The sequence below is a fragment of the Suncus etruscus genome, chromosome 11, assembly GCF_024139225.1.
Source record: "Suncus etruscus isolate mSunEtr1 chromosome 11, mSunEtr1.pri.cur, whole genome shotgun sequence".
Taxonomy (NCBI): Eukaryota; Metazoa; Chordata; class Mammalia; order Eulipotyphla; family Soricidae; genus Suncus; species Suncus etruscus.
Window position 1 is genome coordinate 75,162,338 of NC_064858.1, and position 70,839 is coordinate 75,233,176.

The window sequence follows — 70,839 nt, forward strand, 5'->3', positions numbered from 1 at the left end:
GATTCAAAACACTGCTCCACCACCATTCCAGAAAAAAAAACAAACCCTGTCATATTAGAAAAATCAAAACAGTTGACCCCAGCATTTTAAAGAGTTCAGGACTCTGTATACAAATTGCGTTCTCTAAATCGTTCCTGGAGGTTATTTTACTGGCCCTAGGGCAAGAAGTGCTGGCAGTGGGTGCAAAAGGCCTCAATCCGGGTTCCCTAACTAGAACAAAAGGCAAGCTGGCGCCCCGCCCTCGGAGGAGGCCGGAGCCTTTCAGGGGGAACTCCCAAGTCGCGTATGCGCACTGCAGAGCCGCTGCAGAATCCGCAGAGCGCTGGGCCGGGGCGTGGAATGGGGCGTCTCTGCTCGGAATTGAGAATGTCAGCTCCGGTAACTCTTAGGGTTACTTCTCCCCACCTCCTCTCTGGATTCTTCGGGCAAACGATCAAACTGGCAGGATCTTTGATCCTACCCCGCCTTCACTTTTACTATATAGCCAGTCCCTGCTTTTCTTCGTCCTCCCAACTTGGCTCACCCTGTTGGCTACAGATCAGGGCGCCTACAGCACTGAAGGCCACAGACGGAATGTGGGACCCCCATCTTCTTCCTCTGGGACCCTCAAGGAGATCCCATTCCCTTTGGACTCCCGATTATGGTGTTGTTTTTGTTTGTTTTGGTGTGTGTGTGTGTCACTGGACTCAGGAGAGGCCAAGGAGTGTGTGTGTGTGTGTGTGTGTGTGTGTGTGTGTGTGACTGGACTCAGGAGAGGCCAAGTGTGTGTGTGTGTGTGTGTGTGTGTGTGTGTGTGTGTCACTGGACTCAGTTTGTTTTGGGGTGTGTGTGTGTGTGTCACTGGACTCAGGAGAGGCCAAGGAGTGTGTGTGTGTGTGTGTGTCACTGGACTCAGGAGAGGCCAAGTGTGTGTGTGTGTGTGTGTGTGTGTGTGTGTGTGTGTGTGTGTCACTGGATTCAGGAGAGGCCAAGGAGTTGGAAGTCTGCATGACTGAGAACAGGGACCTAAAAAACTGCTTGGCGTAGAGCACAGGGAAGTAGACACCATTGCATCCTCCCTCTTTAGAAGGAAAACGGGGATGTACAATTTAAACTATGAATTTAAATTTATTTTAAATTTAAACTATGAGATGAGCTCATCATCATGCAGAGCAGGGCTCTGCAGATGCCAGGCATGGAAGGCTCTAGGCTTCGTGAATAATGGCCTTACAGGTCACAGGAACAGGCAGCAGTCCAGGCTCAACAGCAGAAGTTATTTTCTTCTGTAGGCTTTCTGTAGGCTTCAGCCATAGGGGTAGAGGAGTGGTGCCACCCACTCCAAGTGGATGAGGGTGACATGTTTTAAGCACATGATTGCAGGAGCTCCGGTCAAATGAGTGCAGAGAAAGGGAAAATGGGGAGAGGAGGAGGAGGACTCCGCAACAATTACAGAATAAAAAGAAGCCATAGTGAGAAAAGGGAAGCACAGTACCTTGAGTCATCACTACCTGCTAATTTATTTTGGTTGTTTTTCCTTCCAATTTACTTTGGATAGCCAGTCAATATTTCATAAAGAATCAAAATACAGAACATTCCTGTCATTTTTTAAAATTATCCTCATAATCTAGAGTTTAAATCCTTTATTCGCGTTATCCACTCCAATCATAGCAGAGTGTGATGCTGAAGATTGGTAAAGCCTGGTATTTTTTTGGATACATTTAGAGCTGGAATACTCAATTTTTTCTTTTTTTTAAATACAAATCTTTATTTAAGCACCATGATAACAAGCACGTTTGTAGTTGGGTTTCAGTTACAAACAGAACATACCTTTCATCACCAGTATAACATTCCCACCACCAATGCCCTCCCACTTCCCCCACCCCTGCCCGTATTCTTGACAGGCATTCTACTTCTCTCTTTCTTTAACATTGTCATGTTAATTGTTAGTGTAGTTATTTCCCTAACACTTTTTTTTTTTTTTTTGGGTCACACCTGGCAGTGCTCAGGGGTTACTCCTGGCTGCCTGCTCAGAAATAGCTCCTGGCAGGCACTGGGACCATATGGGACACCAGGATTCGAACCAACCACTTTTGGTCCTGGATCGGCTGCTTGCATGGCAAACGCTGCTGTGCTATCTCTTTGGGCCCTCCCTAACACTCTTTGTGGTGAGCTTCAAATTGTGAGCTGGTCCTTCCAGCCCTTCTATTCCTTAACTCTATTGTTTCTGGGCCTTATTACAGTAGTTTTTAATTTTTCATCTATCGGTTTTAAGAAAAAATAAAGGGGCGGGAGAGATAGCACGGAGGGAAGGCGTTTGCCTTTCATGCAGGAGGTCATCGGTTTGAATCCCGGCGCCCACATGGTCCCCCGTGCCTGCCAGGAGCAATGTCTGAGCCTGGAGCCAGGAATAACCCCTGAGCACTGCCGGGTGTGACCCAAAAACCAAAAAAGAAAAAAAGAAAAAAATAAATAAAGACTTTTTTATTTGTTTGCTTTATACTCTCCTTAGGATTGTCTTCATTTTTTTTGTTTTTGTTTTTTTTTGTTTTTGTTTTTGTTTTTGCCACACCCAGTGGCACTCAGGGTTACTCCTGATTATTGTGCTCAGAAATCGCTCTTGGCAGGCTCTGGGGACCACATGGGATGTCCAGAATTGAACCAGGTATGCCCTGCCTGCTGTGCTATTGCATACCTGGGTTTACTTCTGACTCTACGCTCAGGAATTATTTCTGGCAGGCTCAGAGGACCATATAGAATGTTGAAGATTGAACCTGGGTTGTTCTGGTACTCAGGCTTTCCTTTTCAGTTTTAAGAATTGGAAAAATGGTGCCGGTGAGGTGGCGCTATAAGTAAGGTGTCTGCCTTGCAAGCGCCAGCCAAGGAAGGACCGCGGTTCGATCCCCCCATACGGTTCCCCCAAGTCAGGGGCAATTTCTGAGCGCTTAGCCAGGAGTAACCCCTGAGCATCAAACGGGTGTGGCCGAAAAAAGCAAAAAAAAAAAAAAAGCATTGGAAAGGTAATAAAAGTATAAGGTGCTTGGTGCTTGCCTTGGGTCCGGAGAGATAGCATGGAAGTAGGGCGTTTGCCTTGCATGCAGAAGGACGGTGGTTCGAATCCTGGCATCCTATATGGTACCCTGTGCCTGTCAGGGGCGATTTCTGAGCATAGAGCTAGGAGTAACCCCTGAGCACTGCCGGGTGTGACCCAAAAATCAAAAAGAGAGAAAAAAAAAAGGTGCTTGCCTTGCATGCTGCCCACTCAGTCTGATCTCCAGAGCTGCCTATGATGGTCCCTGAGTACCTCCAGGAGTGACCACTGAGCACAGAATTTGAGCACTGCTCAGTGTGTCCCACAAAAGGGGCAAGGGGAACAAAAAGAAAAGGTAAGAGAGCTAATACAGGGTTACAGCACTTGCTTGCATGCAGCAGACCCTTCCAAGGATCTCTAGGAGTGACCCTTCTAAAGAAAAGGACTAGGGGCCGGAGCGATATAGCACAGCAGTAGGCATTTGCTTTGCCCACCCACGACGGACCTGGGTTCGATTCCTGACATCCCATATAGTCCCCCTAGCCCGCCTGGAACTATTTCTGAGCACAGAGCCAGGAGTAACACTTGAGTGCCACCAGGTGTGGCCCAAAAACAAAAACAAAAAACAAAAAAAATAAAAAAGGAAAAATAAAAAGGACTAAAGAGACTCTTTAAAAAGACATAACTGGGGGTGATAGTATAACAGCTAGGGCATTTGCCTTATTCGCCATCAATTGGGGGGTTCTGATCCCCAGCATCCCAGATGGTCCCCCGAGCCTGCCAGGAATAACTTCTGAGAGCAGAACCAGGAGTAACCCCTGAGCACCGCCATTTGTGAGCCCTCCCTCCATCAAAAAAAGAAGGGGGGGGGAGGCCTCGATGTTCTTCTGACCTGTTCTATGTGTGTCCACTGCTTTAGTTTTCTAGGCATAGCATCCAGCACAGCGACTACACCAGTGCTTTTGGGTGGGACCAAAAGGCCCTGGGACATGCCTGAGCGCTTCCCTCGTTCGCCAGCAGGCGGAGCTGTTCCCCGCGCAGCCCATCCGCTGCCCCGCCCGGCCGAAAGCCACTTCCGCTTCCTCTTGCGCGCGGGGCTCGCGCTGGGCTCTGTCGGGAGTGGCCTTGTTTGTGCCTCTGTGCTCTGCAACGGTTATACTGTTTAAAAACTTACAAAGTCTCAGCGATTTTTTTCGGGGGGGGGGCACACCCGTCTGCACTCGGGGGTTCCTCCTGGCTCTGCGCTCAGAAATGGCTCCTGGCAGGCTCGGGGGACCATATGGGAGGCCGGGATTCGAACCACCGACCTTCTGCAGGCAAGGCAAACGCCCTACCGCTGTGCTCTCTCTCCGGCCTGAAAATCCAAATTCTTACAGAAAAGAGTGATAGCACAGCGGTAGGGCGCTTGCTTTGCAAACGGTGGTTCGAATCCCGGCCTCCCCTTATGGTCCCCCGAACCTGCCAGGAGCGCCCCCCCCTTCCCCAAAGAAAACCCCAAACTTCCTGTTTATTCCGATTTGACGACTGGGGCGAGGGTAGCGCCCGAAAACCTGACTGCGGCGCCATCTGCCGGGCACGCCTTGCTGGGAAAGCTGCGAAGTCTGTCGCGTTTCACATTCATTGACTGGCTTAGTTTAACAGCTGTCAACTTGTCTGGAAAGACACTAGGGTGGGGGCCACGGTACAGCAAGTAGGATGCTCGCCTTGTGTGGAGCAGACTTGTGTTCGAGCCTTAGCATATGATCCCAGAGCCCCACCAGTGTGATCCCTGAGCACAGAGCCAGGAGTGAGCCCTGAGCATAATCGGGTGTGGCCCGGAAACCAAAAAAGAAAAACAAAACAAACAAAAACCACTAGAACTCGTGTCCGTTTTGAGTACCTGGTTTTGAGTAGCGAGGTTGAAAGCTGGCAACTATGACACAGTGGTACCCAAAGGAAGAAGAGACAACATAACTCAATTACACCTACATATCTCTAGGGTGCAGGGTTGAAATTTTAAAAGGTGTTTTCCATCATTGCATATGGAGAAGTTTCATCAGCAAAAGTCACGATGTATTTCGTCTACTGAAAGGAAATGATTTTGCTAGTGGAAGAAATTTCAAAGGCGGAGAAGGTGACAGAAATAAAATTAATCTGGTAGTGAGGGGGTGTTAAAATGTGGCCCTGGCTGTTTTTTAATCACTGAGACTGTTACCAGCTTCCGAACTCTAAAGTCAGTTCTGATTTGCTTGAAGTTTTTTCTATTTGGGAGACTTCAGGCCTTTCCCACCGGATGGTCTAAATCCATTTGCAAATACATTTATATACATAGCATAAGAAGAGCTTTCCTTTGCCACTGTTGCAAATTTCACTAAAACCCATAACCAGAAAATGCTTGGGGAATTGGTAGAAAACAATTTTCAAGAAGAAATACAGTTGCTCCACCCAACTAGAACAAGAAATGGTATCACTAGAATAATATCATCTGTAATAGAAAAATGTTATCAGACATAGCTCTCATCCTAGAGCTTGATAATTACTTTAATGAAAATGAGTTTTGTATCTTCATGAAAGAGTTGAAATACCTTTGCCAACAAAAGTCCCGTTGAGGGGCCAGATAGATGGCATGGAGGTAGAGCGTTTGTCTTGCATGCATAAGGATGGTGGTTCAAATTCTGGCATCCCAAATGGTCCACCAAGCCTGCCAGGAGCGATTTCTGATCATAGAGCCAAGAGTAACCCCTGAGCACTGCCGGATGTGACCCCCCCAAAAAAAAATTCCTGTTGAGACTCACTGGGTTATATGCTTGTGTCATGCAACTTCCAAAAATAGTGTTTTAGAAACATGTTCTTATGTACTTCCTTTTTTTGTTTTGTTTTTTTGTTTTTTGTTTTTGGGTCACACCCGGCAGCACTCAGGAGTTACTCCTGGCTCTATACTCAGAAATCGCTCCTGGCAGGCTGGGGGACCATAGGGGATGCTGGAATTCGAACCACCGTCCTTCTGTATGAAAGGCAAACACCCCACCTCCATGCTATCTCTCTGGCCCCCGTACTTCTCTAACCTCTTCTTGATGAGGCCTATCTGGGTCTACTGCCAGCATGAGTGAATTCATAGAGAAAACATTAACCTCCTTGTAGGTGCTTGAAGCAGATACATTATGGCTTTCTTGTTACATTTTATTTTATGCAAAATAAAAGCCCATTGATGATGTTAGGTGACCCAAGAATTAAAAGACAGAATATTTTTTACTTAGAATGATCAACATTTGGGCATAAAACAACTAAGAACATTTTTTTCTTTAAAATATTTTTTAGCCATACCAGAGATGCTTAGGGGTTCCTTTGAGTATTCTGCATTCAAAGATTATTCCTAGAAATACTTGTGGGACCTTATGGAAAGTGGGGGATAGAACCCAGGTCAATTACATGCAAAGCAAGTGCCCTACCTGCTGTACTATTGCTCCAGCCCCATAAGGAAGATATATGACAGTCAATGTCACACCTATCATATACATTCTTCAAGGTAAGCATTTGTTGAGGAGAGGGTTTCGTTGCAGGAAGGGGTGCTCTCAGCAGTTCTCAGGAGGACTGCTTCCAGTGATGCTTGGCCAGCTGGTGCAGGTCTGACAGTTTGGTGCTCAGAGTGGCAACAAGTGCTACTCAGGTGCAGTTGTGTTGGAGACTACCATGCCACAATCAGTGGTACTTGAAGCGGGTCCCATATAGAACCAGAGATTGAGCTTGGTACCTCTGTATACAAAGATGCCTTCCATCCCTTTGAGCTATCTCCCAAGCCCCAAAATCAGTGTTGAGTGAAGACCTGCTATGCCTTTCAGGGCCCTTTAACTTCAGGACAGAGCCTGATGAGAGAGAGAGCCAGACACTCAGCTCTGGAACACCCATCTGCCTCACATTGGGCACAAGCTGTTCCTGGAAGCAGCATTTTCTCTCTTCTGTGGTCTTTTCATTGTTTTGAGTAAGGGTTCTCAAATGTATTTGACCACTACCCCTTGCTTTGTATTTTATTTTTGTTTTGGTAGCACTAGCCCTGAAACTAGTCTTCAGCCCCTAACCAGTGTTTTGTTCTCTCTCTTCTTTTTTTAACCACCATGAATGACAAAGTTATTATTGAGTTTCAGGCATACAATGTTCAAACATTAGTGTCCACTTTCCTTCACCAATGTCCCCAGTTACCTTCCTGTCCCTCAACCTCTGTGGCAAGCACTATATACCACTTTATAGGCCTGGGATCTCTTTCAGAGTGACAATGTCCTATTGCACGATTGTCCTATTGCACCCTTCCTCTCTATCCCCTAAATGGTAAGTTTCTAGTGGAAACCAGTTCTTGTGCTCTTCTTCTTTTTCGGTTTTTGATTTTTGGGCCACACCTGGTGATGCTCAGGGGTTACTCCTGAGCTCAGAAATCTCTCCTGGCTTGGGGGACCATATGGGACACCAGGGAATTAAACTAAGATCTGTCCTGGGTCAGCCACTTGCAAGGCAAATGTCCTATTGCTGTGCTATTGCTCTGGTCCCATATGCTCTTCATTTTTATTGCCTTTGGGCATTCATTATTTCCCTCCTATGTTTCCCACATATGAGATCATTTCATGTCTGTCTCTCTCCCACTGACTAGCTTCATGCAACATGAATATTCCAGATCCATTCACTTAAAAGCAAATTATAATTTTTCTTTTCTTGTGGCCTAGTAGTAGTCTGTTGTATATATGTACCATAATTTTTTTTAATCCAGTCTTCTGCTCTTGGGCATTTGAGTTGTTTCCTCATTTCCCTATTTTAGAAAAAAAATTGCTTAACAGCCCCCTATAAATCTTCTTTCTTGTTGTTGTTTTTGGATTTTAGGCTACATTTTGTGAGCTTAGGGGTTACTCCTGGCAGTGCTTGGGAGACCATATGGGATGCCAGGTATCAAACACGGGTCAGCTGTACAAGGAGAACACCCTACCAATTGTACTATTTCTCTAGTCCCAATCTTCTTTTTATAAGCAAATGAACAGAAAACACCTCCCAATTGTACTTGGGGACTACTACAGTCTCCTCTAGCTTTCATCTATCCGGTGCCTGTCAGAGGCCTGTATTGACCACTCTAGGAAACAGTAGGATGTTTCCACCCATAGAGCCACATACTGAAACTCTGTCATTTCCTCACAGATTTCCCAAGCATGTTTGCAGAGAGGTGTTTCTGGCATAATCAAATGTTCTCTAATACTTGGCCTTGCACTTCAAACACTTGTTTTTGACAAAAACAGAGAATTTTTTTTAGACAAACTGTCTTCCTTGATTTTCTGCCTATTCCAAATAGGGCCCACTCAGGAGAGGTTCAGGACACGAGACAGTAGAGAAACACGCACAGGCAACACACAGTCTCTCCCAATTGGTAATCACACAGCAGGGGCAGATTCCTCCGGCCTGACATCACAGACAGAGGACCTGCTTTTCTGCAATTTACCGATGATAGCCGGTTTTCACTCTAGGACACAGTCTTCCTTGGCTTTCCGGCCTGGGCAACTTTAGGAGAGTGATTTTGCTGGGCCCTTCTTGGCCCACTCAGGAGAGGTTCAGGACACAGGACAGTAGAGAAACATGCACAGGCAACACTAGGCTTCTTCTTAAGTTCTTTTTTTTTTTTAATTTATTTATTAATTTTTTTGTTTTGTTTTTTGGGCCACACCCGGCGTTGCTCAGGGGTTACTCCTGGCTGTCTGCTCAGAAATAGCTCCTGGCAGGCACGGGGGACCATATGGGACACCGGGATTCAAACCAACTACCTTTGGTCCTGGATCGGCTGCTTGCCAGGCAAATGCCGCTGTGCTATCTCTCTGGGCCCAAGTTCTTTAGAACTTAAGCGAACAATGATACACAGCGACAAGCAAGCAAGATATATATGACCAAAAACTATCAACTTTCAACAGCTTTTCAACTCTATATTTAATGGTGATTTCATTAAAAAAAGGGGGGGGCAGCAAGATTTTCTCAAGGGAGAATATGGGCTTAAAGAACATTATACATTTAAAAGTAAATGAATGAAAGAATGGCAAATATTAATTGGTTAGCATATGCATTAAAAAGTCAGGGGTTGGGCCCGGAGAGATAGCACAGCGGCGTTTGCCTTGCAAGCAGCTGATCCAGTACCAAAGGTGGTTGGTTCAAATCCCGGTGTCCCATATGGTCCCCCGTGCCTGCCAGGAGCTATTTCTGAGCAGACAGCCAGGAGTAACCCCTGAGCACCGCTGGGTGTGGCCCAAAAAACAAAAAAAAAAAAAAAAAAAAAAAAAAGTCAGGGGTTATTTCAGGGACAGTGGAATGTCACCAAAGGTTTTTTTGGGTAAGGGAGTGACAAGGAGCATAATTGTTGACTACAGGTGACAACAAATAATAATGTCAGAACTTGAGGAGACACAATGTCACACCTGCTTCAAAAATCTGGCTGACTGGCACACACTTGAAAAACAAGTCGCAACAGTGAAGGATAGGAATTGAGAGAGTATAGTGGGGTAAGGTGCTTGTCAGGCACATGTACAATCTGGTCTCTATCCCCAGCACCACATATGGTGTCTCGATATTGGAGTAACCCTTGAGATCAGAGCTAGGAATTAGCCCTGGGCATTGCCATGTGTGGCCAAAAACAAACAAAAAGGATTTATCTGGCTCTTAAAAAAATGTAGACACACCCCACAGTCACCATGTCAGTTCATTGGCCAACTCCATAGACTCATTTTATTCTCAAAAAAAGAGGTAAACCTGGGGCCGGAGAGATAGCATGGAGGTAAGGCATTTGCCTTTCATGCAGAAGGACGGTGGTTCGAATCCCGGCATCCCACATGGTCCCCCGAGCCTGCCAGGGGCAGTTTCTGAGCATAGAGCCAGGAGTAACTCCTGAGTGCTGCTGGGTGTGACCCAAAAACCAAAAAAAAAAAAAAAAAGTAAACATAACTTTAAAAAAAATCATGAATACGGAGCTGGAGAGATAGCATGGAGGTAAGGCATTTGCCTTGCATGTGGAAGGATGGCGGTTCGAATCCTGGCATCCCATATGATCCCCTGAGCCTGCCAGGTGCGATTTCTGAGCATAGAGCCAGGAGTAACTCCTGAGTGCTGCCGGGTGTGACCCAAAAACCAAAAAAAAAAAAAGTAAACATAACTTTAAAAAAAATCATGAATACGGAGCTGGAGAGATAGCATGGAGGTAAGGCATTTGCCTTGCATGTGGAAGGATGGCGGTTCGAATCCTGGCATCCCATATGATCCCCTGAGCCTGCCAGGTGTGATTTCTGAGCATAGAGCCAGGAGTAACCCGGGTGTGACCCAAAAACCATTAGAAAACAAAACAAAAGAAAACAAAAAATATAATCATGAATACACCTGCCTCAAAGCTGAAAACTAGGACACTCTTGGGACGGGGGCAGGCTAAGTTCCCACCCTGCTGAGACCTTGGTAGCTGCACACATGAACCCCATAATTGCATCCATGCCATGGTCCAATATCACTGCTTTACCATTGATCTCTGCAGAGGCACCTAACAGACCAAAACTCTGGGTATTTGGGCTTAGAACTCTAAGGTCTTCTCAGAGTAATGGGAGAAGCCAGAAGTCTTGGCAGCCACAGCCATGCCCCATAGTTGCCCCCCATATCAGCCACAGAATTTGGAATTCCAAGATTGCAAGGCGCCTTACACAGCCCCCTGACTCCTCTGAATTTTTCAATACTGACACCACAGTAAGAACGCACCAAATTAGATGTCAAAGTAGCATAAAAAGCCACCTAAGGTTAACAAACAAAACCAATGACAAAATGACCAGTTAGCAACAAACACTTAGTAACAGCTTTAGACAATGACTAAATGACCCTGATTATGGGATATAATAATTTTCACAAATTTTCTTTGCTAAAGTTTTTTTTTTTTGATAATTTCATTACCACTTACTTGTAAGCAAGCAATATAAGTAAAATTATTTTATGCCTGGCTGTGAATCCGGAGTCAGTGATGGAAGGAATGTTATACTGGTGGGATTGATATTAGAACATGGAATGGCAGAAACAAATGTATTATGGGCAACTATGTAAACTACAGTGTTTGAATAAAATAATAAAATTGTAAAAAAAATTGATGGTTAAGGAAAGTAATTAAAGGAAGGACAATTATGAAGAAAATAAAGAGAGGAGCCAGAAAAATAATACAGAAAGTACTTAACTTGTTTGTGGCTGTAGTAACCCTGGCTTGCAAAAAAAAAAAAAAATTGAAGAGAATGTGGAAAGAGCAAATATTTTTTGTTTTTTGGGTCACACCTGGTGGTGCTTAGGGGTTACTCCTGGCTCAGAAATCACTCCTGGCAGGCTCAGGAGATCATATGGGATGCCAGGATTCGAACCATCATTTATCATGGTGGGCAACATGTAATGCAAACACCCTACCATTGTGCTATTGCTCCAGCCCCAAGAGCAAATTTTTAAAGATCAATTCTTTTTTTTTTTTTTTTGGTTTTTGGGTCACACCCAGCAGTGCTCAGGGTTACTCTTGGCTCTGTGTTCAGAAATCGCTTCTGGCAGGCTTCTGGGGACTATATGGGATGCCGGGATTTGAACCACTGTCCTTCTGCATGGAAGGCAAATGCACTACCTCCATGCTATCTCTCTGGCCCTAAAGATCAATTTTTTTAAAATATGGAACACTTCATAAATTTGCGTGTCATCCTTGCGCAGGGACCATGCTAATCTTCTCTATATCATTCCAGTTTTAGTATATGTGCTGCCTAAGCGAGCACTAAAGATCAATTTTTTTAAATGAATTTTTTTTTTTTTTGGTTTTTGGGCCACACCCGGTAACGCTCAGGGGTTACTCCTGGCTATGCGCTCAGAAGTTGCTCCTGGCTTGGGGGACCATATGGGATGCCGGGGGATCGAACCGCGGTCCGTCCAAGGTTAGCGCAGGCAAGGCAGGCACCTTACCTGTAGCGCCACCGCCCGGCCCCATAAATGAATTTTAAACATGCATTTCCAGTGGAAAGAGCTGACATTTCAGCAAGACCCAAAAGGATAAGAGGTTTCCCTCACTATTTTCACTTCAAATTCTCAACATTTGTTTGGTCATATTTCTTTTCCATTTTTAACCTCCTTGCTGATTTTTTTTTCTTTCTGATTTTGAGGACCATCTCCTTTGGTTCATAGAAGATACTTCTAAAAATGTAAGTTTGTGATTATGAAAAATTTATATATGTAATCTTGGTCTTTTTTTTTTTGGGGGGGGGTCACACCCGGCGGTGCTCAGGGGTTACTCCTGGCTGTCTGCTCAGAAATAGCTCCTGGCAGGCACGGGGGACCATATGGGACACCGGGATTCGAACCAACCACCTTTGGTCCTGGATCGGCTGCTTGCAAGGCAAACGCCGCTGTGCTATCTCTCCGGGCCCTAATCTTGGTCTTTTTAAGGATATTAATGGTTTAATTGTTTAGATGTTAAGGGCAAGGAGAAAAATTCATTAGCTTTCCTATTTTTAGAAATTCTATAATCAAAATTTTCCAGCAAAAGTGATTCTAAAGATTTTGAAAGAACATTATAGTAAGGCATAATAATACCTTACAGTCATATATAATTTCAAAGGATTTTCACAGTTGTATCCTTGATTACTATTAGCTTTGTCACTGTTGGGTGTCAGAGAGAGGAGTTTAGGAGTTTTGGGACTTCCAGTTTGGACAGGAGCTCAGGCCACCTGTCAGGCCCTATGATGGGAAAGAACTCTGAACTGCTACCCTTTGTTTGGAGCTTATTCCTGGCTCTATACTCAGGGGTCACTCCTGTTGGGCTCAGAGGACCATATTGGATGCTGGGGATTGAATGCATGCAAGGCAAGCACCCTACCCACTGATCTATGTCTCTGGCTCTCAAAATACCAGTCTAGGAATTATTTTGGTCCATTATTTTTTTGGTTGTACCCTGGCCATGCTAGGGATTGAACTCAGGTCATATGAAGCATGTGTATTAAGCCCCTTAAACTATCTCCCTGGCCCTATAATGAGAATTATTGATAGCAGGGTTTTAGTAGAGTGGGCTGAGGACAGACTGCATGGAGGATAGTGTGGCAGAGTGAGGAGATGGGCAATTACCCTATTTCAGAAGCAATTACAAAGAAACTGGATGAAGACTCATTAAGTCTAAAAACTGAGAAAATTAAAAGCCAGAATGTGGGCTGAAAGGAGGTATATTTATTTTGCATGTAAGGTCTTCAAATTTCTGTCCTTTGCTGTCTACAGACCTGGGCATAATCCCTAGCACTATTGGGTCTCACTTTCCAAACAAAAATGCAGAATTGTTAACTTAAAATTTATTGTTTGCTTGTTTGTTTTTGGGATACACTTGGTGGTGCTCAGGGGTGCTCTGGCTCTGTGCTTAGAAATCACACCTGGGAGAAAATAAAAGGTTAGGGGCCAGAGAGATAGCATAGCGGTGGGGCATTTGCCTTGCATGTGGCTGACCTGGGAGGGACCCAGTTCGATACCTGGCACCCATATGGTCCCTCAGCCTGGAAAGGGCAATTTCTGAGTACAGAGCCAGGAGTGACCCCTGAGCACTACTGGGTGTGGCCCAACAACTGACCAATCAATCAATTAATAAATAAAGTTAAAAAAAAGATTAAAGTGGCTGGAGAGATAACATGGAGGTAAGGCATTTGCCTGGCATGCAGAAGGACGGTGGTTCCCCCAAAGCTGCCAGAAGTGATTTCTGAGCGTAGAGCCAGGAGTAACTCCTGAGTGCCGATGGGTGTGACCCAAAAGCAAAAACAAAAACAAAAAAGTGCTTTGAGAGAGACATCTTTATCAGAAAAGAATGAACATTTTTTTCTCTTTTTTTTGGTTCTTAGGCCACACCCGGAGGTGCTCAGGGGTGACTCCTGGCTGTCTGCTCAGAAATAGCTCTTTGGTCCTGGATTGGCTGCTTGCAAGGCAAACACCGCTGTGCTATCTCTCCGGGCCCAAGAATAAACATTTTAAGTAAAATCCTAAACATCTTCACAAGGAAAACAAACAAACAAACAAACAAAAACCCTAAACCAAAGCCAAGTAGAAAGAAAGTAGTATGGGATTAGAATAAGGGACTAGAGAGATACTAGAACACCTGCCTTGCATGAAACAGACCTGTGTTTCATCCCGAGCATCCATGTGGTCCCCTGAGTACAACCAGGAATGATTCCTGAGTGCAGAACCAGGTGTAACCTCCTAAAAATAATAAAAAGATTAGAATATAATATAATAAAATAAAATAGGAAAATATGCAAAAAATAATTTTAAAATTTTGGTTCTTTGACAAAAAAACCAAAACACCACAAACAAAATGAGTTGGATCTATAGTACTTCCCTTGTACAGTGTAGACCCAGATTTGATCCCCGTCACCCCTTAGAGTCTCCAGCCTTGCTAAGAGTGATCCCTAAGTGCAGAGCCAGGGATAAATCCCAAACACTGGGCCCGGAGAGATAGCACAGCGGCGTTTGCCTTGCAAGCAGCCGATCCAGGACCAAAGATGGTTGGTTCGAATCCCGGTGTCCTGTGTGGTCCCCCATGCCTGCCAGGAGCTATTTCTGAGCACACAGCCAGGAGTCACCCCTGAGCAATGCCGGGTGTGGCCCAAAAACAAAAAAAAACCCAAAAAACCAAAAACAAAACAAAACAAAAAAAAAGCCCAAACACTGCTAGATATGGCCCTAAAGCCAAAAAAAAAAAAAAAAGTTGGGTTCTTTAAATGGATCAACAAAATTTTTTGTTTGGTTTGAACTATTCCTGACAGTGCTAGAAGCCATATAAATTCCTGGAGATCCAAATCAGTTGAACTGAGTATAAGGCAAACACCCTATCTCCAATCTCTAGAGTTAAGAAATTTTGACAAAATAATAGATATTCAAAAAAAAATAATAGATATTCAATAATAATCAATAACCAAGAGTAGGGGGAAGAGTGCGGGATAAAGGGGAGGTAGGGAGTGAGGAAATGACACAAATCATCCTTATATGAAGTGAAAATTAGGATATAAATAACTATGAAAAATAAGAATATTATGAGTATATATTAAGAATAAATCATATACAAATTAATTATAAAGAAGAACATTCCTAAAGAGGCAAATTGTAAGATTAATTCAAGAGAAACAGAAACTAAAAAGACCTGTAAAGTGAAAAAGTAAGTGAATTAGTATGCAGGCTGGAGCCATACACAGTGAGTTTGGTGATTGCCTTGCACACTGCTGACCTGGTCCATCCACTAGTTTTGGAGGCTAACTACTCAATAATAGGGTGCCAGTATGCCACATGAGGTCCCTTATTATGTGTTGTATTCTCTCTGTCGATGAATCTTTGTTCTTTGCTTTTTTTTTTTTTTTTTTTTTTTCAGTTTTTAGGCTACCTGGTCATGTTCAGGGGTTACACCTGGCTCTGCATTCAGGAATCACTGGTGGTGTTCAGGGGGCTATATGGAAATCTGGGGACAGAATTTGGGTCAACTGTATGCAAGGCAAGTGCCCTCTTCGATGTACTTTGGCTCTTGCTGTGTTCTCTTTGTGAATAGAAGGGCACTAATTCCAGTTCCAACAGCTCCAAAGCCATATCTAAAAATGCCAAAAGTGTTGTCTTCTAAAGCATAACAGAATGTGAGGAACTCAGTACCGGGGGCTACAACATTCAAAAATTATAGAGATTGCGAAACCCCCAATAATCAAGCAACCAGCACCAAGGAAGTACGGTTCCTAACTTGTCAGGTGACCACATCCCAGGTCATTTTACCTCTCTCTCAGGAACAACTTTGATTTTGGACCTATCACTTCAGGCACAGGCTACTTTTGACATTTCTTTGCTTTGAACACAAAGAATTTTCTCCAATTTTTCTTTTCTCATACTTTGTGAGCCTGAGTCAGTCCCTTGGGTTAAGTACAAACAAATGAATCTGTTGAGTGAACAGGGCAAGCAGTTGATTTTGTAGTTACAGGCTGTTCCACATAACCTATTTGCAATGTCATTGGGGACCATATGACTTACCAAAACAAGAAATATATGATTTAAAATGAGGAAATCTTGATTTAACAGAAATGAGGGCCCAGAGAGATAGCACAGTGGTGTTTGCCTTGCAAGCAGCCATTCCAGGACCAAAGGTGGTTTGTTCGAATTCCAGTGTCCCATATGGTCCCCCATGCCTACCAGGTGCTATTTCTGAGCAGACAGCCAGGAGTAGCCCCTGAGCACCGCTGGGTGTGGCCCAAAAAAGAAAAAAAAAGAAATGAGCAAAGACTTTTCAGCATTTCTAAATAGCTTATATTCCTGACTATGGAACTAATATGTAAGGGAAAAACACACTGACTAGAAGATCAAACTATAAAAAAGCTACAAAAATAGAGTTCTGTGGATCTTGGCTCCATCTGTTAGGACTCTATACCAGACTCCTTCATCACTGTGTCTTATATGTGATTATTTCAGATTTGGGAAACTTAGGGAAATTCATACAAATTAAAATGAGACTGACACACTGCCTACTGCGCTAAGAGGGCCACAACACACAAATTAAAATGATAAGAATCAGCTTTCTCTTCAAGTTCATGCTCTCCCTTGAACATTTGTCTCTGTCTTTTTGCTTTCTTCATTCTGGAGAAGCCCATGTTTTCTCCTGAACTCATATTCCTCTCACATCTAAGTAAGTGTCAATAAAAACCATCTTGCTTTAGTCAAGCTGATGGAATTCCTGAGTACACTGGTCTTTGGGCTGAAAACTACTGGGTATACCTGGGATGGGGGAAGACCAAGTCCCCAGTTTTCTGAAGTCCCAGCAGTTGCTGCCATGAAAATGACACATATTTACTACTTCACAACTAATCTCTGTAAAGAGGCTTTATAGATTAAAGGATGAAAATTTTTTAATACTTCTGAGAGAAAACTATCAATACACATAAAACTATACACATAAAATATAGGTGTATATATGTATGTACATATCATCCATGAGAAAAATAACTCCCTGATACACTGATTTTTTTGTTTTTGTTTTTGGCATTACTCAGGGGCTACTCCTGGCTCAACGCTCAGAAATCACACCTGGCAGGCTCGGGGGACCATATGGAATGCCGGAATTCAAACTACCGACCTTCTGCATGCTATCTCCATGCTATCTCTCTGGCCCCCGATACACTGATTTTTGAGCTGACAACTCTAGGATCTTCATGGATAAGCCTCTCCTTACCCATCCACTACTGCTAGAAGCCACAGTAGCCACGTACACACACACACACTCACTCACTCACACACACACACACATACACACACACACACACACACATACACACACACACACACACATATCTAACTGCCACCGCCATGTAAACAATGGACCAGCCTCACAGCTTCTTGACTAATCTCAGAAGAGATGCTAAGCAAAATCCATGCAACACATGGGTACAACAATCTTTGGGCTGAAAACTCCAGGGCCCCCTTAGCAGGAAGAGAGGGCTGAGAATTATCTTAGTTTTTTATTTTTATTTTTATTTATTTTTTTTTGGTTTTTTGGCCACACCCATTTGACGCTCAGGGGTTACTCCTGGCTATGCACTCAGAAGTCACTCCTGGCTTGGGGGACCATATGGGACGCCGGGGGATCGAACCGCGGTCCGTCCTTGGCTAGCGCAGGCAAGGCAGGCACCTTACCTCCAGCGCCACCGCCCGGCCCTTTATTTTTATTTTTTATTTTTTGAGTCAAAACTGGCAGCACTCAAGGGTTACTCCTGGCTCTGAGCTCAGAAATTGCTCCTGGCAGGCTTGGGGGATCATATGGGATGCTGGGATTCGAACCACCGTCCTTCTGCATGCAAGGCAAACACTTTACCTCCATGCTATCTCTCCGGTGAAGCGTTGTCTTCGTTTTATGATCATGGAGCTCCTAGACCTCACAGTTGCATTTGCAGTCGTGTGACACCTTTGTATTTCACAATTTTGACAGCCAGTAGGAGCATAGCAAATTAGATGGGAAAGTAGCATAGAAATCAATTAAGCTCAATAAACAAAAACAACACAGAAGACTCAGCTAACAAAGCAATGAACAGCTCAGTAAACCCTCAGACAATGATTTTAATAATGCTATTGTGATATATTGTTATAACAGGTGTTCGCTTAATAAATCCATGGCAGGAGAACAAGGTTTATTCACTAGAGGGTTGAGTTCAGACAGCAAAGGTTTCTGGGAACATCAGCAGACAGTAGTGGTTTCACAAGGCATTTTATAGGGCATTTCCGCAATTAATTCATGCTCAGTGTTATGTGTTAGCATTATAGGGGCGCACGTCCATGATGGCATGTACAGAAGGACATTGGCTATAGTACTGCAAAGATATCTTAGATAAGGAGTATATTATGGCTTTGTCAAGGGAAGTTGAGTGTTGCAAGGACATTACGGGGTAAATGCACATCATGATATCTTATCAGTGTGACTGGTGGGAGTTCCCTAAAATCAATCATTTCTTTTTTTTTTTTTTTGTGGCTTTTGGGTCACACCCAGCAGTGCTCAGGGGTTACTCCTGGCTCCAGGCTCAGAAATTGCTCCTGGCAGGCACAGGGGACCATATGGGACGCCGGGATTCGAACCGATGACCTTCTGCATGAAAGGCAAACGCCTTACCTCCATGCTATCTCTCCGGCCCCAAATCAATCATTTCTTACTTGGGATGGAACAGGAAACTCATCCTATGTGCAGTCAGTGTGGGTATTTTTGGGGGGCTCTGCATTCAGGAATCACTCCTGGTGGGCTTGGGGGACCTTGTGGGATGCTGGGATGCTGCATCAGCTGTGTGCAAGACACGTGGGAATCACTTCTTTACAGCACATGTTGTAAATCATTATAAAATCAAGATACATATAATATATTTCCATCATAACAATACAACAATTTTTAGGATTGTTTTTACCCAATTTTTTTGTATAGTCCCATTAACTATTTTGTTGTAATGAGCAAAGTAGGAACCTCAGAGTAAGGTGGAACTGAAGCATCAGGGCCATGTGTAGTTTTAGATAAGTTACAGACTTCCTCCCCCCCCCCCCCATGCCCTCCCACCCCTGTCTGCTCTTAGAATCCTAGGAAGTAAAAGACTGGAAAACAGTGATTGGGATTGAAATAGCTAAAGGTTTCCCTTCTGTAACTCAGAAAGGGCGAATTAGAAGGCGAAGCCAGAGCTGGAATGGTGGCGCAAACAGTAAGACATCTCTGCCTTGCCTGTGCTAGCCTAGGACGGACCGTGGTTGGATCCCCTGGCATTCCATATGGTTCCCCAAGCCAGGAGCAATTTTTGAGCATATAGCCAGGAGTAACCCCTGAGAGTCATTGGGTGTGGCCCAAAAATGGGGAAAAAAAAAAAGAAAGAAAGGAAAAAAGGAGAAGCCAAGCAGGATTTTGAAGCTTTGGTGGTGGTCTGCCAGTTTTGTAACAAAACCCACTTGATCTGCATAACATGGAAACTAGTGCCTGTTACCAGACTTTTGTCCTCAAGATAAGGTGAAGTAAATCTCTTCACTGGAAAGAAAAAGTCAGCACAAACACCACCAAGTTCTTTTTCAGTTGAATTATAGTTTAGGTGACCTGGCTACAATCGTGTTGATATTTATGTACAAAGTTACTGTGCCTTAACCACAACTAAAATGCTCAAGATCCTCTACCATTGCCCTTATCTTATGTCATTTCTATATATTTTTTGTTTGTTTTGGGGTCACACCCAATGACACTCAGGGGTTACTCCTGGCTCTGTGCTTAGAAGTCACTCTGGCAAGCTCTGGGGACCATATGGGATGCTGGGAATCAAACCAGGGTCTATCCTGTGTTGGCCATGTGCAAGGCAAATGCCCTACTGCTGTGCTGTTGCTCCACATTTCTAGTCCTCCTCTTCCTTCCCCGCATTCTCTCCCTTTCTCAGTTCATAGCCTTTTATTCTTTTTCTTTTAGTCCCCCTCCTCCACGCTTAATAATCTTTTTAGTTTTTGTTTTTCAGCCACACTCAGTGATGCTCAGGGGTTACTCCTGGCTGTGCTCTCAGAAATCACTCCTGGCTTGGGGGATCATATGGGATGCCAAGGGATCAAACCATGGTACATCCTAGGCGAGTGCTTGCAAGGCAGACAGACACCTTACAGCCTGTGACACTGCTCCAGCCCCAACCCCTCAGTAATCATTTTTTTTTGGGGGGGGGTCACACTCAGTGGTGTTCAGGAGTTAATCCTGGCTCTGCACTCAGAAATCACTCCTGTCAGGCTTAGGGGACCATATGGGATGCGGGATTCGAACCACCATTCGGCTGCATGCAAGTCAAATGCCGCTGTGCTATCTCTCCGGCCCCTCGCTTAGTAATCTTAAAGTTAGGGTTTATCCTCTTTCCACACTATGCTTTTGTTTTGTTGCTCTATAAGCCACAGATGAGTGAGAGCATCTGGCAGTTTCCCTTTGACTTACTTCACCTAATACAATGCCCTTCAGTTCCCTCTAAATTGCACCTAAATGCAAGATTTCATCTTCTCTTATAACTAGATAATACATTATATATACATATAATACATTGTATATACATGCTACAACTTCATTTGTCCTTGGACATTTCGATTGTTTCCATTCCCAGCTACAGTACTTAGTACATTGTGCCATTGCATAAGGTGTATTATTTTGAGTTATTATTTTTGTGTTCTTGGTTTAGATACCAAGAGGTAGAATTGTTGAATGATTTGGAAGCTTCATGCTTAGGTTTTTTTTGTTTGTTTGTTTTGTACTGATACTTTTATTACTTTGAGTCATAACAATGATGGTCTAGATTCATATATTTCTCTTTCTCATTGTTGTTGAGGGCGACAATCGCAAGTTTTCATGGTTTGCTCCTTACTCTGTGCTCTGGTATCACTTCAGGTGGGGCGGGAGATTGGGGAACCATAGAAAAGTATGGGATTAAATCCATATTGGCTGTTTGAAAGGCAAACACTCTACCCACTGTACTATCTCTCCAGTTCCGTTTCTTTCATTTATCTGTTAAAAACTAAAACTCAGAGGCTAATTAGTGGGTTCTTTTTGTTTTGTTGGGACAATATAGAAAAACTCAGGGGTTACTTCTGACTCTGCACTCAGATGGCACTTCTGGCAGGCTTGGGGGACTATCTGAGATGCTGAGGATTAAACCCGGGTCAGCTGTGTGCAAGGCAAATACCCTACTCACTGTGCTATCACTCAAACCTAAGACTTAGTGTTTTTTTCTCCTTCAAAAGTTACATAAAGGGGGCCAGAGAGATAGCACAGTGGTAGGGTGTTTGCTTTGCGAGCAAGCTGATCCAGGATGGACGATTGTTCGAATCCTGGCATCTCATATGGTCCCCCATGCCTGCCAGGAGCACTTTCTGAGTGTGGAGTCAGGAATAACCCCTGAGCATGGCTGGGTGTGACCCAAAAACCAAAAAGAAAAAAGAAAAAATTTACATAAATGGCCGGAGCAAAAACACAGTGGTCAGGTGTTTGCCTTGCACACAGACGTTCCAGGACTGATGAGGTGGCTCAAATCCGGCATCTCATATGATCCCCCATGCCTGCCAGAAGCGATTTCTGAGCACATAGCCGGGAGTAACCCCTGAGCATCACCAAGTGTGCCCCCCCAAAAAAGTAGAAAGAGCAGGATTTGTATTTGAATTATTTTATTTTCCATGCTCGAAGTCATTGAATGTATCTATAATATATTGAGGAAAACCAGGTCTTCTTTGAATCTAAATTGAAAGATTAATTATTCCTCAAAGGAAAGTGATGCACCATTATTTATTTTGCCAATAATAAAATATTAGTGTATGTTCCATTAGTATGTTCCAGGTTCTTTCTCAAACCTAGGTCAACCTCATAATGCTCTACCCACTGTACTCCAGCCTCAGTGTGCTTCTTCTTAGCTTAGTTTTGTTGTTGTTGTTGTTGTTGTTGTTTTGGTTTTTGGGCCACACCCAGCAGTGCTCAGGGGTTACTCCTGGCTGTCTGCTCAGAAATAGCTCCTGGCAGGCACGGGGGACCATATGGGACACCGGGATTCGAACCAACCACCTTTGGTCCTGGATCGGCTGCTTGCAAGGCAAACACTGCTGTGCTATATCTCTGGGCCCTTAGCTTAGTTTTTTGAGAAATCTCTACATGGCTTTATATAGAGGCAAAACTAGATGAAATCACCAACGACAATGAAAGAGGGTCCCTTTGACCACATCCTGGCAACATACATCGATTCTGATTGTTTTGATATCTGCCATTCTCATTGTGTAAAATGACATCTCATTGCAGTATTCATCTACATTTACTGGGGTTAGAAACTTAGAAAGGCAGGTAAAATACTTACCTCGTTGGGCCCGGAGAGATAGCACAGTGGCGTTTGCCTTGCAAGCAGCCAATCCAGGACCAAAGGTGGTTGGTTCGAATCCCGGTGTCCCATATGGTCCCCGGTGCCTGCCAGGAGCTGTTTCTGAGCAGACAGCCAGGAGTAACCCCTGAGCACCGCCGGGTGTGACCCAAAAACCAAAAAAAAAAAAAAAATACTTACCTCGTTGTTGTGTTGTTGTTATTTTTTTTTTGGGGGGGGGGGGTCACATCCAGCAGTGCTCAGGGATCATTCCTGGCTCCAGGCTCAGAAATTGCTCCTGGCAGGCACAGGGGACCATATGGGACGCTGGGATTCGAACTGATCACCTCCTACATGAAAGGCAAACACCTTACCTCCATGCTATCTCTCTGGCCCCGTGTTGTTGTTATGGGTCATAACCAGCGGTGCTCAGACATGATCATGTGTCATGTCAGGATTAAACCTAGGTTGGCTCTGTGCAAGGTAAGGTGTATATCCTCAGTTTAGAGCTTGGCACAAGTAGATAGACTAACACCAGATTGTTTCTAGTTTTGTGACTTCCTGAAACTTATTGCCAAGGGGTCCCCTGTGAGATACCCCTTGCCCAATGCCCTATGTTAATATCACCTGGATGGTGAGACCCAACAGCACCTGGGAGGAGTCTGCGGCTTGGAATGAAGAATATAAGATGCTGGCTGTGGGAAGGAAGATAGAGAAAGCCAGCAAGGGAGATGGAGAGACAGAGGTAGAGAGAGCCAGAGGAGAAGCAACAGAGAGAAGCTGCTTGAAAGGTTTAGCATAGAAGCCATGTGAGGAAATGCACATGGCGGATAGGGCCATGGAATAAAGCTGGCTGACTCTAAGGAAACTCATCTGACTGCCTGTGAAATTATTTCATCACTACTGCCCTTCTCCAGACCTGCCAGCGGAAAGGGTAAAGACACAGTGCCGAGAAAGGCCTCACCCTGATACTAGGACATTAGACTTCTTATTTTACATTAAAACAACGGATCCCTCCTTGACTGCCTACTTTAGATAAACTAAACTCAAAGACAAAACTTTTTATTCTTTTTTGTTTTGGGACCACACACAGCAGTGATCCTGGCTCTGCACTCAGGAATCACTCCTGGTGATGCTGGGGGACCATATAGGATGCCAGGGATTGAACCTGGTTTGGTCACATGCAACATAAGCACTCTACCCACTGTAATATCTCTCTCTGGCTCATTATCTTTCATTCATATTTATTTGTTCATATATATATGTGTGTGTATGTATGTATGTGTATATATATATATATATATATATATATATATATATATATATATATATGTTTTTGGGCCACACTTGGTGACGCTCTGGCTTGGGGGACCATATGGAATGCAGGGGGATCAAACTGAGGTCCGTTCTAGGCCAGCACGTGCAAGGCAAATGCCGTACTGATGCGCCACCACTCTGGCCCCCTAATATTTTTCTTTTTTGTTACTATGAATCACAAAGTTTTTCATGATTGCAAAAACTCCTCTTATACCAAAACAAAGAATCATTGCTTGATTTGAACATTCGGACATAGAACTGTTATGTGTTATGTATATGTGAATGGTGTACCAGTGAGAAAAGAGCCTAGATGTATTTATTGCCAGTACCCATGGTCAAAACACATCATACTTACTGTTGCTGATTTCAAGTTACTAATGTGATGTCTAAACTGACTTATAATATTCCTGGAAGATCTAGCAAAAGACTGTGGCAAGCTCTGGGACACCAGTTTTCAGGGAGAAGCCCACAGACTTGGGGTGCGGAGAGCCAATCACTGGGAGATATGGATCTCTTTTAGCCAATTAAATTCACTGTTGGAAATTTGCCTACAAATTTCCTAATTGTGTATAAGTTATGTACTTATGTTCCCTATCATGGAGTACTAACTTTGTAGGAAAAATAAAATACTTAGTGTAGCTGAAATGACTGGATTTATTTCCCAGGAAGAGAGAGCAGGCAAACATCTCTTGTCTTACCACCCAGAGAAGTAACAGAGGAAGGAGTTTCCTGAGCAGTCTTAAGGGATCTCCCTGTCTTGGTTACTGAAAGAAGTTTAAGTCACAAGGTAGGAAGGTATATTTACAGGGCTAGAATTTGAATAAAGAAAAAAATTTTAGGGGCCAGAGACATGGACAACAGTTTCATCTGCATGCAGGCAGCCCATTTGGGTTCGAGCCACAGCATCCCATATGGTTTCTGGAGTACCATCAGGAGTAATTCCTGAGCATAGACCAGGAACAAGCTCTGAGCATTGCCAAGTATGCCCATCAGATGATCAAATAAAAATCTCTGCTATAAATAGAAAAAAAATTCCAGGATATAGTCTGCTTACAAGAGTTATATAAGTGATTGAAGACTGAAAGTAGTTCTTTTAATTTCCTATCCATAAAGGGATGAAGGAGGAAGATCAAGGGAAAGGTAATTAATCACAGGAAAGATTAGTAAGGATTTTGGGATGATTGGGAACATAAGGAAAACATCATCTCCTGAGTTGTTTCAGCTGGTTACTGTGAGGAAACCTTTCAAATGGGTTATTAGCAGGGGCTAGGAAGTAGCTTAGAAACCAGAGAGATGCTTAAAGTGGTAGAGCATCTACCTAGGTCTTAGGATATACAGCCCTTCCTGAACAGAAAAACACAGTACAAAAATGCCTTCTGCACATCTATATTCATTGCAGCACTATTTACAATAGCCAGAATTTGAAAACAACCCAGATGACTGACAAAAGATAAGTGGCTAAAGAAACTGTGGTACTTATTTAACATTTTTAAAGGTAATCCCAGTTTGAGTAGCCCTCTTCACCTGACCACAGCTGCTGAGTTAGAATGGGTACGAGCTAGAATTCATGAGGCCCAATTAGAAGGTGTGTTTTCTAATGAGGAAATGAATCTGCTAGTTTTTCCAACTAAGCATTCTCCCACAGGAGATTTGAAGCAACAAGAAAGAATAGTGGAATGAATATTTGTGCCTCATGTGCAACAAAAGAGAATGGAGACTTAATTAGATAAAATAGAAAAAAAATCTTATATTTAGGATGGTGTTGCCTATGTCTATGTGAGCAGACTCAACTGTTTGTTTTTTTTTTTTTGGTTTTGGGCCACACCCTGCGGTGCTCAGGGGTTACTCCTGGCTGTCTGCTCAGAAACAGCTCCTGGCAGGCACGGGGGACCATATGGGACACCAGGATTTGAACCAACCACCTTTGGTCCTGGATCAGCTGCTTGCAAGGCAAACGCCACTGTGCTATCTCTCCGGGCCCAGACTCAACTGTTGATTAATAAGTGGGACTCTAGGGGCCAGAGAGATAGCACAGCAGTAGGGCATTTGCAGTTGACCCAGGACCAATGGTGGTTTGAACCCCAGCATCCCATATGGTCCCCGGAGCCTGCCAGGAGTGATTTCTGAGCACAGAGCCAGGAGTAACCCCTGAGCACTTCTGGGTGTGGCCCAAAAACAAAACAAAACAGAAAAAAAGTGGAACTCTGGCAAGATTAGAACAAGCCAAATGAATATGTGAATATGTGGAATATGTGACATTTCAGAGATAAAGCCAATCTTCCTTGGTAATCTTTCAGTATGGAAAGACTTGAGGAAAGAAATGTGTCCTTCACTGAAGAAGATAACTCTCAGTTCATGTCTAAAAGGTTAGGGCTGGCCTTAGACATACAGCTCCAGCTTTATATGTGTGAGATCCGGATTTAATTCCCAGTACTTCAAGAAAATAAAAAAGGTGTAAGAGGTGCAAATATGTGCAGTAGGCCAGAGAGATTTAGTACAGGAGATAAAGTATTTGCCTTTCCTGTGGCAAATCCTGGTTCCCAGAGCATCGCCAGGGATGACCCCTGTGCACATAGCGAGTAGTAAGTGCTAGCACTACCAAATGTAGCACCAAAACAAACAAACAAAATGTAAAAAAAAAAATGGCATGCATTATAGTTCACTGGCACTCCCAGAAGTCATACACTTTTTTTTTGGTTTTTGGGCCACACCCGTTTGACGCTCAGGGGTTACTCCTGGCTATGCGCTCAGAAATTGCCCCTGGCTTGGGGGGACCATATGGGACGCCGGGGGATCGAACCGCGGTCCGTTCCTTGGCTAGTGCTTGTAAGGCAGACACCTTACCTCTAGCGCCACCTTCCCGGCCCAGAAGTCATACACTTAAGCACAATGCCAGGATTGTCCCAGAGCACTTGGGTGTGTTCCCATCTTCACTCTCTAAGCCCCCTAAATTAAAAATTTGGGAATACTACAATAATTAGGATGCATGCCTAGCATTCTTCCATGTCCAATTCAATTCCCTGCACCACATGCCCTTCAGAGAATAACAGGGCACAGCTTGGGAGGCCTCTCCCCAGAGCATAAGTGACCCTCACAGTCCTTGGCATTGCAGGGCCCAAGCAGCACTTGTATACAAGTTGAACTTCAGCCTGGTTGGCCAAGTATTGCCAGCAGTAGCCTTTGGGTACCAAGCATTGCTTAGCATACTGTGCCCCTCAAATTAAAAATATATTATTTTGGGCCTGGAAAGATAGCACAGCGGCATTTGCCTTGCAAGCAGCCAATCCAGGACCAAAGGTGGTTGGTTTGAATCCCTGTGTCCCATGTGGTCCCCCATGCCTGCCAGGAGCTATTTCTGAGCAGACAGCCAGGAGTAACCCCTGAGCGCTGCTGAGTGTGACCCCCCAAAAAACAAAAAACAAAAAACAAAAAAACAAAACAAAACAAAAAAAACCACAAAAAAACCCCATTATTTTCCCATAAAAATTAATATAAATTAGGATTGGAGATATAGTACAGTGGGTACTGTATCCCAAATCCCATTATGGTCTCCCAAGCACTAGCAGGAGTAATACTGGAGTTCAGACTCAGGTGTAAGATCTGAGCAGAGTCAGGGCTTGCCCCAAAACAAAAACAAAAATTAATGTACTGAGCCAAAGAGATAGTACAGTGGGTAGAGCACTTGTTATACACACTGCCAACCTAGATTTACTATCTGGCACCATGTACAGTACCCCAAGCATCATCAAGAATGATCCTGAGCAAAGTCCTAAGCATTACAGGGGTGTAGCCCTCCCCCCTCAAAAAATCAAAACAAAAAAATGATAATGTATCACCTAGAAGATAATGTCCTGATAATCTGAATTCACAATGGGTAAAAGAAAGAAAAATAAACCTATCACTTAGATGTAAAATAAGGAGTGAACTCATGGTTGAGCGTATGCTTTGCATGAAGAAGTCCCAGTTAGGTCCCCTGAGTACATAGCGGGAACCTCTGAGTGCAGAGTCAAGAGTACCTCCGAGTACTAGGTGTGATTCCAAATCCAAAATAATTTAAAGGGAGAGAATGTGAGCTTCTCTAGTGAAGTAAAAGAAAGCAATTTCAGGGGTTATATGGTGCTCACACATCTTTATTTGCAGCGCTAGAACTCACATCTGGCTAGAGTGCTCTGAAGATCAAAAAGGGCTACAGCTGGGGCAGGGCAGACAGCAGAGCCCCAAGACTGGGCAGTGCACATGGGTAGGACCCCTGCAGTAGGCATGTGGGTAGCATGTCTGTAGTATCCAAGGTCTAATTCATGGCTTCAAACTTGCAAAGCAGGTGATTTTAGTACTGAGCTATTCCTTGGGGCCCCTATTAGCTCATTTTATCTTTACAATTATGTATCCACCTATGGGAAATATTATCCTGATTTAATAAGACAGGAGATTTATTGAGATTAAGAAATTTGCTCCAGGGCCCGGAGAGATAGCACAGCGGCGTTTGCCTTGCAAGCAGCCGATCCAGGACCAAAGGTGGTTGGTTCGAATCCCGGTGTCCCATATGGTCCCCCGTGCCTGCCAGGAGCTATTTCTGAGCAGTCAGCCAGGAGTAACCCCGGAGCACTGCCGGGTGTGGTCCAAAACCAAAAAAAAAAAAAAAGAAAAAAAAAAGAAATTGCTCTGGGGCCGGTGAGGTGGCGCTAGAGGTAAGGTGTCTGCCTTGCAAGCGCTAGCCAAGGAAGGACCGTGGTTTGATCCCCCAGTGTCCCATATGGTCCCCCCAAGCCAGGGGCAATTTCTGAGCACTTAGCCAGGAGTAACCTCTGAGCATCAAATGGGTGTGGCCCCCCAAAAACAATAACAAACAAACAAACAAAAAAAAGAAATTTGCTCCAAGACCAACTGCTAGAAAACCAAAAGAACTAGTATAGTATTCAAACTAAAGTTAAAACCTCTTACAAAAGGCAGTCTCTCAGGATTTATCTGCTCAAATATGAGGTGATAGGATACAAGAAAATAAAATAAAGACATTTTGCTAATGAATAATATAAAATTAGAATCTAAGACCAAAATACCTATTTCTTTCTCTTTGTGGGGAGGGAGTTGGGTCACATCCAGTGTTACTCAGAGTTTACTCCTGACTCTGCACACAGGGATTATTCCTGGAGTGTTGTAGTTGGAGACATCCAAGAAATAAATAAGTTTAGCTAAAGTTGATAGTCCGTAAAGTGGTGGAAAGAGATGATTTAAGGACTCTTAATTTGAATTACCTGAACGCAGGCATCAAGGAAGAAAGTTAGGTCTTGTATTCACTTTTGTCTGCCATCTCTCCCGGAAGAAGGCAATCCGCAGAGACTTTGCCCTAGCTTCTTCCATTCTCACACACCCTTTGAGAGGTAAAAACCCATTTAGGCTTGATTGTCATTAGGTAGGTATCTGCCCTTCCCTGTTACTGTCCCTGAACAATAAACACTGCACATGATGGATAGTCAGGATGCTCAGTCCACAAGGCTGAGCACCCCCGGACTCATGCTTGTTTCTCTTATGTCTGTCTTTCTTTTCTTAATCCTTGTGGTACCCCTGCTTCAGGCCCGATCATTTAGGACTGAACTCCAGCCCTGGAGGATTCTGGGGACCATATAGGGTGTCAAAATTGAACCCAGGTTGGCTGCTTGTAAAGCAAGTATTCTACTACTCATTGTACTGTAACCCTGACTAAAATGTCTCTTTCTCTCTTTCTCTCTCTCCTCTCCTCTCTTCCTCTCCCCTCCCCTCCCCTTCCCTTCCCTTCCTTTTGTGTGAAGAAAGATAGTTTTTGGTTTTTGGGCCACACCTGGTATGCTCAGGTGTTACTTCTGGCTATGCACTCAGAAATCACCCCCTGACTTGGAGGGACCATATGGGATGCAGGGGGATAGAACCGTGGTCCATCCTAGGCTACTAATGCGGCTACTAACGCGTGCAAGGCAGACACGCCCTGCGCCACCACTCTGGCTCACCAATCTCGACATTTTGTACCTGATGATGGCAAACTTAGGTCTCACTCATTTAGACTAAATACTCTGAATTTTCCCAGGTAAACCTTTCCCACATAGGTGAACCTTTAGAAACGATCCACCCATCCCTCTTTTTGTTGTTTGAGGTCCACATCACAGGGTATTTAGGGTTACTCCTGACCAGTTTACTCAGGCCTCACTCCCAGTGGTACTCAGGGGATCATGCAGTGCCAGGGATCAAAACTATGCCTTCTGCATGCAAACCGTGAGTACTAGTCCTTTAGGCTATCTCTCTAGGCATTGCCGTCCACCCCACAGCAAATCTGATTATCTTTAGGTTCTATCTTTAGAATAGAGTGTATGATTGGCATGATGAGTACCAGATGTTTGTAGGATTGTGGCTCTTTATTTTACAGCTCACACAGGCACATAGAATCTTTGGCAGCAGCAGTAACAGTTCATCATGGCAATGTCCATGACCACAACAGCTCCACCACCTAGCCCGTAATAACATGACCTTAGCATAACTCAGCCTGCTTGGTTACTTACACCTTATGAAAATGAAGGTGTGTGGAATCGGCCAATCAAATGCATGTCATGTGCAAATAAGGTTTGTAAAAACAGCAGATCTGATGGCATATAGAAATAGGAACCAATCATAAGTCTTCCTCCAATGGCCTTTCTTTCCTTCCTTCCTCTGTATCACCCTTGTTTTTGGAATGTAATGAACCGCAATCACCTCCTGCCATTTCCTCTGCTTCATCATCTCAAAGATGTACTGATATAATGAGATAGGATCTTTAGTTTTTTGGTGGGGGTGTCATACCTGGCAATGCTCAAGGGTAACTCCTGGCTCTATACTCAGGAATTATTATTCCTGGAAGTGCTCAGGAGACCATAGGGATGCTGAGGATTGAACCCTGGTCTGGCTATGTGCAAGGTAAGTGCTCTACCCGCTGTACCATTAGATATGTATGACTTTTTGTTTTTTGTTTTAGGGTCATACCCGGAGGCGCTCAAGGGCTACTCCTGGCTCTGCACTCCTGGTTGTCTCAGGGAAATCTGAGGGATGCTTGGGGTCGAACCGGGTCAGCCACTGCAAGGCAAATGCCCGACCAGCTCTGCTAATGCTTTGGCCTCTATCAGATGTGATTTTAAATGGCTTTCTGCCTGGTCAAAGACGCAGTTTAGTGCCTCGCATGTGTAACACCTGCGGGCCCTTGGGGCGGGGCGGGGGTGGTGGTTCAGGATGGGTATATAGGGGCCCTTGGGGTGGCCTGCATTCACTACCTCTTCTCCGGACTCCTTGCCAGTCTCTAGTGGGAGATATCCGACGCCGACCCCTCGACTTCTCCAGTCCCACGAAACCCACAACCCCTCATCATGGTGAATGGGGCCCTCAGGGGTGCGGGGGGGGGGGAGTTTGTAGCCCTTGGGGAGGGTGCAGGACCTGGATGCAGAGGCCTCCAGACGTCTGTGGCTGGACCCCGAAAGCTGCGTGGTCCAGGCAGACGCCTCGAATTGGACTCTAGGGGAGCTGCTGTCGGTGGGGCCGGAGAAACTTCCTGAGCTTTAAGAGTTAGTCGCTGGGGCCTGGAGCTGGAGCCCTCAACTGTTCCCAGACGGTGGAGATAAGGGGATCCTGGACTCTATTTCTCGCTGCGCTCCCGATGACGCACCCCGCAACCCGCGCTTTCTGGGCTCCCTCCCCACCCAGGTGGCTGTGGAATCACCTGGGGAAGATAGGGAGCTCCAGTAGCATCTGGCCACCCGGGGAATGAAGGTGGTTCTTGGGAGTGCCTTCCACGAATGGAGGCTATTGTGGAATACTGCATTTTAAGTTTTTGTTTTTTGTTTTTTTTTGGTTTTTGGATCACACCCGGCAGTGCTCAGGGGTTACTCCTGGCTCTACGCTCACAAATCGCTCCTGGCAGGCTCAGGGGACCATATGGGACACCGGGATTCGAACCACTGACCTTCTGCATGAGAGGCAAACGCCTTACCTCCATGCTACATCTCCAGCCCCTGCATTTTAAGTTTTAATGTGAGAAGTCTCTGCTCCTGAAACTTTGAAACTTTGCAATTCACTGAAGCAGGCCTTAAAGCCTATTAAAAGGATGTTTTATTTAAAAGGCCAGAGTAAACTTCTGCTGACACTGTGCTCTTTTGTTTAGAGACTTGAAATTGCACACAGCTTGAGTATTTTATATGCCATTTATATACAAGTATTGGAAACTGCCTTTTAGAGAAGTCAGTGTTTTAAAAAAAAGAAATTTGTGTCAAAGTCTGGAAATAGTAACCTTTTGGAAAGGCTGTTAAAGTGAATAATTAGCCCGTGACCCTCACACAACCAGCTGACTAACAACTTCAATGCTTTAATCCCAAGACCAAAAGATTCCTGGAAAAATGAGGGAGAGAGTGACAAGGCTGTTGGAAGGCAACAAACAGCAAGCCTCTCTAGCTTAACTGTGCTTTTCTTTTTACTAGACACAGTTGCCTTGTGTTTAAAGGGATTCTAGTGATGGACACCTCACCTGTTTAGTAGCTCGGTATAGTGAAAGGCAAAATGGGGCCTGAGCTGGTCACATGCTTGCATGCTTGCCTGGCAGGCAGCCAACTCTGGTTCCATTCCCAGTCCATTCCCAGTACTACCCTGAGCATGACCTGGTATGGCCTAAAACAGTGGAGGGCAAAACCATAGCCAGTCTAAATGAGAAAGCAATTTCAATTGGTGCACAATTATGTTTTGGGGTTTCAAAGAGTAGACTGAGTGTCTCAGACATTCATATTCCTTCTAACTCTGGGGCTGTGAAATTTCCAAAGTCCAGTGAAAGGTAAAGATGATGCAATGGTCAATAGTCCTGGGTTCATTCGAGCTAACTTGTCCCTCCACAGCCTGACACAGTTTGCAGATGAGGTCAGCTGACCTTGATTGTTTTAATAAGGAGTATGGGGGGGAAGGAGGGAATCATAAATCAAATGCTGTGGCTTCGGGTTTTATTGGGTTATGGAATTAGGCCCTTTCAGATCTTCGCTGGTATTAAATCTTGCTACCTTCCCATTGAGTTCTAAAATTTTTTGAAACTTTCTTAGGGGGAGTGAAATGGGAGATATTTGATACTTTTAAGACTGCCCACCTCGGGGCCAGAATGGAGGTAAAGCGTTTGCCTTGCATGCAGAAGGTCGGTGGTTGGAGTCCCGGCATCCTATATGGTCCCCCAAGCCTGCCAGGAGCAATTTCTGAGCATAGATAGAGCCAGGAGTAACCCCTGAGTGCTGCCGGGTGTGACCCAAAAAAACCAAAAAAAGAAAAAAAGTTCATTTCAACATAGTTTTTCTGACTTAATCTGAAATACAGTAAAAAAGCAAATTATATACTCTTTGTTTTGTTTGCCTAAGCAGGAATGTGTTTGGCAACTTAAAAAAATTACCTTGTAAGAAGCCAGAGCAATATCACAGCTGGTAGTTTGTAGGGCCTTTGCATCACTTGGGCTCACCCCAGCATCTCATATGGTCCCACAAGACTGCAAGGAATAATTTGAGTGCAGAGCCAAGAGTAAACCCCTGAGTAAACCCAATAAACCACTGAGTGTGGCCCCAAACCCAAAAAATAAAATAAAATAAAATAAAATAAAATGTCCTTGAAGTTCCAGAGTGCAATAGCATAGCTGGTAAGGTTTTTGCTTTGAACCTCTGGCATCCATTATGGTCCCCTAAACCTGCCAGGAGTGATTTTTGAGCACAGAGCCTGGAGTCACCTATGACTGATGATGTGGCTCCTCCCCCCAAGATAAAAAAAACCTTGATAAGCATGGCAAAGTTTTCACAGTATCATTACAGTCTTGAAGCCTAAAAAGGTGTGCCCTTTCTCCTTCCCTCCATGGTTAAATTGTTAGTAAATTCTTGGCATTTGGAGGTTTGAACATGCCTTTCCTTCCTTACCCATATCTGTTATTACTTTTTTTCCTGAAACCTGAGAGACACTACAGAGGCTAAGGCACTGGGGCTTGCTTGCAGTAGATCCCTGCCACCTCATGTAGTCCTACAGCTATCTGCTGCTTTTCTAGCATTTTCTCCAGAGTCAGAGCTGTATTTTCTGGTTTAAGCTTGTTTTAAAAGGTTGATGGAGAAGCTCTAGTCTTTTGGGGGTTTTCCCTGTTTTGGGGTCACACACCCTCTAGCAATTCTGGGGGGGTTACTCCTGGGACATCTGGGGTAAACCTGGATTAATCACATGCAAAGCAAACTCTTCTATCTCTCCCACCCCAGAAGCTTTAGTCTTGAAAATAAAAATCAAAGTGGGATCTGACCATCTCAGTAGTTTTCTAATCACAATGTTGTGTGAATCAGACCTGGAGCGGGGGGAATTCTGCCTGTGATTAGGTAGTCAGCTGGCCAGTTTCTCCACCTTTTTTTGGTGGAGGGGTCCTATACCCATTGGTGCTCAGCATCTGGTCTGCACCCTTGTGAGGTTGGGGAGTATATGGGATGCTGAGGATTAAACCTGGGTTAGCTGTATGTGAGGCAAATACCCTACTAGCTACAGACCCCTCTTTCACTCTTTTTGAACACATTTTATAAAATTTGGGATTTGTAGAGAGCAGTTTGTCATCCAAAAGTGCTAGTATTCTGACCTTGAATTTTTTTATTTTTTTATTTTTTTTTTGGTTTTTGGGTCACACCTGGCGGTGCTCAGGGGTTACTCCTGGCTGTCTGCTCAGAAATAGCTCCTGGCAGGCACGGGGGACCATATGGGACACCGGGATTCGAACCAACCACCTTGGGTCCTGGATCGGCTGCTTGCAAGGCAAACGCCGCTGTGCTATCTCTCCTGGCCCGACCTTGAATATTTAATATGGCCACATAATCTAGATTTGATCTCTAGTGTTGACTAGTTAATCGTTATTAACATATCTTTGGTTTTCAAATACATTTTTTTTTGGTTTTATTTTTTTGGATCACACCCGGCAGTGCTTAGGAGTCATTCCTGGCTCCATGCTCAGAAATCATTCCTGACAGGCTCGGGGACCATATGGGATGCCGGGATTCAAACCACCGTCCTGCATGAAAGGCAAACGCCTTACCTCCATGCTATCTCTCCGGCCCCTCAAATACATTTTTTAAAATATGGAACACTTCATGAATTTGTGTGACATCCTTGCACAGGGGTCATGCTAATCTTCTCTGTATCGTTCCAATTTTAGTATATGTGCTGCCAAAGCGAGCACTCAAATACACTGTTATAATTTTTATTGTGATCAAAGTGAGTTACAAATCTTTCACAGTAATATTTAAGGTACATAGTGACAAAGAATTAAGGCCTTTTCCACCACCAGTGTTGTCCTCCCTCCACCCCTGTTCCCAGCATGCATCCCATACCTCCCCTCTTTGCCCCTTGGACTGCAAGTGTAAGAGGTTTCCTTTGTGTATAGCTTGATGTAGATTGGGTATCAATTCTGGTGTCATTGACTTTGAGTTTGGTGCTTAAGTCTGATCATTTTTTATTTCCACTCAATGTTCATATGACTGGTTGTTCCTGGTACCATCCATTCAAATACATTTTTAAAAAACATTTTATTGGGGCCTGAGAGATAGCATGGAAGTAGGGCATTTGCCTTGCATGCAGAAGGATGGTGGTTCAAATCCTGGCATCCCATATGGTCCCCTGAGCCTGCCAGGAGTGATTTCTGAGTGCAGAGCCAGGAGTAACTCCTGAGTGCTGCTGGGTGTGACCCAAAAACCAAAAACAAACAAACAAACAAACAAAAAAACACTTTATTTAGGTTTTGGAGCCACACTCAGCAGCGCTCAGGGGTTACTCCTGGCTCTGCACTCAGAAATCACCCTGGCAGACTTGGGGATCATGTGGGATTCCGGGAAATCCAACCCAAGTCTATGCCAGGTCGGCCTCGCTCAAGGCAAACACCCTACCCACCATGCCAATACTCCAGCTCCCCAAATACATTTTGTTAATTAGCCTTCAACCAGAGCTTTTTTTTTTTTTTTTTTTTTTTTTTTTTTTTTTTTTTTTTTTTTTTTTGCCACACTTGGGGACAATTAGGGCTCACTCCTGGCCTATTCCTGGTTCTGTGCTTAGGAACTATTCCTGGAGGGTTCTGGGGACCATATGGGATGCCCAGGATCAAACCCTGCTCAGCCTCTTGCAAGGCAAACAGCCTCCCCGCTGTGCTATTGCTCTGGCCACCCAACTAAGTCTTTTACTTGTGAGATAGTCCCAGGCTACAGAAAGGTGGAAGTTAGTCATTATGCGTGAATCATTTCTTTTTTTTTTTTTTTCTTTTTTTTTTAAACAAGTTTATTTCCCCGAGGTGGGGGTGCACCGTTCCCGGAAGTACTGCAATACCGGGTCGATGCAGAGCGGACGGAGCAAGCTCCTCTTCCGACTCACAGCTCCAAAAATCCATTTAATATATTGTCCTCGGATAGAGGACGTATCAGATATTAAACTGATAAGAACAGATACTACACATGATCTTAGCCAAAAGGCTGAGAAGCGATGCGTGAATCATTTCTAAGTGTCCTACCTAACGCTACTGTATTCTGACATTTGTCCCCTTGTTTCTTCCCCCAGCGTGAGTGCATCTCCATCCACGTTGGCCAGGCTGGTGTCCAGATCGGCAATGCCTGCTGGGAGCTCTACTGCCTGGAACACGGCATCCAGCCTGATGGCCAGATGCTCAGCGACAAGACCATCAGGGGAGGAAATGACTCCTTCAACACCTTCTTCCGTGAAACCGGCACTGGCAAATATGTGCCCAGGACTGTATTTGTAGACCTGGAACCCATAGTCATTGGTGAGTGACCTCAGTGAGAAGCCCACGGTGGGTGGCCGGTAGACAGGAGTGTGTCACAGGGACTTCATGGGCATCTGTGCTTGAGCAGGATGGTGCAGATCATTTCTGATGGAGGACTGCTTGATTTTGCTTTTCCAGATGAAATTCGCACTGGCACCTACTGCCAGCTCTTCCACCCTGAGCAGCTCATCACAGGCAAGGAAGATGCTGCCAATAACTATGCTCGTGGGCACTACACTATTGGCAAGGAGATCATTGACCCTGTCTTGGACCAAATTCGTAAACTAGTGAGTAAACAATCTATTGATTAAAATAGATTCGGGTTTTTTTTGTTGCTGTTGTTGTTGTTTGGTTTTTGGTTTTTGGGTCACACCCAGTAGCGCTCAGAGGTTACTTCTGGCTCTACGCTCAGAAATCGCTCCTGGCAGGCTCAGGGGGACCATATGGGATGCCGGGATTCAAACCACCAACCTTCTGCATGCAAGGCGAATGTCTTACCTCCTTGCTATCTCTCCAGCCCCAAAATAAATTCTTTAATTGAATTACAGTTATAAAGTTGTTTGTGATTTTAGTCATACAATGACTACCCTCACCAATGCACATTTCTTATCGCCAATGTCCCCAGTTTCCTTCCTACCCTCCCTTGCATGTCTGCCTCTGTGGCAGACATTTCCCTAACACACTCACATACACACACACTGTGGTTTGCAGTATTGCTACTAAGGGGTATCATGCATATCACTTAATCTCTGTTCAGCACCCAGTTCTTGTCCTAGTGATCATTTCCAACTATCATTGTCATAGTGGTCCCTTCTCTTTCCTAACTATAATCCCCTGCTCTTTGCGGCAAGCTTCCTATCATGGACTGGTCCTCCTGGCCCTCAACTCTATTCTCTCTGGATATTATTACCACACCATCCTTTTTATATCTCACAAATGAGTGATCATTCTATGTCTATCCCTCTCCCTCTGACTGATTGCACTTAGCATAAGACTCCATATCCATCATGTATAAGCAAATTTTATGACTTCATTTTTCCTAACAGCTGCATAGTATTCCATTGTGTAGTTGTACAAGTTTATCTACTTATCTGTTCTTGGGCCACGTGGGTATCTAGATTCAGGTTATTGTGAATAGTGCTGCAGTGTAGTGTATATAGTAGTATGGAGGGTTTTTCTGCATTATAAAACACTATTTTAAAATGAGGGGAGAGTGTTGAGTTGTGTTTTTGTTTCTTGGGGGGAATATTTTTTTGGTCACACTTATTGGCTGACTCTGCAATCAGGAATTAACTCCTGGAGATACTCAGGGAACCAGAAAATAATTTTTCATTTCAGCTTCATAACCTGAATAAGTTGATGTGTGCTCAATTTGTACTCACTGGTTGCACACCTAGAAGTGCTCAGGGGTTACTCCTGGTGGGCTCTGGGAATTATATGGGATTCTGGGAATCTCGAGTTGTACCTGCTATACTATTCCCTGTTACCAATTTTTGATGTGACTCAGGCATTTAGTTACTAAATTAGTAAGCTGGAAAGTTTGGAAAAAATGTTTTTTGTTTTTGTTATTGGGTTATACCCGGCAGCGCTCAGGGGTTACCCCTGGCTCTATGCTCAGAAATTGCTCCTGGCAGGCTTGGGGGACCATATGGGATGCCGGGATTCAAACCACCATCTTTCTGCATGCAAGGCAAACACCTTACCTCCATGCTATCTCTCTGGCCCCGGAAAAAATTTTTTTTAATTTTGTCTTGGAGCCACTTCTGGAGATGCTCAGGGCTTCTGGTGGTCTTAGGAGATCATACAGAAGTCTAGGGATCAAACCCAGGTTGACCACATGCAAGGCAAGCACCCTACCTGTCATGCTGCTACACTGTCTCTAGCCCCTGAGCACATTTTACCTGTGGGAAGCTGGTGTGTGACCTCAAGCACTCACATTGTACCCTGACTCTGAGCAAGTAGCTATTCCTGATCCTCCCTCTCCCCAAAATAAAAACTATGTTTGGTTGGATTATTTAAATTAAGAGCCTTGCAATCAGATGGCTCTTTGCTCCTTAGGTAGGTGAGTTAATAAGCATTTACCAAATACTAAGAATTAAAGGACCTGGATTGACTAGCAAGGTATTACAATCATTTTGTAGTCATAGCTGGTCTACTCGAAAATAATGGCCTTCTTTCACAGCTTCATACTTTTGCAAATGTCTTACCGCTGATCAGAGAGATATTAGTGGATGAGATACCTGTATGCCATGCATATGCTCAAACCAGGTTTGATCCCTGGCACCACATATCCCCCAAGCTCTATCAAGTGTGATCCCTGAGGGCAGAACCAGCCCTGAGCAATGTGGGGTGTGTGTCCCCTGACAAAAAAAAAAAGGGCTTGCAGCTGTTTTGATGACGTTTTCTATGTCTTTGGGGTTAAACTTTAGTTTTTAGAAATTAAGGTCTACCTTTAGTGACAAATAATTCTATTAATTATTTGCTCACTGAGAGTCTTGTAACTTCCAGAATATTACCTTGATGTTAGGTTCACATGAGCTCATTTTATGTTTTGGGGCACATCCTGTAGTGCTTAAAACATTGAGCTCTCTCTTTGGCCCCCATTAAATTATGATCTGTTGGCTAGAGAAAAGCAAAAAACGTGAGCATATTGTTTTTTGACTTTTGGGCCATACTCAGTGATGCTCAGGTGTTACTTTACTCAGGAATCACTCCTGGTGGTGCTCCAGAAACCATTTGGGATGCCAAGGATTGAATCCAGGTTGGCCGCAGGCGAGACAAATGCCCTACCTGCTATAGTATTGATCTGGCACCATGAGCACCTTTTTGTTGTTATGGGGCCATACCCAGCTATGCTCAGGGGTTATTCCTGGCAGGCTCAAGGGACCATATGAAGTGCCAAGATCAAATCCGAGTAGGCTTTCTGCAAGGCCACTGTAATAGCTCCCTACCCCCAAACATGAGCACTTTTGAGAAATGATTAACACAAATTACTATTTGTAGGGGCCGGAGTGATAGCACACGGTAAGGCGTTTGCCTTGCACATGGCCAACACAGGATGAACCCCTTTTCGAATCCCAGCATCTCATACGGTCCCCTCAGCCTGCCAGGAGCGACTTCTGAGCACAGAGCCAGGAGTAACTCCTGATCTCCGCTGGCTGTGACCCCAAAACAAAAACAAAACAAAACAAATTACTATTTGTAAAGTGTTCTATAGGGCCTGGGTCTTTTTAAAAACATGGGTCAGTGAAATGGATCCTGCTAATTCATTGCTACTTTCACTGTGAATTCACCGCAGCTTTCACAGAGTTAATACTTTTCTTTTACAGGCTGACCAATGCACAGGTCTTCAGGGCTTCTTGGTGTTCCGCAGCTTTGGTGGGGGAACCGGTTCTGGGTTCACTTCCCTGCTGATGGAACGTCTCTCTGTCGATTATGGCAAGATGTCCAAGCTCGAGTTCTCCGTATACCCGTCCCCCAAGGTTTCCACTGCTGTGGTTGAGCCCTACAACTCCATCCTCACCACCCACACCACTCTGGAGCACTCTCATTGTGCCTTCATGGTGGACAATGAGGCCATCTTTGACATATGTTGTAGGAATCTTGATATTGAGCGCCCGACCTACAAGCACCTGAACCGCCTTATTAGCCAGGTTGTGTCCTCCATCACCGCTTCTCTCCGATTTGATGGCGCCCTGAATGTTGACCTGACAGAATTCCAGACCAACCTGGTGCCCTACCCCCGAATTCATTTCCCCCTGGCCACATATGCCCCTGTCATCTCTGCTGAGAAAGCCTACCATGAGCAGCTTTCTGTTGCAGAGATCACCAATGCATGCTTTGAGCCAGCCAACCAGATGGTGAAATGCGACCCTCGCCATGGTAAATACATGGCTTGTTGCCTGTTATATCGTGGTGACGTGGTCCCCAAAGATGTCAATGCTGCCATTGCCACCATCAAGACCAAGCGCAGCATCCAGTTTGTGGACTGGTGTCCCACTGGCTTCAAGGTTGGTATTAATTACCAGCCTCCCACTGTGGTTCCTGGTGGGAACCTGGCCAAGGTCCAGCGAGCTGTGTGCATGCTGAGCAACACCACAGCCATTGCTGAGGCCTGGGCTCGCCTGAACCACAAGTTTGATCTGATGTATGCCAAGCGTGCCTTTATTCACTGGTATGTGGGTGAGGGCATGGAGGAGGGAGAGTTCTCCGAAGCCCGTGAGGACATGGCTGCCCTTGAGAAGGATTACGAAGAGGTTGGAGCAGACAGTGCTGATGGGGAGGATGAAGATGAAGAATATTAATCTGTCTTCCAATTTTACATTCATGTTTTGAATTATCTTTTGTTGTCTACTAATACTTAACTGTTAATAAAGTGTGGTTTTAATTGCTTGAAGTGTCAAGTTGGTTTATTCTTTTTTTTGTGGTTTTTTTTTTTTGTGGTTTTTTTTTTTTTTTTTTTTGGGTCACACCCGGCAGTGCTCAGGGGTTATTCCTGGCTCCAGGCTCAGAAATTGCTCCTGGCAGGCATGGGGGACCATATGGGACGCCGGGATTCGAACCAATGACCTCCTGCATGAAAGGCAAACGCCTTACCTCCATGCTATCTCTCCAACCCCAAGTTGGTTTATTCTATATCCTAATAAATGCTTCTTGGAGATAGAGGAAACTGGAATCTAGATCTCAAGTGGGCCTTCTAATACCATATTCAATAAGTTCCCAACTGATCTGCTACAACATGATGGTGTTTGGGGGCTAAATAATAGCCAGTGTAAAGGTGAAACTGAAATTTCAAATCAAGCTAGGTTTCTAGAGCTGTTGCTATTATTTAATCAAAGTTAGTGGATGGCTTTATTTTTTTTTTCCTTTTTTAAAATATTTTTCTTTGGGGCCGGCGAGGTGGTGCTAGAGGTAAGGTGTCTGCCTTGCAAGCACTAGCCAAGGAAGGACCATGGTTCGATCCCCCAGGGTCCCGTATGGTCCCCCCAAGCCAGGGGCAATTTCTGAGTGCTTAGCCAGGAGTAACCCCTGAGCATCAAACATGTGTGGCCCGAAACACGAAAAAAATTTTTTTTCTTTTTAAATAATATCTTTAAGCACCATGATAACAAACATGATTGTAGTTGGGTTTCAGTCATAAAAAGAACATCCCCTTCACTAGTGCAACGTTCCCACCAACAATGTCCTCAACTCCCTCTTCCCCCACCCTCTGCCTGCATTCTACTTTTCTCACTCATTAACATTGTCATAATAGTTGTTAGTGTAGTTATTTTTGTAACTGCATTCACCATTCATTGAGGTGGGCTTCATATCATGACTTGGTCCTTCCAGCCCTCATCTATATTATCTCTGGGTATTATTACAATAATGTCTTTCATTTTTTTTAAAACCCATAGATAAATGAGACCATTCTGTCTGTCTCTCCCTCTGACTTATTTCACTCAGCGTAATAGTTTCCATGTCCATCCATGTATAGGAAAATTTCATGACTTCATTTTTCCTCATGGCTGTATATTTCCACAGTTTCTTTAGCCATTCATCTGTTTTTGGGCACCTGTGTTGTTTCTGGCTATTGTAAATAGCGCTGCAGTGAATATAGGTGTGCAGAAGGCATTTTTGTATTCTGTTCTTGCGTTTCTAGGGTATATCCCTAGGAGTGGTATAGCTGGGTCATATGGGAGCTCAATTTCCATTTCTTTTTTTGAGGAATCTCCCTATTGTTTTCCAGAAAGGCTGGACTAGATAACATTACTACCAGCAGTGAATGAGAGTTCCTTTGTCCCCACATCCCCGCCAGCACTGATTGTTTTTGTTCTTTGTGATGTGTGCTGTTCTCTGTGGCTTGAGATGGTACCTCAATTGTTGTTTTGATTTGCTTCTCCTTGAGGATTAGTGATGTGGAGCATTTTTTGTTTGGTTGGTTTTTTTTGTTTACACCCGGCGGTGCTCAGGGGTTACTCCTGGCTCTGTGCTCAGAAATCCCTCCTGGCAGGCTCGGGGGACCATATGGGACTCTGGGATTTGAACAACCAACCTTCTTTTTTTTTTTTTTTTTTTTGTGGTTTTTGGGTCACACCCTGCAGTGCTCAGGGGTTATTCCTGGCTCCAGGCTCAGAAATTGCTCCTGGCAGGCACGGGGGACCATATGGGACACCGGGATTCGAACCGATGACCTTCTGCATGAAAGGCAAACGCCTTACCTCCATGCTATCTCTCCGGCCCTGAACAACCAACCTTCTGCACACAAGGCAAACGCCTTACCTCCATGCTATTTCTCCGGCCCCATAGAGCATTTTTTAATGTGCCTTTTGGTCATCTGTATTTCTTCTTTGAGGAAGTGTCTGTTCATTTCTTTTCCCTTTTTTTTTTTTGGTTTTTGGATCACACCCGGCAGTGCTCAGGGGTTACTCCTGGCTGTCTGCTCAGAAATAGCTCCTGGTAGGCATGGGGGACCATATGGGACACCGGGATTCGAACCAACCACCTTTGGTCCTGGATGGGCTGCTTGCAAGGCAAACGCCGCTGTGCTATCTCTCTGGGCCCTCTTTTCCCATTTTTTTGATGGGGTTAGATGTTTTCTTTTTTCTTTTTTCTTTTTTTTTGGTTTTTGGGCCACACCCGTTTGACGATCAGGGGTTACTCCTGGCTACGCACTCAGAAATCACCCCTGGCTTGGGGGGACCATATGGGACACCGGGGGATAGAACCGCTGTCCGTCCTATGTTAGCGCTTGCGAGGCAGACACCTTACCTCTAGTGCCACCTTCCCGGCCCTTTTTTTTGGTTTTTGGGCCACACCCGGCGGTGCTCAGGGGCTACTCCTGGCTGTCTGCTCAGAAATAGCTCCTGGCAGGCACGGGGGACCATATGGGACACCGGGATTCGAACCAACCACCTTTAGTCCTGGATTGGCTGCTTGCAAGGCAAACGCCGCTGTGCTATCTCTCTGGGCCCATTACATGTTTTCTTAAGTTCTGTCAGTACCTTGTATATATTATATATTAACTCCTTATCTGATGCATATTGGATATAGTTTCTCCCATTCTGTGGGTGACTTTTGTATCCTATTCACTATTTCCTTTGAGGTGTAGAAGGACCACAAATAAGAATCAAGAGGATATGAAGATAGAAATCAGAAAACTCCAAACTGAAATAACAGGTCTGAAAAACTCAGTAGACGAAATGAAAACCTCAATGAAGAACCTCTCCAAGAGGTTAACAGCAGCTGAGGACAGAATCATCGAGCTGAAAGATGAAATGAATAACAACTCCATACAACAGAACAGATTGGAAAAGCGCCTTAAAGCAAATAATCAGACAATGGAAAATTATTCAAAGAATGTGAACAGATGAAAATAGAAGTCTTTGATAAACTCATCAGAAACCACATAAGAATCATTGGAGTCCCAGAGACCCAGGAAGAAAATACCCAGGAAGAATCAACAGTCAAGGACATCATTGCAGAGAAACTCCCAGAACTAAAGACTGCATACAACCAAATCCTGCATGCTCAAAGAGTACCAGCTAAGAGTCCCAAAGAAAAGCATCCCAAAACACATCTCTAGTGGATGAGCTTGAAATAGTTTCTTCCCTATTTTAGTTAAAAGCTGCCATGACATGTAAAATTGTACTTTAAAATGAAATTGAACTGCATGACACACTCTTTCAGTAACAGTATTGCAAACCACAGTGTCCAAAAGGGAAGAAGAAAAGTGACATGGAAGCAGGCTGCAAGGAATGAGGTGGTACTGGAGGGAAATAGGACAATAGTGGCAGGAAGTGTAACAATGGTGAAGCAATGGGTGAAAGATTGAAGATCAACCATCAACAACTTGGTGACTATCATGCTGTGAGATAGTTTTGTTGTTGTTGTTGTTTTGTGGCCACACCCAGCAGTGGTCAGGTGTTACTCTTGGCTCTGTGCTCAGAAATCGCTCCTGTCAGGGTCAGGGGACCATATGGAATGCCAGGAACTGAACCTGGGTTGTTCCTAGGTTGGCTATATGCAAGGTAAATACCCTACTGCTGTGCTATCGCTCTGACACCCCTGTGAAACAGTTTTAATAGTTAAAAAAAAAAAAAGCTTGGAAAAGATGGAGCTGGCTGAATAAAAGTTTTTTTTTTTCCTAGCCAATATAGGAGGCTGACAGGTCATAAGAACATGCTGGGAAAAGGACATGTGAGTGATGAAGGAAAAGATACATTCAGCAGGTTCAGCTGAGACTGGCACCTCACAATACCCTATCCCCAAGAGTCATTCTTGGAACCAGAATTTCCCAAGCATTTCCCAAGCAGAGTTCCTGGAAAATGGGATTCAATGGTCTCAGGGACTTTACCTTAAGGTCCTCAGCCTTGGGAGTAGCCTTTTGGAACCTCAAGAGCCTGAAGCCCCTTGATCAGTCACCCCTGGCCAGATGAGTCAGTGCCAAGTACCTGAGCAAGCCTCACAGACAAGTCTTCTTTCACGGGTGCCAAGATGAGGACAAGAATGAAACCTTTAAGCAGCCTGCAATAGGTGAAAGAAGGTGAAAGGTGAAAGACAAGATTTTAGCTGAGAAAAATTATTCCAGTAGGACAGAGCTTGGAGAATTTGAAGAACAAAATGCCTGTGGTTGGGGACGGCTCTGTCCTTATTCTGAGGATTTCTCTCTCCTGTGCCAGTGAGAGAGACCAGACAGTCTACATAGCAAATATACCCCAAGATCTAGGTCACTGTTTTGTAACTGTCAATAATCTGAATTGCCATTGGACCTAAATCAAGTCTGGACCCCAAACTGCAACCCCTGCAGCTGAGATCTGCTGGCAGAAAGAGAAGTAAGGAGCCTGACCAGTGATGCCTGGGCCCCAGATTTCTCCCCTGCACTCATAGCTTAGGGCATCCTCACCTAGCTTTACCAGGGAACAATCCACCTTCACTCTGGGAGGCTCCAGCCATTGAGAAGGCTCAATGGACACTGGAAAGAGGAAGGAGAGAAGTAAGGGGACAGTATCCAGCATGTCTAACTGGCATTCTAGCCACTTTAGCAAGCAACTGCTGAAAGTTTCTGTTTCAGCAAAAATCCATCAAGTAGCCCACTGTCAGGCTGTCATGGGATTCAAATTGTCATGTGAAAAAGCTCATGTACAGCTAAATGTGAAAGGGGCATGGGTCTGAGTTCTGTTGAGTGAGGATTTTTAGGAACCTGGGATTGATCCCCAGAGTTACATGGCCCCTGAACACCACTAGGAGTGATCTCAGAAGCAGAGCCAGGTGTGGCCCTATGTCACAACAAAAGATGAAGAAAGGGAAGGAAAAGAGGATCTTTATAGGCTAGAAAACAACTTACGTTGGGATAAATGTCCACCAGTATATGCTGAAAAAGAGCCTTGTTTTGGGCCCACACCCATCAGTTCTAGGGGCTGTGAACCCATTCAGCTGATTCTCAATGTACTGAGCTTTCTCTCTCTAGAGAACAGCATTTTGTTGTTGTTTGTTTTGTTTAGTCTTGTGTTCACACCCAGTGTCACCCAGGGTTACTCCTGGTTCTTCACTCAGGAATTACTCAGGGGTGGAGGGGGCTCCTGGAGTGAAAGCACAGCAGTAGGTCATTTGCCTTGCACATGACTGACCCAGGATGGACCTGGATTTGATCCCTGGCATCCCATATGGTCTCCCAAGCCAGGAGTAACCCCTGAACATCACTAGGTGTGGCCCCAAAAAACAAATAAAATAAATAAATAAAAAGAAGACATTAAAAAATTACTCGGGGATTATATGGGATGCCAGGAATTAAACTGGGGTCTGCCACATGCAAGGCAAACACCCTACTCATTGTGCTATTGCTCTGGCCCCAAGAACAGCTTTGAAGAGAAGGAACAGGGTTTGATTATAGGCCCAGTAGAGATAGTGATGTAACAGCTGATATGTATTATGTAGTTTTTCAGGAAACATATTCACCAAAGAGAAAGAAGATGAGCAGGACTTGTTGAAGGCCATACATTGAATATATATCAGAAGTATGAAAAATGATGGAGATATGTCATTTGGGTGTGATTTTTAGTATGGTAATAAAAAAAAAGGTGAATGAAGGTTAAGAATGGCTCCACTGGGCAGTCTCCACTGACAGTATTTGTGGGAACTCTCCAGCCAAGGGCCTGGGGTCTGTACCAGTGCAAGTATTCTTAGAGTCCGATCAGTTCCAATATGATGTTATGGGGCAGAGAGAAATTATCAGACTTCCAAACTACAAACCTCAGGCCAATCTGCTTTAGTTTTTTTCTAACCCCACGGAGTCCTTCTAAATTTGGATAGTGAGAGTAAAGAGAAGGTGCAAAATTGTCAAAAGTTTGGGCATTTCCACCTCCTTTTCTTTTTGTTGTTTGTTTGGGGCACACCTCATGATGCTCAGGGCTTACTAGACTCAGGAATCACTATGGCAAGGGACCATATGGGATTCTGGGGATTGACCTCAGATGGGCCATGTATAAGATAAGTGCCCTATCAGCACTTACATAACCAGACATAACCCACTTTGGCTCAGAGCCTGCACCATAAGACAGTGGTCTTAGAAATGATCACTCTGGACAAGAACTGTGCTAAAAGTAAGTAAAGTGAGATATATATATATACATATATATACATATATATATGATACAGTAACAATCCAGTAACAATATTGCAAGCTATAAGTGCCTAAAAGAGAGAGAGAGAGAGAGAGAGAGAGAGAGAGAGAGAGAGAGAGAGAGAGGAGAGAAAGAGAGAGAAAGTACGTGAGAGGGAAATAGGAACATTGGTGGCAGGAATTCTTTTTTTTTTTTTTTTTTTTGGTTTTTGGGTCACACCAGCAGTGCTCAGCGGTTACTCCTGGCTCTACGCTCAGAAATCGCTCCTGGCAGGCACAATAGTGGGGGGAGGCATATGGGATGCTGGGATTCGAACCATCGTCCTTCCGCATGCAAGGCAAATGCCTTACCTCCATGCTATCTCTCCAGCCCCAGGAAATAACATTGTTATAGGGATGAGTGTTGGACATTGTATGGCTGAAACACAATCTTAAACAACTTTGTAACTGTATCTCATGATAATTCAATTAAATAATTTATTTTGGTTTTTGGTTTTTGGGTTGCACCCACTGATGCTCAGGGGTTACTCCTGGCTCTGCGCTTAGAAATCACTCCTGGCTTGGGGGACCATATGGGATGCTGGAGGATCAAACTGAGATCCATCCGCTTGCGCCACCACTCCGGCCCCTTATTTTATTAAAAAAAAAAAAAAAGATAGGGCAGAGTGATAGCATAGCAGGTAAGTGTTTACCTTGCATGGGGCCAAGTTCACTCCATATGATCCCCCAAGCCTTCCATATGTTCCCCCAAGCATTCCATATGATCCCCCAAGCCTTCCAGGAGTAATTTCTGAGCACATAGCCAGGGGTAACCCCTGAGCACAATCAGGTGTGACCCAAAAACAATAGAAAAAAAAAAGACAGTGGTCTCATTTTTGCCGGGAGGGTGGGGGGAGAGGGGGGAGGCACACCAGGCATCGCTCAGGGGTTACTCTTTTTTTTTTGTTTTTGTTTTTTTGTTTTTTTTGGGTCACACCCAGCAGTGCTCAGGGGTTACTCCTGGCTGTCTGCTCAGAAATAGCTCCTGGCAGGCACGGGGGACCATATGGGACACCAGGATGCGAACCAACCACCTTTGGTGCTGGATCGGCTGCTTGCAAGGCAAACTCCGTTGTGCTATCTCTCTGGGCCCTCAGGGATTACTCTTAGCTCTGCCCTCAGAAATCACTCCTGGCTTGGAAGACTATATGGGATGATCTGGGGGCTGGAGAGATAGCATGGAGGTAAAGCATTTGCCTTGTGTGTAGAAGATCGGTGGTTGGAATCTTGGCATCCCATATGGTCCTTGAGCCTTCCAGGAGCGATTATCGAGCATGGAGCCAGGAGTGACCCCTGAGCGCTGCCGGGTGTGACCCGAAAACAAAACAAAAAACAAAAACTAAACAAAACAAAACAAAAAGAAACTTCGCCTGTCCTGGGTCAGGCATGTGCAAGGCAAACACCCTACCAACAGTGGTCTTTTTTGTTTGTTTTGGGGTCAAACCCAGAGTGCTCAAAGTTTACTCCTGGCTTGCACTCAGATATTATTCCTGAAGGAGTTTGGGAAACCATAATAAGAGGAGCCAGGGATTGATCCCAGGTCAGCACCCCACCCACTGTACTATTTCTCCAGTTCTATCTCAATTACTATGCACTCTTAGACTCTCTTTTCTTTGTTTTTTATTTGTTATGTTTTTTTTGTGTTTTTTTTCGGGCCACACCCATTTGATGCTCAGGGGTTACTCCTAGCTAAGCACTCAGAAATTGCCCCTGGTTTGGGGGGACCATATGGGACGCCGGAGGATTGAACCGAGGTCCTTTCCTTGGCTAGCGCTTGCAAGGCAGAACCTTACCTCTAGGGCCACCTCGCCAGCCCATTATGTTGTTTTTCTGTTATTTTCTTGTTTTGGGGCTCCACCTGGCATACTCAGGGATTACTCCTGGATCTGAACTCAGGAATCATACCTGGCAGTGCTAGGGGAAAGATGTGGGATGCTCAGGATCAAACCCAGGTCTGCCACATGTAAGACAAGTACCCTTCTGTAATACTACTCCAGGTCCTCCTTTGATAAAAGTCAAAATGCCATGGCCATCTTTGTAGGTCCACCCAGACCCTCAACAAGATTCATATATGGAAAGTAAGGAAGTAAGATCAATCTTTGGTGTTGGGAGGACCCAAGCAGTACTCAGGAGATTCAGGAACTCCATGGGCAATTCTGTCAACCAGACTAGCAGTTCAATGCATGAAGCCCAAAATACGCTTGAGCCCTATGCTGCTGGAGATTACTTGGGCCATCAAGAATGTTCTCAAGAGCCTTCGATGCTGCACTGTAATGCTCAGAGACCATGTGATGCTGGGTTTAAACCTAGGCCTGGTGCATGTTTGACATGCACTCTAATTGCTGTATACTCTCCTATCCCTGTAAGAGCAATCTGCAGGCAATTGGAGCTTAGGTTAAGTTAATGTGACAAGACCCCTTGATTTGAGAAAAGATGTTCCACTCATCCTGAGGCATGTTGGATAATTATAAACATTTTTGAGAACTGGAAATGATGCAGAGAATAACGATTATTAAAACTTGTGGTGCTGAGAGCCAGAGGGATAGCATGGAGGTAAGGCATTTCCCTTGCATGCAGAAGGTCAGTGGTTTGAATCCCGGCATCCCATATGGTCCACCGAGCCTGCCAGGAGCAATTTCTGAGCATAGAGCCAGGAGTAACCCCTGAGTGCTGCTGGGTGTGACCCCCCAAAAAAACAAAACTTGTGGTGCTGCCCAATTAAGCCGACCTTGCTCTCCGTCTAGTGTTCAATGGCTGCAGACAGAAAGCAGGCTCCTCAGTCGTGTACATATCCTGTGACTTGTATGGCCAGGGATAGTGCTTTTTAATTTTTTTCAATGTAATATTTTTTTTGTTTTTGGGTCACACCCAGGGGCGCTCAGAAGTTAATCCTGGCTCTAGTCTTAAAAATCTCCCTTGGCAGGCTTGGGAACCATATGGGATGCTAGAGAATCGAACCCAGGTCTGTCCTGGGCCTGCCACATGCAAGACAAATGCCCTACTTCTGGGCTATCTCTCCAGCCCCTAATTTTATTATTTATTTATTTATTTATTTATTTATTTATTTTTGTTTTGTTTTGTTTTGGGTTTTTTTTTTTACCACACCCGGCGGTGCTCAGGGGTTACTCCTGGCTGTCTGCTCAGAAATAGCTCCTGGCAGGCACGGGGGACCATATGGGACACCGGGATTCGAACCAACCACCTTTGGTCCAGGATCAACTGTTTGCAAGGCAAACACCGCTGTGCTATCTCTCCGGGCCCTATTTTTGGTTTTTTAACCCAGCAGCGCTCAGAGGTTATTCCTGGCTCTACGCTCAGAAATTACTCCTGGCAGGCTCGAGAGACCATATGAGACACCGGAATTTGAACCTATATCCATCTGCATGAAAGGCAAATGTCTTACCTCCATGCTCTCTCTCCGGCCCCTAATTTTATTATTTTTATAATTACTTTATTTAAGCACCATGGATACACAATTGTTCATAGAATTGTTTCACAGAATGTACACCACCCTTTATCAGTGCACATTTCCCACCACCAATGCCCCCGTTTCCCTCCCATCCCACCCCTCCCACTCCCACCCACCCCCACTGTCCCTGGGCAGGTATTTTACTTCTAGAAGAAACTGTTTTGGAGGCCAGACACACCTTGGGGCTCTGGGATTACTCCTGGTTTTGTGCTCATTCTCCTGGTGGTGGTGCCTGGAATTGAACCCAGGTCTACAGTGTGCAAGGAAAACGCCCTACCTTAAACACTTGTCTGACTTCCCAAAACTTTCATTTTCTCTTTAAAAATAAAATCAGGGCCTGAGATGTGGCTTAGCATAAGAGCATATGTCTTGTATGTTCAATTCCCCAAACCACATACACACACACACACACACACACACACACACACACACACACACACACACACACAAGACTTTTTAATATTTAAAATATTTTTAAGAGGGCCACATCCCGGGGGCCGGAGAGATAGCATGGAGGTAAGGTGTTTGCCTTTGGGGCCGGAGAGATAGCATGGAGGTAAGGCGTTTGCCTTTCATGCAGGAGGTCATCGGTTCGAATCCCGGTGCCCCATATGGTCCCCTGTGCCTGCCAGGAGCAATTTCTGAGCCTGGAGCCAGGAATAACCCCTGAGCACTGCCAGGTGTGACCCAAAAACCAAAAAAAAAAAAAAAAAAAAGGTGTTTGCCTTTCATGCAGGAGGTCATCGGTTTGAATCCCGGCACCCCATATGGTCCCCCGTGCCTGCCAGGAGCAATTTCTGAGCCTGGAGCCAGGAATAACCCCTGAGCACTGCCGGGTGTGACCCAAAAACCACAAAAAAAAAAAAAAAAAAAAAAGAGGGCCACATCCCGGGCCGGCATGGTGGCGCTAGAGGTAAGGTGTCTGCCTGCCAGCGCTAGCCTAGGACGGACCGCGATTAGATCCCCCTGCATCCCATATGGTCCCCCAAGCCAGGAGTGACTTCTGAGCGCATAGCCAGGAGTAACCCCTGAGCGTCATCGAGTGTGGCCCAAAAACCATTAAAAAAAAAAAAGAGGGCCAGTTACTTTTTAAAAGTAAGAGGGGTGCGGATCACTCGTCCCTGAAGCTGGAACAAGTTTTAGCATGACGTATACCAGCATATAATATGACTCCCGACTTTTAGGAAGTTTTTCATGGGTTGAAGGGTCGTCTTATATGCCGGCAAATACGGTACTCCTGGCTCTGTTCTCAGGGATTATTCTTGGTGAGTTTGGGGCACCATATGGGTGCCAGAGATCAAACCTAGATCAGGCATGTGCAAGTCAAATTGCCCTATTCACTGTACTATCACTCCTTTGGGGGGGGGGCACGTTGAGTTGCACAGTGCTCAGAGATTACTCTTGGTTCTGAGCTCAGGAATTACTCCTGGAGGTACTCAGAGGACCTGGGGTGCTGGGAATTGAACCTACGTCAGCAAGACAAGTGCCCTACCCACTGTACTATTGCTCTAGTCCCGTGGCCCCTACACTGGGAGGGGGTGGGACAATACCCGGTGACACTCAGGGGTTACTCCTGGCTATGTGCTCAGAAATCATTCTTGGCTTGGGGGGGGACCATATGGTATGTTGGGGGATAGAACCACAGTCCGTCCTTGGTTAGCATGTGCAAGGTAAATGCCCTACTGCTTGTGCCACCGCTCTGGCTCCACTTTCTTTTCTAACAGCTGCATAGTATTCGAATGTATAGATGTACCACTATCTATAGCTACTCATTTGTTGTTGGGCATCTGGGTTGTTTCCAGATTCCAGTTATTGTAAATAGTGCTACCATGAACATAGGAGTGTAGAGGACATTATTGTATTGTGTTTTTGTGATCCTACAGTATATCCCTAGGAGTGGTATTGCTGGATCATATGGGAACTCAATGTCCATTTTTTTTTTTTTTTTTTTTTTTTTTTTTGGTTTTTGGGCCACACCCGGTGACGCTCAGGGGTTACTCCTGGCTATGCGCTCAGAAGTTGCTCCTGGCTTCTTGGGGGACCATATGGGACGCCGGGGGATCGAACCGCGGTCCGTCCTAGGCTAGTGCAGGCAAGGCAGGCACCTTACCTCCAGCGCCACCGCCCGGCCCCTCAATGTCCATTTTTTAAAAGGAATATCCATATTGTTTTTCAAAAAGGCTGGACAAGATTGCATTCTTTTTTGTTTTTGTTTTTGTTTTGGGGCCACACCCGGCAATGCTCAGGGGTTACTCCTGGCTCTATGCTCAGAAATCACTCCTGGCAGGCTCGGGGAACCAAATGGGATGCCAGGACTTGAATCATCATCCTTCTGCATGCAAGGCAAACACCCTACCTCCATGCTATTTCTCCGACCCAAGATTGCATTCTTACCAGAACACTTCTCCCCACATTCACGCCAGCGGTGGTTGTTCTTGTTCTTTGTGATATGTGCCAGTCTCTGTGGTATGAAATGATATCTCATTATTGTTTTGATTTGCATCTCCCTGATGATTAGTGATGTGGAGCATTTTTTATATACCTTTTGGCCATCTTATTTCTTTTTTTTTTTTTTTTTTTTTTTTTTGTGTGGTTTTTGGGTCACACCCGGCAGTGCTCAGGGGTTATTCCTGGCTCCATGCTCAGAAATTGCTCCTGGCAGACACGGGGGACCATATGGGACGCTGGGATTCGAACCGATGACCTCCTGCATGAAAGGCAAACACCTTACCTCCATGCTATCTCTCCGGCCCCCATCTTATTTCTTCTTTGAGGAAATATCTGTTCATTTCTTCTCCCCACTTTTTTTTTCTTTTTTTGTGTTTTTTGGGTTACACCCGGCAGTGCTCAGGGGTTATTCCTGGCTCCATGCTCAGAAATGGCTCCTGGCAGGCATGGGGGACCATATGGGACGCCAGGATTCGAGCCGATGACCTCCTGCATAAAAGGCAAACGCCTTACCTCCATGCTATCTCTCCGGCCCCCTTCTCCCCACTTTTTTTTTTTTTTTTTTTTTGGTATTTTTAGGGCCACACCCGTTTGATGCTCAGGGGTTACTCCTGGCTAAGCACTCAGAAATTGCCCCTGGCTTGGGGGGACCATATGGGACGCCGGGGGATAAAACCGTGGTTGCGATCTTTCCTTGGCTAGCGCTTGCAAGGCAGACACCTTACTTCTAGCGCCACCTCGCCGGCCCCTCCTTCTCCCCACTTTTTGATGAGGTTAGATGTTTTTTCTTGTGTTATTTATTGTGTGTGTGTGTTTGTGTGTATGTGTGTGTGTGTTTTGGGTCACACCCAGTGGCGCTCAGGGGTTACTCCTGGCTCTGTGCTCAGAAATCACTCCTTGGGGCTGGAGAGATAGCATGGAGGTAAGGCGTTTGCCTTTCATGCAAGAGGTCATCGGTTCGAATCCCAGCGTCCCATATGGTCCCCCGTGCCTGCCAGGAGCAATTTCTGAGCATGGAGCCAGGAGTAACCCCTGAGCACTGCCGGGAGTGACCCAAAAACCACAAAAAAAAAAAAAAAAAAAAAAAAAAGAAATCACTCCTGGCTTGGGAAACCCTATGGGATGCCAGGGATCGAACCCGTGTCCGTCCTGGGTCAGGAAGTGTAAGGCAAATGCCTTACCACTGTGCTACTATTCCAGCCCTGTTTATTTTTTTATCTTGTTAAGTTCTGTTGGTACCTTATAAATCTTAGATATTAGCCCCTTATCTAATGGGTATTGTGTGAATAGTTTCTACCATTCTGTGGGTAACCATTTTACCTTAGTAACTGATTCCTTTGAATCAGTTTTTTTGTTTGTTTGTTTGTTTGTTTTTGCTTTTTTAGGCCACACTTGGTGACGCTCAGGGGTTACTCCTGGCTATGCACTCAGAAATCGTTCCTGACTTGGGGGACCATATGGGATGCTGGGGGATCAAACCACTGCTGCCTTGGTTAGTCTGTGCAAGGCAAATAAATGCCTTACCACTTGTGTCACCGCTCCGGCCCCTATAATTGTTTTCTTTGAAGTGCAGAGGCTTCTCCTGGTGGAACAATGGTGCAGAGAGGTGTGATGGTAGGGTATTTACCTTGCACTTGCTAACCCAGGATGAACCATGGTTCAATCCCAGGCGTCCTATATGGTCCCCTGAGCGCGTAGCCAGGAGTAACTCTTGAGCATCATTGGGTGTGGCCCCAAAACAAAAAAAAAAAAAAAGAAGAAGAAGAAGAAGCTTTCCCTGTTTGGACAGTGTTATTTTCTCCTTGAAGATGCCTTTAGTTTCAATGTCATGGAGTATTTTGCCTACTTTTTCTTCTTTTCTTCAAATTTATTTATTTTCTGGGGCCACACCCAGTGGCATTCAGGGGTTACTTCTGTCTCTGAGCTCACAAATTGCTCCTGGCAGGGAGGACCATATGGGGGACCATATGGGATGCCAGGAATCAAACCCAGGGCCGTTTCATGTCAGCAGCATGCAAAGCAAATAAATGCCCTACCACCATGCTATCACTCCAGACCCATGTTTTCTTCTATATACTTTATGGTTTCGGGTCTGATATCAAGGTCTTTAATCCATTTTGATTTCACCTTTTATACATGGTGTTAAATAGAGGTCCGAGTTTGTTTGTTTTTTGCATGTGCTGACCAGTTGTACCAACACCACTTTTATTTTTTTTTTTGTTTTTTGGGGGGGTCACATCCGGTTGCACTCAGGGGGTACTCCTGGCTCCATGCTCAGAAAATCGCCCTTGGCAGGCACGGGGACCATATGGGATGCCGGGATTCGAACCACCATCCTTCTGCATGAAAGGTAAATGCCTTACCTCCATGCTATCTCTCTCTGGCCCCAATCTTAGATTTTTTTTTTTTTTTTTGGTTTTTGGGCCACACCCGGCGGTGCTCAGGGGTTACTCCTGGCTGTCTGCTCAGAAATAGCTCCTGGCAGGCACGGGGACACCGGGATTCGAACCAACCACCTTTGGTCCTGGATCGGCTGCTTGCAAGGCAAACACCGCTGTGCTATCTCTCTCTGGCCCCAATCTTAGATATTTTTTTAATTTTTATTTTTTTGGATCACACCTGGCAGTGCTCAGGGTACCATATGAGATGCCAGGATTTGAACCACAGACTTCCTGCATGAAAGGCAAATGCCTTATTTCCATGCTATCTCTCCAGCCCCATCTAATTTTAGATTTTTAAATAATTTTTCTCAGCTGGGAAATGTGTAGCTCAATAATATGTCATATGCTCTGCATATGTGAGAGCCTAGCATTCCTCCCAGCACCACCAAACAAAGATGCAGTTTATAGATATTCAGGAGACCTGAATCAGACACTGAAATCTGTTTCTTTTGTTGTGGTGGTGGTGGTTACAGGGGCTAAACTCAGGGCCTCATATATTATTTGTTCACTGAGCAACATGCCCTGCCTAGAAACCTGGTTGTAATGGCTCCAAAGGTGATTGTGAGCCAAGCCCCAGGCATGCCATAGAAAGAAGGAAGATTCACTTAGTGGGTGAAACAAGGCCTCCTGCACCAGATCCTGTTATCCCACTGAAGGCTGAAAGCTGGCTGGAAAGTTCAGGCAGGCAGATGTAAAAGCCATTTTATGGGAATGGTAGGACTGGAGACTGTTGCTAGAATAAAATTGAGGGAAGTTCAAGACATATTTTGCCTTCCTTCACTTCTGACTTCTGGAGGGCTCCTACAGTTCAGGAGAAGAATGCAACCTAAACTCTGTTCTCCTAATACCAGTGCTGCTACTTTACGTTATACACTCTGTAAAAGTCTCATCTGTAAAAAGGAGCATACTACAGCACCCCCAAATTCTTTTTTTTTTTTTTTTTTTTGGTTTTTGGGCCACACCCGTTTGACGCTCAGGGGTTACTCCTGGCTATGTGCTCAGAAATCGCCCCTGGCTTGGGGGGACCATATGGGACGCCGGGGGATCGAACCGCGGTCCGTTCCTTGGCTAGCGCTTGTAAGGCAGACACCTTACCTCTAGCGCCACCTTCCCGGCCCCAGCACCCCCAAATTCTAAAATTTGCTGCTCCTTGAGTATTCTGTGCTGACTGTCATGTTGGCTTATGGCCAGAAGGTGGCAGCAACACATTTCTGAATTTTATTACCAAACTCGGCAAGTTTTCAGCACACACCCCACCTCCCAACCCCTGTGCCTCGGATTGCCTTCAGTTAAACTGACGTTTATCTAAGTTAAGTCCTATATTAGACACAAGACATAGGTAATAATACCAAATGTGGGTCAGAGAGGTGGTGCAGGAATTATAGTGATTTGCCTTGTATATAGCCGACCCTGGTTGGATACCAAGTAGTACAAGTTCCTCTAAGATAGCAGGGTGTGTGCAGCCCTGAAGGTCACCTGTGTAAGCCAGGAGTGGCCGAACAGCACTGCATTCTCAGACCATTACACTGAAACAATCAGCCCAGTTGCTGAGAATCCCCATAGTTTAGAAGGCACGCCTCCCAAAGTCAAGTCTAGGGTCCAGAGATAGTACAGGGAATAAAGTGTTAGCCTTAAAAACAGCTAGCCCTAGTTTGATCCCTGGCATCACCTGGTCTACGGAGCACTGCCTGGAGACACTACTGGATATAGAGCCCGGAGTAGCCCCTAAGTATTGCTATGTGTGTCCTTCTAACCTAGAAAAAAAAAAATAGACCTGATGGTTTAATTTTAAGCTCGTTAGTCAGAGGGGGAAGTCAGACAGATTAGCAGATTATTAAGAACAATATCACTAATAAAAATAATCTATGTGAAGATAGCAATGGAATATGCAACTGCATATCATAAACTCCTGTTATAGAGCTCATTCATTGAATATGTTATTGTAATTTGTTTTCAATTGTAGGTAGTTTAACATTATACCATAATGCTCATAATTTTTAGTTTGCTTTTAGGAAAGGAACATGGATGCTCAAGACCCTCTTAACAATTCTGCATGGTGTAGACTCCTCTTACAGTGCTCACTACCTTATTACTTAAAGTTACCTCACCAATGATTATTGATCTAGAAAATGGAAAACCTTGCCATCTGACCTGCCAGTTTTACAATTTTTAAGTGTCTGACCCATATTTTTCATGGGTCAGCTTTTCAACTGTAACCCATGGATCAAACCACAGTGTCTGTCTATGTGTGTGCTTGAGTTCTGTTGAGTTATGTTGGCCAACTCAACTGTAATATACATAATGTCTGTAATATACATAATGTCAGGGCCGGCACGGTTGGCGCTAGAGGTAAGGTGTCTGTCTTTCCAGCGCTAACCTAGGATGGACCGAGGTTCGATCCCCCGGTGTCCCATATGATCCCCCAAGCCAGGAGCGACTTCTGAGCGCATAGCCCCTGAGCGTCACCGGGTGTAGCCCCAAAACATATATATATATATATATATATATATACATAATGACTGTCTATGTTGTATATTGTCCTTCCCCCTGCTATATATAATACCTCCTTCCCCCCTCCACTTACCACCTTACAAATCACTTTTATCCCTTCACTCTCTCACCCCAGAACTGTTATTGTCCCCCATTTAACCCTTATTACACTCAGTTCTTAACTCTTCCCCACCACTCCAGACAGCTGCCATCTAGCTCCCAAAGTGAAAAGACACATTCCCAGCTCACCTTCCTTCAGTCAGAGAAGCTGCCACTGCCTGACACTACTGCTGCTGCTGATTTGTTCTCAGCAGCCCCTTTTCCCCACCTTCCTTCACTATGGACTGTTGCTTGCTATCAGATTCAGTTTCTGAGAAGCTCCCAGCTCGAGGACATTTCCTGTTATGTGATTGCTTGTAGCCATTTTCAGACTCCACAAAACCATGTCGCAGGCTGAAGCTGTGCTCCAGATTTTACACAACCCCCCCCACACGACTATTTCAAAAGACTTAAAGAAGCATGTATATCTCCTTCGAATATTTCTTTGGGGGGAGTCACACCTGATGGCGCTCAGTGGTTCATCCTGGCTCTGCACTCAGAAACCACTCCTGGCAGCCACAGGAGACCGTGTGGGATGCCAGGATTTGAATCACCTTCTGTCCTAAATCAGCTGCTTGCAAGGCAAATGCCCTACTGCTGTGCTATCTCCCTGGCCCTCCTTTGAATATTTCTTTAGATGTATTTCCTTAATAGGTATATTTCTATTCCTTATCTTCTTATGTAGTGGCAGTTTTCCCCCATTCCTTTCCTTAAATCTATTTAATAGGAAATTCTAGTAGATAAGTACCTCTTGTGCTTCGAGTTTATGTTAGAACCATATGTTAGAAATTGGGATTGTTTGGCTTGTTATTTTTACCCCTATGCACCAGTAGTCCCATGTGGCATTGTTCCTTTTCGCATATATACATTAAAATGGGAAAATTGTACGTGTGGAAACAAGTTCTTATCTAATAGTAACAGGAACACATAAATTTTATATTGCAGTGGGGTCTTACACCCTGAACATTTGTCATAGTGACTAGGCTTAGGCTTCAGAAGATCGAACATTGGCCATTCACTCCTGAACCTTGGATCCCATCTATGTAACTAGCATGGTTTTATACACCAACACAAGGAACCAGGGACTACTACCAGGGAAAGCCCTAATGATGCTCTGGCATTGACTTGCTCAGAGTTCATAAGACACCCTGACTACTTGGTAACAGCAGAAACAACTTGCTTTCAGGGCAGGACTCCCTGCATTGCACTGAATAGTGAGATGAAACCAGAAGATGCTCCATCTCACCCTGATTTCTACAGAAGATCTGTACAAAAACTGGGATCTCGGTGCCAAAGCAGTGGCGCTAGAGGTAAGGTGTCTGCCTTGCTAGTGCTAGCCTGGAATGGACTGCGGTTCCATCCCCTGGCATCCCATATGGTCCCCCCAAGCCAGAAGCAATTTCTGAGCGCATGCCCAGGAGTAACCCCTGAGCGTCAATGGGTGTGCCCCCCCCCCCCAAAAAAAAATCCTTGATCTCGGCCCGGAGAAATAGCACAGCGGCGTTTGCCTTGCAAGCAGCCGATCCAGGACCAAAGGTGGTTGGTTTGAATCCCGGTGTCCCATATGGTCCCCCGTGCCTGCCAGGAGCTATTTCTGAGCAGACAGCCGGGAGTAACCCCTGAGCACCACTGGGTGTGGCCCAAAAAACAAAAAACAAAAAACAAAAAAACAAAAACAAAAAACCTTGATCTCTAACTACAGAAACCTGACTGCAACAACTGTGATTGTGAAAAACTTTGTCACCCCTCCCTAGGCTAAATGCTAATTTTGCCTGATGGTCAGACCAGCCCACTTCTGGGAGGAGTCTATGGAAGGTAACAAAGGGGTTGCCTGAGGGTTGTAAAGGGATTCAGGAAGAAGCCTCAGCAGAAGTAGGCTGCGTGGAGAGATGGCAGTCAGATTTAATTGCAGGGCAGCTACAGAGAGGCTGCTTAAATGGTTAGCTTTGTAGCCGTAAGATACATGCATGGTGGTTAGAGCCGCAGGAGGCAAAGTCGGGGTGATCCTTGAGTGCAAAGTCAGTAGTAAGCCTTGAACATTGGGGTGTGTGACCCAAACAACTAAAACAAAACAAAACAAAAAAGATTCCTCTAGGGCAGGACCACAAAATATTGTACGGAAGGCCGGAAGCAGCCCGCGGGCCGGGAGTTTGAGACCCCCTGTATTAAAGCTTCATGGCTCCTGACTTCTACTGACTGTGGGTCATTTCCTCCCTGTTACCTTAAACCCGCAGACCTGCCAGCTGAAAAGGGATGCAGGTCGGCCGAGAAAGGCCTCTCCATTCCATCCACCATCATCCACCACCATCAAAGATTCATATTAATTTAATTGATACTTTAAAACCTTTTTTTTTTTATTGTTTTTGGGTCACACCTGGTGATGCTCAGGGTTTACTCCTGGCTATGCGCTCAGAAATTGCCCCTGGCTCGGGGGACCATATGGGTGGCTGGGGATTGAATCGCAGTCCATCCTAGGCTAGTGTGGGCAAGGCAGATGCCTTACCACCTGCGCCACCACTCCAGCCCCTGTGAAAAACTTTTACTGGGACCACAGAGAAAGACTTTGTATGCCTGGAGTCTGTAGTTGGTCTTATGCCAGGATGCTTCATGGGTAAGGTCTCCCATAGGTTTTTCCTTTCTATTCCCCCCCTACTTTGCTATGTCTATGCAAACAAACAAACAAAAAACCCTGCCACATCCACCCACCTTATTTTTAATTGGATTTTTAAAAATCTCTTATTTTTTAAATTGGGGCTCCCACCTTTTTCATAGAAACTTGGGACACGGATTACTTTATTTTACCATATATTCCCACATTTTTTTTTTATAAAACTAAGAAGAATGGATCAAAGGAAGGCTGGGGGCCAGGGGCCAAGTGGTCTCAGATTTATTGGTGAGAAAATAAATAAGAACAAAATTGGATATCCAAACCAAAGTCAACAATAATGGAATCAGGACCTAAACTTTTAACAACCTAACCTTTTAACAAACTTAAAGGGGCCTATTATACTGGCAGGCCAGGGGGCAGGGGGTTACGGTATGGGGTGCATTCTGGGACCATTGATAGATGGAGGTTGACACTGGTGGTGGGAATGGCCCTGACTCATTGTATATATCAAATTCAACTATGAAGGATTCTGTTTATCACAATTGTTTCGATAAAATTAAAAAATAATCTGTGTGAGCCTGAGCAAGCTGCTTAACCTGTTTGTTCCTGTTTCAACTATAAAATGGGAATAGTCAGAGTACTATGTCGTAAGATTACTGTAAAGATCCCATGTGGGAAGGAAGGGGTAAGGTATGTGGCTTAAAATAGTGCACAGGACCATACTTAAGGTCCTGATTTCAATTCGGCATGACATGGCTGCCAGCACCACTGACTGTTCCCCCTCAAAGAATCCATCCACTGAGACGCATTTAGTGCAGATCCCTCAAAAATTACAAGGAGAGGGGCCGGAGAGATAGCATGGAGATAAGGTGTTTGCCTTTCATGCAGAAGGTCGGTGGTTCGAATCCCGGCATCCCATATGGTCCCCTGAGCCTGCCAGGAGTGATTTCTGTGCCTGGAGCCAGGAGTAACCCCTGAGCACTGCCAGGTGTGACCCAAAAACAAAACAAAAAAAAATTACAAGGAGAAAAATTGTCAAAATACAGGTAAAAAGGGGGCTGGAAAGATAGCATGGAGGGGGCCGGGCGGTGGCGCAAGAGGTAAGGTGCCTGCCTTGCCTGCGCTAGCCTTGGACGGACCACAGTTCGATCCCCCGGCATCCCATGTGGTCCCCCAAGCCAGGAGCAACTTCTGAGCACATAGCCAGGAGTAACCCCTGAGCGTTACTGGGTGTGCCCCCCCAAAAAAAAACAAACAAACAAAAAAAAAAAAAAAAGATAGCATGGAGGTAGAGCATTTGCCTTGCATGCAGAAGGATAGTGGTTTGGATCCCGGCATTCCATATGGTCCCCCGAGCCTGCCAGGGGCGATTTCTGAACTTAGAGCCAGGAGTAACCCCTGAGCGCTGCCAGGTGTGACCCCCCCTCATAAAAAGGCAAAAAAGAGGGCCCGGAGAGATAGCACAGCAGTGTTTGCCTTGCAAGCAGCCGATCCAGGACCAAAGGTGGTTGGTTCGAATCCCAGTGTTCCATATGGTCCCCTGAGCCTGCCAGGAGCTATTTCTGAGCAGACAGCCAGGAGTAACCCCTGAGCACTGCCGGGTGTGGCCCAAAAAAAAAAACAAAAACAAAAACAAAAAAAAGGCAAAAACGAAATTGGGTTTGGAATGTGGTTCAGCAGTCAAGTACACATCTTGCCTTGTGTGAGACCTGGATTCAACACCCAACACCCAAGACAGACTGCTGTGTAGAGTTCCTGGTGTCCTAACAAAGTGAGCAATCTTCAGTGTACCAAAGCCAAGTAGTCAAGCACCTCACATGAAGTGCTTGAGCACCAGCACCAAGTGTACAATGTCTGGTCATCATGGAAAAATCAATGATGGGCAGGGAAGGATACGGGGAGAATGCAGCTGTTCCTACACAATAAGCGAGAGAAGAGATGAAGTGGAAAGATATCCAGGGTGCTCTCTAACTAGGAGAGGGCCCCATAGGCTGGCGTGAAATTATTCCACACTGATGAAGCTTCTCTGATAAAGCTTCTCATCCAGCAGGTGAGTTGGCCAGAGAGACTACATTGAAAGTGGAGCCAAAGGGGCAGAGCAATAATACAGAAGGTATGGTGTTTGCCTTGCACATGGCCAACCCAAGTTTAATCTCTGGTATCCTATATTGTCCCCCCAAGCACAGCCTGTTCCTGAGAACAGAGCCCTGAGCACTGCAAGGGCACCACCAGATGTGGCCCAAAAACAAACCAAAAAAAGGGGGAAGAAAGAAAAGAAAGAAAGGAGGAAGGAAAGGAAGGAAGGAAGGAAGAAAGAAAGAAAGAAAGAAAGAAAGAAAGAAAGAAAGAAAGAAAGAAAGAAAGAAAGAAAGAAAGAAGAAAGAAAGAAAGAAGAAAGAAAGAAAGAAAGAAAGAAAGAAAGAAAGAAAGAAAGAAAGGAGGAAATGAAGGAAGGAAGAAAGAAAGAAAGAAAGAGAGAGAGAGAGAGAGAGAAAGAAAGAAAGAAAGAAAGAAAGAAAGAAAGAGAGAGAGAGAGAGAGAGAAAGAAAGAAAGAAAGAAAGAAAGAAAGAAAGAAAGAAAGAAAGAAAGAAAGAAAGAAGAAAGAAAGAAGAAAGAAAGAAAGAAGAGAGAAGAGAAAGGAAGAAAGGGAGGGGGAGGGAGGGAGGAGGGAGGAAGGAAGGAAGAAAGAAGAAAGAAAAAGATGAGGTTCATCCTAGCTCTTGCAGGGCTACAATGATAGCACAGTAGTATGGCATTTGCTTTACAAGCAGCCAGGACTGACCCCCGTTTGATTCTCAGCATCCCAATGGTCCCCTGTGCCTGCCAGCATAGATTTCTGAGCGCAGAGACAGGGTAACCCTTGAGCATTACCGGATGTGGCCCAAAAACCAACAACCACAAAAATCCCAGGTGGGGATTTCCAGTTCTCTGTGCAGTCTCAAACAGGCTGCTTCTGAAAGCCAAGTCCTTCCTAAGAAGGGGGACAGGACCTTATGAGTAGTTGTGTTCCAGTTCTGGGGCACAAAGAGAGTTACTGCTGTCAGCTGGAACTCTGGGACACTAGGGATAAGAGCTGTGAATAGAAGCAGAAAGCACATGGCAATACAAAGAGCCCTCCTTGGGGAAGACATTGAGTTTTGCACATGATGTGGGCTGGAGGCTGAGGCAGTCCTCGACCTCAAGGGGCAGGGCAATTCCAGGGGCACTTACCTGCTAACAGCCAGTCTTGTCCCTGTGTCTGGTTCTCCTCTGTGGAACCTCTACAGGTAACTGCTCCCCACACAGACTGATACTTCTTTCAGCCTTCCTGGAAAAAACTGAAGCTCAGAAAGGACGAGTCACTTGCCCAGGGCTGCTGGGTCCTATCTCTTTTTCCATGACTTTGACTCCATTTTACTTTGAGCTCAGTTTTGTCTCCCTTACAGGAATACTGGCTTCTAGCCCATCAAGACTCCAGAACCAGGGGCTGGAGCGATAGCACAGCAGTAGGGCCTTTGCCATACATATAGACGACCCCGAAGGGACCCGGGGTTCAGTCCCCGGCATCCCATATGATACCTCAAGACTGCCAGGAGCGATTTCTGAGTGCAGAACCAGGAGTAACTCCTGAGCATCTCCGCTGGGTGTGGCCCCCCAACCCCCCCTCCCCAAAAGACTCCAGAACAGCTTACTGCTCACAGCCTGCCAGTGCTATCTGGTATTGTCTGGGGATCCAGTTATGGATTTGGCTACTCTTCTCATCTCCTACCCAGCTCATGCCTACTCAGTTATGAGTTCAAGGTTACCATACAACTTCACTCCTGCAGGTAACCCAAACCTCCTCACACACCTTCCTGCAAACTTCCACAGAGAAATAACCTCTATTACTTCTCTCCTGGGCTTTTCGAATTAGCTAAGGGCACCAGGGGCCGAAAGAACAATTGCTCAATATATAGAACATGCTATGAGCCAAGCCAAGGTATTTCACACATTGAAACTCATTTCTCAGCCTACAATACTATCATTATCATCCCTATTTGTGAATAAAGACCATGGTATGAGTGATAGTACAATGAAGAGGGCACTTGCCTTGCATGCAGTCGATCCAGATTCAATCCCCAATATTCCACATGGTCCTCCAAGCACCACCAGGAGTAATTTCTAAATGCAGAGTAACCCCTGATCATTTCCAGGCGTGGCCCAAAAACATCAGCAAAAATAGACTGTGGTATAAATAGAGGTTGAATCACCCGACAGCGGCAGAGCATGCCGCTGGTTAAATTGATTAATCCAGAATGACTGTCCAGAGTGCCAAGACCTCTCAGAAGGATAAAGCCCCCTTTCTCTCCATCTCCACATGAGTCTGCAGTCACCTTATGTTCAGTACTTTCAGTCACCAGTGTGGACAATCCAAAAGAAGTCCAGAACCCTCTGCACTCAGGGATGCCGATATTGTTCCAGAGTTGTCATTGTAATCACCATCATTCTTTTTTTTTGTTTTTTGTTTTTTGTTTTTGGGTCACACCCGGCAGTGCTCAGGGGTTACTCCTGGCTCTATGCTCAGAAATCGCCCCTGGCAGGCACGGGGGACCATATAGGATGCCAGGATTCAAACCACTGTCTTTCTGCATGAAAGGCAAACACCTTACCTCCATGCTATCTCTCTGGTCCCAATCGCCATCATTCTAAGAATAAATCTAGCTTACATTTTGGTTTTGAGACCACACCCAGCAGTGATCAGGAACTACTCCTCGCTCACTGCTCAGGGGTCACTCTCAACCGTGAGTGTTCAAGGGATCGTGTAAAGCTAGGATTGAACTTGGCGTTTCCTCATACAAAGCATGTGCTCAGCCTTTTAAGCCATCTCTCCAGCTAAGTTTCCACTTTTCCTTTTACTCTGTATTGATGCCAATGGGAATTCCTGGTGTCCTAACAAAGTGAGCAATCTTCAGTGCACCACAGCCAAGTATTCAAACACCCACATAAAGTGTTTGAGCACCGTAACCAAGTGTACGATATCCGATCATCATGGACGCATCAATGATTAATGATTGCACAGGTTGGCCGCATGCAAGGCAAATGCCTCACTACTCTAGCCCCTTATCTATATACTTTTTGAGAAAGGTTGGACACAACCAATGGTGCTCAGGACTTACTTCTGATTTATGTCCAGGGATCATTCCTGGCAATGCTCAGGGAACCTTTTGGGATCCCAGGAATGGTTATGTGTAAGACATGTGCCCATTAAATGTCACTCTTTCTTACTATTCTACCAGACCCCAGTTCTCCCAGGCCTGGCTTTCTTAGTTAAGAGAAGCCTTGCTGCAGTACTAAGCAGGTCTAGCTCCTCTTATTCCTCCAAGGTTCCAGAGTCCTGCAGAGGAAGCTTCCCTGAGTCATCTAGAGGTGAGGCAGAGTGTGGAGTGAATTGGGAGCTGAGCAGGGGAGGGAAGGAAACTCCTTAGACCCAGTATTCCTGGACAAGGAATATTCCTTAGCTGCTCTCCCCAGACATACCTGTATATAGCAGACAGAAACAGAAAAGGTTGAGCCTTCTTAGCACCTTTCACATATCTACCAAGTCCTTGCCTAGCCCTTTGCCCAGACACGATCGTATGCCACCCCTCTCCCAAAAGTTCAGAGAGGTGCCCCTGGTTTATATGTCCTCTGCTCTTTTCTATTTTCCCTCTCCTCATTCCCCTGACAACTGAACCAGACCATCACTGAGAAGAACTTGGCAGCTGTGCACGGAGACTAATGGCTGGAAGGAAGGAGGGGCCAGGAGAAAAGAGAGGGAGGTAGGGCTGGGGTGGACCTAACTGGAGACACACAAAGCAGGGCGGCTCCTCTGCCCTGCAGTGCTGAGGAGATGGCAGGCCTGGGAGCCATCCTCCTCTTCAACTCCCCACCCACCCCACCCCACCCCCCACACACACTTACAGTCAGGGATCTAGCTGCAGCCAGGAATCCCAAACTGGCTTCCCAGATACCCTATTCTTGAATGCACTGCTGACCCTAGGCAACCTGCCCCTCCCAAAAAGCCTAGAATCCCAGCAGCAGTGACCTGGCTCTGGGCAATCCCTGGGGCCCACAAATCCTCCAGAGACCTCTGTCTGCTCCCCTCCACTCTGGGCAGCCTATGCCTGTGCTCTGGAAGCTGGTTGACATGCAAAGGCCAGACAGAAGCTTTGTCAATAACTACAAGATGGGGGAGGATAAGAAAAGACCGAGTGTGTTATGTGTGTGCATAGGTTTATTTTCATCTTTGGGTGCACAGGCTCTGGGGAGAGGTTTCTCTCCTCTTTCTGTCCCTGAACTTCTGCTGGGAGGAGGGTGAAAGGTGGAGGGGGGCATCTTCGCTTTTCTTCAGCCCCACCCATTCCCAGGATCTGCAGCATCTCTAAATGGTTCCAGTTAATCCATCCCTCAGCCTTATAAACTGCTGCTGGCCCCCAGCCCCCTCCCCTTCCTACCTTGGGTTCTGGTAAAGCCTGTGATTGTACAGCAGTTGGTTGGGGGAAGGGAGAACCCAGACAGCAGCACCTCAGCTTCGACTCAGGCAGGACACAGAGTGGAACCCAGGCCTGGCCTGAGTAGACCTGAGTAGTCTCAGGTCCTTCTGAGGTGCCTACCTTGAGGGACCTGGGTTCAGCCTGGCTTCGGGGAGCTTTGAGAGCTGTGTCTTTAAGGCTGGGAAGTCCTCAAGCCACCGGGGCCAGTGTCCAGACGAGGGGGAGGGGGAATAGCCTGTGCATTAGTGCCGAGCTGGTGCCCGGCAGCAGCCCTTTGCAGAGAGAGCCCTGGGGATTGGAGAGAGGCCTTCCCCAGTCCCCTCTGCTGCCTCTGCTCCTTGACCCCCTACTCCTCCTCAGGGAAGTGAGGGCAGGTGAGACACCCTATATTCTGGGGGGGGGGGGGCAAGTGGAAGCACAGGCTCTGGGCCTAGGGCCCAACCCCGCCCAACTCTCCATCATCTGTGCCGCCAAAGCGGATCCTTACCCCAACAGTCTGCCAGCCCCTCCGCTACCTGCATCCCTACCTACCCCCGGTTTTACTAGTCCTTCAGGTCAGGACCCCACCCCAAGTCAAAACCCCAGCCAGCTCTGGAAGGCGCTAACCCCAACCCCCCAACCAGTATCCTTTCCTACCGGGCAGTGCAGTGCAGCGGTGAGGGGGCATCAGGAGGGTGGTGTCAGTGGCCTGGGTGGAGAGTGCGGATCTCAGCTCCCCGCTGGGTGTGGCGCCCCCCTCCCCACATACTGAGCCATCAAGCCAGTGGGAGGAGCTGCCACCCCCCCCCCCCAAGCCCCAGCCCGCAGGCCTATAAAGCCACCTCGCTGCGGTCTGCAGCTTTTCCAGCTCCTGGACCGCTTGGCCACCATGAGCCACTCTTCGGGCCTGCGGGCCAGCTCCAGCTCCACTTCGTACCGCCGCACCTTCGGGCCTCCGCCCTCGCTGTCCCCCGGGGCCTTCTCCTACTCCTCGGGCTCGCGCTTCTCCAGCGGCCGCCTGCTGGGCTCGGCGTCCTCGGGCTCCTCGGTGCGCCTGGGCAGCTTCCGCGGGCCCAGGGCAGGTGCGGGCTCCCTGCTGCGCCTGCCCTCGGAGCGCCTCGACTTCTCGGTGGCCGAGGCCCTCAACCAGGAGTTCCTGGCCACGCGCAGCAATGAGAAGCAGGAGCTGCAGGAGCTCAACGACCGCTTCGCCAGCTTCATCGAGAAGGTGCGCTTCTTTTTTCTTGGTTTTTGGGTCACACGCAACAGCGCTCAGGGGTTCCTCCTGACTCTACGCTCAGAAATGGCTCCTGGCAGGCTCGTGGGACCAGATGGGATGCCAGGGTGATTCGAACCACCGTCCTCCTGCATCTCCTGCATGCAAGGCAAATGCCCTACCTTCATGCTATCTTTCTAGCCTCCCCCTTTTATTTATTTATTTATTTTTTGGTTTTGGGGTCACACCCTGCAACGCTCAATTAGGGGTTCCTCCTGGCTCTACGCTCAGAAATCGCCCCTGGCAGGCTCGGGGGGCCCTATGGAATGCCGGGGTTCGAACCACCGACCTTCTGAAGCATGCAAGGCCAACGCCCTACCTCCGTGCTATCCCCCCGACCCGAAGGTGCGCTTCCTGGAGCAGCAGAACGCGGCCTTGCGCGGGGAGCTGAGCCAGGCCCGGGGCCAGGACCCGGCGCGGGCCGACCAGCTGTGCCAGCAGGAGCTGCGCGAGCTGCGCCGGGAGCTGGAGCTGCTGGGCCGCGAGCGCGACCGGGTGCAGGTGGAGCGCGACGGGCTGGCCGAGGACCTGGCGGCGCTCAAGCAGAGGTCAGGGGCCCGGGGCGAGCGTCGAGGGGTCGGTAGGAAGGCCTGACCCCGTTCTCTCCCCGCCGGCCCCAAACGCGCGGGTCCCAGGGGAGTTCGATTAGGGGCGTCGCAAGGGCTTCTCGCCGAGGCGGTGCACCCGGGGCCCGAACCCAGTTTTCTCAGATCGTTGCAGAGCAAAGGGGCCCCCGCCGTGGGACACCCCTCCTCGGAGTCTGGGGAGTGGCGGCCGCTCATCGGGGGGCCCAGGGGCGCGGGCTGGGTGGAGAGGGCCGGGTGGGCACCCGGAGGCTCAGCCTCGCCGGCTCTGGCCCAGGTTGGACGACGAGATGCGCAAGAGGGAGGACGCCGAGCACAACCTCGTGCTGTTCCGCAAGGTGAGCCCGGCTCCTCCCGGGTCGGCGTGTCCGTCGGGGGTGCGGGGAGGCGCCCAGACACTCTTGAGCACCCCCAACGACATACGACTGTCACCCTCAAGGACGTGGACGACGCCACGCTGTCCCGCCTGGAGCTGGAGCGCAAGATCGAGTCCCTGATGGATGAGATCGAGTTCCTCAAGAAGCTGCACGAGGAGGTGGGTGGGAGAGGCGCTCTGGGGGCGGGGCGGGTGGGGAGAGGAGGCGCAGAATCCCGGGGAAGAGAAGTGGGGTCCCCAGGGCCGCATGCCACAGGTGCTTCGACTCCCACCCCTCTGCCGCCTAGTGGCGGGCGGCGGCGCTGCACCCCGTCACGGGTGGGAAGCGGGCTGAGCAGAGGCGCGCGCTGCTCTCCCTGGCGTCCCCGCGTGGCCGTTGGAGGCTTGGCCCGCATTCTCTCCGCGCGCCAGCCCGACGGCGCTCGCTTGCTTTCTCTATTTCTTTCTTTTCTTTTCTTTTCTTTCTTTCTTTCTTTCTTTCTTTCTTTCTTTCTTTCTTTCTTTCTTTCTTTTCTTTCTTCTTTTCTTTCCTTTCTTTCTTTCTTTTCTTTCTTTCTTTCTTTCTTTCTTTCTTTCTTTCTTTCTTTCTTTCTCTCTTCCTTCCTTCCTTCCTTCCTTCCTTCCTTCCTTTCTTTCTTTCTTTCTTTCCTTCTTTCTTTCTTTTTTCTTTCTTCCTTCCTTCCTTTCTTTCTTTCTCCTCTTTTCTCTTCTTTCTCTTCTCTTCCTCTCTCTTTTCTCTTTCTCTTTCCTCTCTTCTTTCTCTCTTCTCTTTCTCTTTCTCTTTTCTCTTTCTTCTCTTTCTCTTCTCTTTCTTCTCTTTCTCTTTCTCTCTTTTCTCTCTTCTCTTTCTCTTCTCTGTCCTCTGTCCCCTCTCTCCTCTTTTCTCTTCTCTCCTTTCTCTCCTCTCCGCTCTCTCTCCTCTTCCCTCTCTCTCCTCTCCTCTCCTCTCCTCTCTCTTCCACTCTCTCCTCCCTCTTCCACTCTCTCCTCCCTCTCTCTCCTCTCTGTCTCTCTCTGTTCTCTCCTCTTTCCTCCTCTTTCTTTTCTCTCCTCTCTCCTCCCTTTCTCTTCTCTCTCCCCTCTCTTTTCATCTCCTCTTTCTGTCTCTGTCTCTCTCTGTGTCTCTGTCTCTTCCTCCTCTCTCTCTCCCTCTCTCCTCTCTCTCTCTCTCTCTCTCTCTCTCTCTCTCTCTCTCTCTCTCTCTCTCTCTTCTCCCCTTTCTCCTCTGCCTCTGTCTCTCCCTCTCCCTCTCTCTCCCTCCACCCCAGGAGCTGCGCGACTTGCAAGTGAGCGTGGACAGCCAGCAGCTGCAGCAGGTGGAGCTGGAGGCGAGCGTGAAGCCGGAGCTGACGGCGGCGCTGCGGGACATCCGCGCGCAGTACGAGAGCATCGCGGTCAAGAACCTGCAGGAGGCAGAGGAGTGGTACAAGTCCAAGGTTCGAGGGGAGGCCCGGGAGGACCCGGGGGGG

The 70,839-nt window shown here is 45.9% G+C and overlaps 2 protein-coding genes and 3 non-coding genes across 6 annotated transcripts in view; 2 read left to right on the forward strand and 3 right to left on the reverse strand.

Annotated features, from left to right (window-relative positions):
* Nucleotides 1–3,996: 3,996 nt before the first annotated feature.
* Nucleotides 3,997–40,773, forward strand: LOC126022108 (tubulin alpha-1C chain-like). The gene is made up of 5 exons (XM_049782959.1): nt 3,997–4,159; nt 31,277–31,371; nt 36,247–36,469; nt 36,608–36,756; nt 39,799–40,773. Exons 1-5 carry the CDS (start codon nt 3,997–3,999, stop codon nt 40,771–40,773), a joined length of 1,605 nt encoding a protein of 534 aa, XP_049638916.1.
* LOC126023525 (U6 spliceosomal RNA) lies at nt 11,666–11,772 on the reverse strand. Its single transcript, XR_007500641.1, has one exon. It is a non-coding gene; the product is annotated as a U6 spliceosomal RNA (small nuclear RNA).
* LOC126023481 (U6 spliceosomal RNA) lies at nt 34,776–34,882 on the reverse strand. Its single transcript, XR_007500601.1, has one exon. It is a non-coding gene; the product is annotated as a U6 spliceosomal RNA (small nuclear RNA).
* Nucleotides 35,985–36,173, reverse strand: LOC126023319 (U2 spliceosomal RNA). The gene has a single exon (XR_007500485.1). It is a non-coding gene; the product is annotated as a U2 spliceosomal RNA (small nuclear RNA).
* Nucleotides 40,774–67,405: 26,632 nt separating the features above from the next.
* Nucleotides 67,406–70,839, forward strand: part of PRPH (peripherin) — a 4,892-nt gene continuing 1,458 nt past the window's right edge. For both annotated transcript variants that reach the window (XM_049783467.1, XM_049783468.1), the window contains exons 1-6: nt 67,406–67,529; nt 67,994–68,362; nt 68,756–68,958; nt 69,272–69,332; nt 69,434–69,529; nt 70,639–70,806. In XM_049783467.1, the coding sequence (XP_049639424.1) occupies nt 68,024–68,362; nt 68,756–68,958; nt 69,272–69,332; nt 69,434–69,529; nt 70,639–70,806 (867 nt within the window). In that variant the 5' untranslated portion in view covers nt 67,406–67,529; nt 67,994–68,023. The remainder of the gene's footprint in view (nt 67,530–67,993; nt 68,363–68,755; nt 68,959–69,271; nt 69,333–69,433; nt 69,530–70,638; nt 70,807–70,839) is intronic.

Coding starts and splice junctions, on each gene's coding strand:
- LOC126022108 (XM_049782959.1), top strand. CDS start 3,997: ATGCCTGAGCGCTTCCCTCGTTCGCCAGCAGGCGGAGCTGTTCCCCGC. Junction 31,372..36,246: donor TGGGCTCCCTCCCCACCCAG/GTGGCTGTGGAA, acceptor TTCTTCCCCCAG/CGTGAGTGCATCTCCATCCA. Junction 36,470..36,607: donor CCTGGAACCCATAGTCATTG/GTGAGTGACCTC, acceptor TTGCTTTTCCAG/ATGAAATTCGCACTGGCACC.